This window comes from Capricornis sumatraensis, chromosome 14 (genome assembly GCF_032405125.1).
Source record: "Capricornis sumatraensis isolate serow.1 chromosome 14, serow.2, whole genome shotgun sequence".
Lineage (NCBI taxonomy): Eukaryota > Metazoa > Chordata > Mammalia > Artiodactyla > Bovidae > Capricornis > Capricornis sumatraensis.
In genome coordinates this window covers 69,395,060-69,466,500 of record NC_091082.1, presented here as the reverse complement: position 1 = coordinate 69,466,500, position 71,441 = coordinate 69,395,060, and the positions used below count along the sequence as shown (strand labels likewise).

General features: G+C 45.5%; 2 protein-coding genes across 6 annotated transcripts; both read right to left on the bottom strand.

The window, feature by feature from the left end:
- Nucleotides 1-20,568: 20,568 nt before the first annotated feature.
- Nucleotides 20,569-22,603, bottom strand: IER5 (immediate early response 5). The gene has a single exon (XM_068986370.1). The coding sequence runs from the start codon at nucleotides 22,408-22,410 to the stop codon at nucleotides 21,436-21,438; it is 975 nt and encodes a 324-aa protein (XP_068842471.1). The 5' UTR covers nucleotides 22,411-22,603; the 3' UTR covers nucleotides 20,569-21,435.
- Nucleotides 22,604-43,349: 20,746 nt separating this feature from the next.
- Nucleotides 43,350-69,474, bottom strand: LOC138090453 (major histocompatibility complex class I-related gene protein). 5 transcript variants are annotated; one of them, XR_011145872.1, is made up of 7 exons: nucleotides 69,353-69,474; nucleotides 58,193-58,453; nucleotides 57,251-57,526; nucleotides 55,948-56,223; nucleotides 55,246-55,347; nucleotides 51,177-51,351; nucleotides 43,350-43,701 (listed from the first exon to the last, which is right to left on the bottom strand). XR_011145872.1 is itself a non-coding variant. In XM_068986046.1 (6 exons), exons 1-6 carry the CDS (start codon nucleotides 69,405-69,407, stop codon nucleotides 43,694-43,696), a joined length of 978 nt encoding a protein of 325 aa, XP_068842147.1. In that variant the 5' UTR covers nucleotides 69,408-69,474; the 3' UTR covers nucleotides 43,350-43,693. The 5 variants fall into 5 exon arrangements, 3 of the variants coding, with proteins under 3 accessions (XP_068842147.1, XP_068842145.1, XP_068842148.1); XR_011145873.1 differs by lacking the exon at nucleotides 43,350-43,701 and adding an exon at nucleotides 49,723-49,733; XM_068986046.1 differs by lacking the exon at nucleotides 51,177-51,351.
- Nucleotides 69,475-71,441: the final 1,967 nt, after the last annotated feature.

The following is a 71,441-nucleotide window of genomic DNA, read 5'->3' as shown; positions in this document are numbered from 1 at the left end:
ATGGACTATAGCCTACCAGGCTCCTCCATCCATGGAATTTTCCAGGCAAGAGTACTGGAGTGGGTTGCCATTTCCTTCTCCAGAGCACTCAGGGGAAGAGCCAAAATGTGAATCACAGGCCCTGACTCCCGTCCAATCATTCAACAAATATTTAGTGCAGCCCTACTATGTGTTAGACCCTGGGGCATAGCAGTGAACCAAGAAAGCAAGAACCTTGCTCTTATGGAGGTTAAATTCTAGTCGGGGGAGGGAAGGGGCATGGGGGACACAGGCAGTTAGCAGCTGAACAAATACACAAGTGCTGATTGTTATCAGGCACTGTGCTAAGCACTAGGAAATCCCAGATGAAGCTGTTTTCTTCTCAGGGAGACCCAGGAGCAAAGCACTGCAATATAATATGGTAACTGCTGTAATTCAGGTAATGGTTAGGGTTTGGGTTAGGCACAACATCCTCTGGAGCACTTAGAAGGGGCAGCTTACTCTAGACTGGGGAGAGGTGGTGAGCATCGAAAAAGATAAGATGCAAGCTCTTTGGAAGGCCAGGCATCTCTGGAATTGGGAAAGGGAAGGGTGTTCTTAAGGGGAGGAAACAGCGTAGGCCAAGTTAGAGAGGATTGAGAAGATGCTATGCTCTGGAAAGCTGCAAATAATTCAGTGTGACTAGTTGGTGTCTATATGCAGGAAAGTGTCAAAAGATGAGGCAGAAATGGAAGGCAGGGGACGAACCACAAAGATTGGAGTCCCTAATACTATAGCATTTGGATTTAATTCTGAAAGTGAAGACAAACCTCTTTTAGTCCTCTAAGCCCAATTAGCTCTTGAACATCTCAGCTAAGAAGGGAGATAAAACCAATCAGTGAGCACAGAAATAGACCCCAGTGACCTTGGAGCCCCGGAGGATGACTGACCAGTGTTGCCTGGGTTACAAGTCAACAACTAAGCCCTTGACACTTGAAAAAGCATTGGGGGCAGAGGGCTCTCTCTTGGCCACTCTGTCCAGTGTACCAGCCTTAAGGTCAGTTCCTCTGGGGCTAAAGAGTCTGCCCTCTGGTCCCCAACCTTTTTGGCACCAGAGGCCAGATTCATGTAAGACAGTTTTTCCATAGATGGGGCAGTGGGGGGTGATTTCAGGATGATTCAAGGGCATTACATTTATTATGCACTTTATTTCTAATCTAATGTTGCCACTGATCTCACAGTGGGTACCAGTCCATGGCTCAGAGGCTGGGGATCCCTGCTCTACCCCATCTTTCAGGTGCCAACTCAGCCCCTCCCCTTCTCAGCCTTGTCCACTTCAGGCAGAAATCCAAGGGCTGCCACCCACAGGTCTGTGACATTGAGGACTCTGAGCGCAGACATGGTGCCTCTGGCCCTCTCTTGGTTTGCATGAAAAACTTTCCAGGGCTTTCCAGCTGAACCCCAGCACTAAAAGCTAAACCCTGAAAAGCAACCAGCATCTGGCTGCCTCCTTCGCAGAGGCCCATCACATCCATCATCTGGGCAGGAGAAGAGTTTCCTGCAGCCCACAACAGCATCCCGCAATTTCCCTGCAGAGTCCTTGTCAAACTGAGCTCCTGGCTTCCGTTCATTCTTCAAAGCAAAGAACATGGCGATGATCTGAATGCAGACAAGAGCAAAACTCCCAGCAGCAGCCTTCCTGTTCTCAGATTTAAAGCAGAATGAAATTCCATGACAGCATCCCCCTAACCCACAGAGATTCTGAGATGACTCAGGCCACACTCGAGGGTCCACAGGCCCTAGAATTCAGAGATGGTTGAACACCTTGCGCCTGCAGCCAGGACCTGGGTCAGTTTCAGAGTCCTTCTGCTCACAGGGATGGAGTGAAGGTAGCAAAAACAGCTCCTAACCCGAGCCCTGGTATTTGGGACTTTTTCCTTCCTTGTCTTATGCCCATCCCCAGAAAAATTCCCTGGTCCTAGACCCCATTCCTTCAGGTTTCTGGTCCATGCTGGGTGGCCCTCCTGTGCTTGCCAGTCCGCTCCTTCCAACGGATGGTGATCCAGGGCAGCACCATGCCCACAAAGGCAGCACTGGCATTTCAGTGAGAACTGAAGATTGTGCTGCAAAGTAGACCAATATACCAAAAGAAGTTGTAGGCTAGTAGGGGTTGTGGTTAGGGACATAAAACTGCTCCCTTCCCCCCAGAAAGGCCCTTAAAACCATACTCCCAAGTCCTTCTGGAGCCACAAGACATGACCCCCTAAAGGACATTCTCAGCAATGGTATTCTGAGACTATCCCAGGCAATGGAAAAGGGACAGTATTTGGGACATACACAGATATACACCGACAAAGCAGAGGTTTCCATCCCCTAGGTTGCCAAGGTCTCTAATTAAACTGCCCTGGTTGTTCCCTTGAATAGAGCAGCAAATCAGAATCTTTGTGAGGGACTCCTCCCTTTCCCCAGACACTCACCATCCTACAGTGATCCCCTCCACCCTCCCCCCAGTCCACCCTACCCCACCACTCTCTCTGGCCTACAGGTGCCTGGACTCTTCCTGGGGAGGCTGCCAATGGGGAGGGCGGCAGGGTGCTGAGCACTGGCCAGGGAAAGAGTTCTCAGGTCTTAGCAGGACTCCTCTTGCCAAAGATGGGAAAAGAAAAATGGGACCAGAGCTGATTCCAGGCTGCCCAAGAGCTGGGATATCATCGTCTTTCTCAGCAACCACAGTGAGCCCCCACCTGCTCACTCCCCAGGCTCCTGGTAGGAGCCAACAAAACAGATCTGTCTTCATAAATCCAGGCCCTCTCACTGACATGTCTCATCTTTTAAAAAGACCAAGAGAGACTAACCTCCCCGGTCTCTTCTTGGATCTCAGTGACAGATTTTTCTGATTCACCTCATTACCTCCTCCTACAGGGGCCCATTCATTTCCACCTCATTTTCCTCCCAGTTCTCATTCCTGTCCCCATCCCAGCATATCCTGATTTGGTGGGGGAGGGGTTGTTGTCTAATTTCACCCAGCTTTCAGCCTTCCAGACATGGCCTCACTCCCTCAGCACTTCTCTCTGGATTAATATAGGTTATTTTTCCTGCCCCTCTCCTCGAGGTCAAAAGCCCTGGAAATATTTCAATCTAGCATCTCAGGAAGAAACAAACCACGAGGCAACGGTGTAAGGGGAGGCTGACCTCTGGGCTTTGATTGAGAAGGGCAAGACTTCTCACTCTGGTCTGGAACGCTTTCTGCTTCAGTTTGCTCTGTCGGTGGCCTTTGCAAAGATCTTAGACCCCACCATTCACATCTCTGAGTCCCCCACAGCATCTAGCAGAGCAGCAGCACAGAGCTCACATTCAATAAATAACTGATGAATGGAGTCCCTGTAGAGTTTGAATCGTTCATTGAACACTGCCTAGGACGATCAATATATTTCAAAATATCAGACTCTCCGAGTTAGAAAGAACTTATAGGGGTTATCAGGTCATCAAATTCACCCCCCCACCCAGCACAGGAATATGCACTGCAACGTTTCTGACAGGTAGCTATCTAGTTTAGACGACCATCTCCATGACCACAAATACCTAAGGCGGCCCAGCCTCTGTCATAGTTGGGATCTCCAGGTATGAGAAAATCCTTTCTACTACTTACCATGAATCTCCTCTCCCCACTGCTTTATCCCACACCCCTTCACACAGGAACTGTTGCAGAGTTTGTGTTCTCTGCAAGAGTGTAAATTCCCTGAGGCAGTGCCCAGGGCAGACTGGCTTGCAGATTGGTTTGCTGATTGAAGGTGGTAGAAAATTCTCTCTAGAGCACTGTGTAAGTAAGACAGAAGGAAAGGAAGCCAAGCCCCATGGTTCTGCTCATTCTTTTCCCAACTCTACACAGCCAGGCCTCCATCAAGAGACAGCAACTTAAAACCAAAAGATACACAAAAGGATTCTAGGGTTGCTGGGCTCTGTTCCTGACCCTCAGCCCCATCCCAGGCCATAGAGAAATGTTATTGATGACACTTTCCCCTAGGAGGGTATGCCTAAGGAGAAAGCAGGGGTGAGCTTTCCCAGACTGAGAAAAACAAATCCCTACTCCTTCTGCCCTCTGCTCAGTGTTCAGGATACTGATAACGAATTCACAAGATGGGAAGACAAACCGCAGGATAAGTTATTAGATTTCAGGAAAGCTCTCCAAAAACACAAATCGATTGTTTTCACTCTGAGGCTTCCAAAGAACGAGATGCTGCCAGGCATTTGGATATTAAGTGAACAGAGATGCAAAGATACACTATGCAATAATAGTCACATGACAAACCTCTTTAAATGTATAACTTAATACCTCTGGTACTGGACCACAGGCCAAAAATGGACCAAAGCACTTTCTTGTCTGTGTTCCTAGGGGCTGCAATTTGGGTCTTGGCCAGAAAAAGAGTGGAGGGGATATTCGAGAGCAATATGGATGAATATTTATTCCCTGAAAGGCTGAGTTTTAAAGTTAGTGGGTGAAAGGGACCAGGTAGGGGTAATAATAAAGAGTGAGATTAGGTAGAACTAAGAGACAGAGCTTTATAAACTATAAACCCCATTAAATGTGAAGTATTCCAGACTATAAGAGTAGATTCACAAAGGTCCTCATACAAATGTGACATAAATTTTTTTTAGAGGACATATAGGTCTATCCTGGGGCTTTTTATAGGCGGGAAAAAAGCTGTTTTTTTAAAAAAGCTGACTTTGTTGAACAGAAAAGAAACAAAAGGAAATGGATACACAAAAAATGTAAGTTTTTAGAATCTGCAGCATACATTGAACTCTGCCCACCTCCCTTTAATATGTCCCTGAAAGCTTCTGACAATCCCCTTCAGGTTCAGGCAGGCAATCCCCCCTGGGGTTCTGGGATGACCTTGGGCTTGACTTTGGAGAGCTAAAAATGAAAGGAGTTAAAACAATGCAAAGCCCTCCCACCGGATTCCACCTTCTTCTGTTGGCCACTTCCTTCCTTCCCTCCTTTTTCCTTCCCTTCCTGCACAAGCTACTCTGCCCCACCTTCCTTCCTGGGGAGGAGGACCTGCCCTTTCCTCTTCTATCCCTGGTGCCAAAGGATGAACAATGTGATGTTGAGTGGGGGTGGGGAATGGACCTGGGTGAGGGAGTCTAGAGGTGGGAAGAGGCAGATGCTGTATGACCTGAAGCAAAGAGTGAGCAAGCAGAGACAGTTTACTCCTCCAGTTGCATTTCATGGGTCTTTGGCCAGTTCTCAGAAGTTTCCTTTACCTAAGCTTACGATCAAAGAGACAGGTAATGGTGACGGCAGCAGAATTCCCAAAAGCCCACCAGAGTGTCACCTACACTACCCAAACAATGAGATTTCAGGGTCACAGAAAAAGGGTGGTGTCAGCAAAAGTTAGACAATAAAAAAGGCAGAGTGCGGAAAAAATTGATGCCTTCGTAATTGTGGTGCTGAAGACTCGAGAGTCCCTTGGACAGCAAAGAGATCAAACCAGTCAATCTAAAGGAAATCAACCCTTGAATATTCATTGGAAAGAGTGATGCTGAAGCTCAAGCTCCAATACTCTGGCCACCTGATGCGAAGAGTCGAGACTCACTGGAAAAGACCTAGATACTGGGAAAAATTGAAGGCAGGAGGAAAAGGGGACGGAGGACAGAGGATCAGACAGTTGGATGGCATCACCGACTCAATGGACATGAGTTTGAGCAAGCTCCGGGAGATGGTGAAGGACAGGGAAGCCTGGCATGGTGCAGTCCATGGGGTCACAAAGACAGGACTGAGCAACTGAACAACAGCAGCGAGAAATAAAAGGGAGCTCAATCTAGGTAGCCATTTGCAGTCCCCCTTCTGCTGTCCACAATCCTCCGAGAAGAAGGTGGAAAGGAAACTGGGAAAGAGGCAGAGATGTCAAGAGGGTTTCGGGAAGTCTTCAAAAGGCTGAGAACAGAAAGTAGCTTGTGTTAGGTAGGGGAGCCAGCGGCTAATAGAAAAGGTAAGACAGAGCAGTCGGTCTCGAAACAAAAGCGTTAAACCAGCAAAGGATGACAGCGTGGGGGAGGGACAAGGTCAAATGGAGTCGTTTTTTAAGGCAAAGCTCTGGGGTGAGGGCCAAACTTGAGCTGGCGAGCACAAAAGAAAAGGCACTCCAGGAGGCGGCTGTGAGAGGTGGAACGAGTCAGAGATGACGATGAGAATGGAAAGAAATCAAAGGGTCCGTCGAGTGAAGGGGGGCACGAAGGAAACGCGCCCGGGAGGGCCCCGCTTTGTTAGGCGAGGGCAGCGGCGGGGGCTGCACGTGCAGCCGGGAGCGCCCGTGGCCGCGGGCTCCACGCCGGGGAGCGCCCGGGAGGAGGCGCGATGCGCGGGGGGCGGCCCTCCAGTTACCCGGGCCTCTTGCCCGCGGGCCCCGCGCTACAAAAGGGGCGCATTGTCAAGTCCCAGGCCGCAGCAGATTGCGGCTGTCCTGCCATACCCTCGCACCCTGGCACCGCGCCACTGGCACCACCCGGGGGCTGGAAATAGCTGCGCCGTTCCCATGGCGACCAGGCAGCGACTCCCGCCCCCGCCGCCCGCCCCAGGCGGGTCTCGCCCTGCCCGCTGAGCAGGTCCGCCGGCCCGAGCCAAAGCAGCCTCCCTCCCACCTGGGCGCGCCCCGCCCCTGTAACCTTGGCAACTGTGGCCGCGGCCGGCGGTTGCGGGGGGCGCGAATCCGAGAACACCTCCCGGCCGGGTCCCGCCCTCCCGCCAGCTGCGCAGCCGGCGGGGGCCAGACCAACTCTCGGGCGGGGCCCCGGAAAGGCCCGGCCGCAGGCGCCGCGGGAGCCGGCGCCGGAAGCCTTCCCTCCCGGCCGCCGGCCTGCCCGGAAAGGCGGGAGCAGGGGAGGAAGCTCCGCGGCGGCCGAGGCTGCGGGAGCACTAGGCGGCCCGCGTTGTCTCCTCGGAGCCTCTCCCGGCGCCGCCTGACCTCCAGCCCCTCGAAAGCCTCCCGAACCTCCCCGCCCTTCCTCTGGCGATGGGTGGAGGCTTTGGCCGAGGGTCCCCGGCCTGCGCGGCCAGGTGACGGGGCGGAAAAATAAAGCTCTCTCTCCTGCCCGACCGCCCGGAAAAACGGGGAAGTGTGGGCCGAGAGGTCTGGGCTGGAGGGGGAATCGCTGTCGGGCGCCGGGGTCGTCCGTTCCACGGAGCCCTCCCAAGTGCATTGCACCTTGTGAAAAGTCCCTCTAGCTCCTGGATGGGATCGACGCCCCCACCCCGCCCCTCCCAGGGGAAGATTTCCACCGTGCGTCACCCTCCAGCTTTTGTTTGTTGATGTGATGTGCTAAAGTTTTGGGGATCCTCAAGTGTCTCAACTTCCACGTGACTGGCTCAGAATTGAGACTGACCGACCAAATTGGGTAGGGTGGGGGGAGAAAGTGAAAGTGAAAGTCGCTCAGTAGTGTCGGACTCTGCGACCCCATGGACTGTACCCATGTAATTCTCCGGGCCAGAATACTGGAGTGGGTAGCCTTTCGCTTCTCCAGGGGATCTTCCCAACCCAAGGGGGAGAAAGGGGCAGACCAAAGAGTGTTCCTTCCGCCATCCCTCTTCAGGGGCGCAGCCCACCCCTTACTTCTTGGAAGGCGAACTCCTGCAGGGTAGAGACCATGGAACGTAAAAGATTCCTGTTTAGTGACGGGATATGATTAAAACCAGGTAGTGCTTATCTCACTCAGTTGTCCTGGATGGGCAGGGCATCCCACCGGAATATACTTAAAGCATTCAAGGTCCCTTGAAATTTGGTCTCATATCAAAGGAACCTAATACAATAATTAATACTCTGCATTTGTAAAATCCTTTCCTCTTAAGAATGTTACCTCATTCCATATATATTTGCTGCTTCAAATTCCATAAACTTCCAAAACAGAAGAAAGCATTCATATGGAGCAAATAAGTTTCCAGTTCTCCATGATCAGAGTGGAGGAGCGTGTAGAGTTGGCTTGGCTAGTTCTAAGAGTCCTGAATTTTCTTTGAAGTGGTCTGGTGGGGTTACTTTAGTATGGTGGAAAGAGTTTGGGGACGTAAGTCAAAGGACTTAGGCATGAGACTTGCTGGGCCATTTAGGTGTAAATTTCCTCACCTGAGAAATGATTGTTGTGAAGATGAGATAATGTATGAAGTATTCTTCATAAGCCATAGGATATGCCACACAAGTCCTTTGGTTACTGGGACACCTATAAACTGATATACAAGTCATAATTCATATACCGTAGCTGCAAAATGCTTTCCCGTTAACTTTAATGGTTATTTCCCCAGATATACTAGTAAGACACAGACAACCTCTTTTCTAGGCACCTCTGAATGGGGGAAGAAATTCAGTTGTTTTTCCAGGGCCACTCCTCCTGTATCCTTGGCTCAAATTGGCATCAAAACATCAGATGATTTCCTTTTTACTTCTTAGCCTATAAGATGGCTTCAACTACTACACAACCCCAGTGTAGACACCAAAAACCAAGCCCAGAAGAGCAGCCCCAATAAGAGATAGAAGTTATAAAAAGAATAAATGTTGACACAGGACCAGAAAGACAATCTGTTGTCCAGAGAACAAGACGAAAGGGTTTGTGGACTCAGAGAGACGCCAGATCTGCAAGTGGCAGTGCCTAGGGACAGGACTGAAGGGAGCTCTGTGTGCTCTTGAATCTCCTTTAATATTACTATGAACTGAATTGTGTTCCCAGCTCTTCCTTGTGTATGTTGATGCACTAACTCCCAAAGTGACTGCAGGAGATAGAGTCTTTAGGAGATTATTAAAATTAAGTGAGTGCACAAGGATTATGGCTTTGTAAGAAGAGGGAGAAGACATTGCCCCATTACTATCACAGGTGTGTATACAATGAGAAAGCAACCATCTGCAAGCCAGGAAGAGAGCCCTGACTAGAACCCAACCATGCTGGCACACTAATCTCAGACTTCCATCCTGCAAAACTATGAGAAAATAAATTTGTGTTGTGTAAGCCACCCAGTCTGCGACATTTTGTTAAGCAGCCTGAGCAGACTAAGACAAATATGTCTTGCTTGGAGCCGAGCACCCTTCCTACCACCTCTACCACCTGGCGTTTTGTTCAGCACTTCCACAGTTGTCTCATTTTTAATTCCTCACTGTGTGAGTTGGAATTGGCAGGATTTATTTTTAAATGAAAGAGCTAAAACTCAGAATGATTAAGTGACTATGCTGAAAGTCACACAGACTGTGAATGGGCCAAACCAACACTTAAGTCTCCCCAGTCGATAGCTAGTCAACTAATGCTAAGTACTTCCTATGTGCTTGATTCTGATTTGGATGTTGGGACTAGAAAGATGACTGTGATTTAGAGATGGGAAGGGCACAGTCTGGTCAGAAAGAGAAACACGTGAACAAATCATTACAGCAAGGAAGACTGTCTACAAGGATAATTGGCCCAGCAGGTTTGTGGGGAAAGCATTCCAGGCAGAGGAATCCTGGGAAAACATGGCTTCTCGGGGAGCTACAGTCTGCTGAGAGCTGAGCACAGTGGAGGGAAGAAAGAGGCAGAGCTGCTCCACATGCCATTGGAGATACTTTTCCTCTTCCTTCTGCCCAAGGACTCTGATTGCCTCCCCAGAGCCCTGGCCAAAGAGGAGAACCAAACATAACAGAAATCAAGGCAGTCCTTAAGGGACCTAATATCCTTAAGGAGATGCAACAGTTAACTGCAGTTAGGTTCACATTGACATTCTATAGTAAATTAGGTTTGTTTGATTGTCTGAGCTGGGGGTCTCCTAAGGGTTAGTTTATTACAGCCCTAGCCATTTTGTAAATAATCGAAAATGTGCTTTAATTAGGAGAAGACATGAATTGCATACCTCTGACTTTTACCAGCAAGTGTCAATGTTCACGTAGAATGGCTAGCTTCCAGAGAAACAGTCAAACTAATAGAGAATCATCCCTCACAATAGAAATGCAGAAAAGGCCCTGAGTTAATGAAGGGACTAACATCTATCTGTTCTATTTTGGGAGCATTAGCCCAAGTTCTTAACAATTAGATATGAGGATTCACTTTCTACTGTTTTCTCTATGAATACAAGTTGCATGCTTGTGTTTATCACATCTTGAATCCACTCTGCCTTTCAGGGATTTATTAAATTGCAGCACTCAAATGCCGTGTCTGGGGAACAAGACTGTAGGTTGGGGAAGAAATGATCCCAGAAGGGATACTTGCTCTCTCCCAGAACCCAAGTACCAGAGGTTTGCCCACCTCCCCAGGGCACTCAGTCCGCACACAGGCCAACAACCAATTTAGGGGCTGGTTCTGGGATTTCAACATCTCTCTGCCTGGGACCAAATGAAGACTATCACCTCTGCCTCACTGGAGACCTCATTAGAACTTGAACTCTGGTCTTTGTTCTTTCCCAGCAGGTTCAGTACAGTGGAGAAGTTGAGGGTAGAGGGGGATCAGTAAACCCACAACTCCCAGAGCAGCAAGAGTCCAACAGCCTCTGAGAACTGGATGGGAGTAAACAAGCAATTACCCACAAGACAGCCTGGCAACTGGAGAGGTGGCTGGAAGGACTGATTCTGTTTTCTCTCTGAAAGGATGACTGCCTTCCCTCCAGCCCCCTCACCTCTTCCTAGCTTCTCAAGGCTAATTTCACCACCTTCTGCCTGCTTTCCAAGTGATAGTCCATGGCCCCAGGGCTGAGAGGCAGAAGCTTCTGTTCTGGCTACTATCTTGTTGGCCTGGCCATTGCCAGCATCACTGCTCTTTGTCTATCCTGGGAAACGGGAAAAGAATCAGAAGGTGCTGCTACCCTCTCCTTACTCCAGTAACCCTACCTACAGCCTTCAGAGCCTTTTGGGGAAGAGAATTTAGCAAGAAAGAGGTGACTCAGAATTCTCTTTGCAGAAACCAGAGTGGGAACCCAGCTGGGCTGCTGAAAGAATGGGGTCTGAGCAAAAGAAACCTCACATTCCTTTTTCTGTTTGGCTATGAGCTCCCCCACTGACTACTGTTGCTAGGTCCCCATTCTTTTTTTCACTTTTTATAGTTCGTGTGTGTATGCTCAGTCACGTTGGAGCCTTTGAGACCCCATGGACTGTATCCCATCAGGCTCCTCTGTCCATGGGATTCTCCAGGCAAGAATACTGGAGTGAGTTGCCATGCCCTCCTTCAGGGGATCTTCCCGACCTAGGGACTGAACCTGCATCTCCTGTGTCTAATCTGTGTCTAATCTGCCATTGAAGGCAGATTCGCCCCCCCCCCCCCCCACCAAGCCACTGGGGAAGTCCCCATCAATTCAGATCCTGACACTGAAAGGCCTCTACACAGATAAGATTAAGGGCCCGCACTTACCTGCAAGGAATCTACAATCTGATGGGGAAGGGAGAAGGAAAGAATTTCAGGAAGTTAAAAAACAAAAAACATGTACCTAAATAACAGTCAAGACAATGTACCATAGGTGTCGAGAAGTGCGGCTGCAGCTACTAGTCCAGTCATTTCTCACCTGAGTTATGGAACCGCTCTAACCAGCCCTGCCTCACCCTACCTCCAGGCTTTCCTCTTCTTTCATTTCCAGTCTTTGGGAACTCAGTACAGAAATAACCTCCTCTTCCCAAGAACCCCCGCGCCCCCCCACCGATGCTCCAGTTAAGCACCCCTCATCAATGTCCCCCTGTCACCACAGTATGAAGCCTGATTTCCAGGGAGTTTTTCATCCCCCTCCCCCCTAAACATCAAGTTCCTTGCTCCTATTTGTACCTAGAGCCCAGCACAGAGTAGACAATAAACATAAAAGGCTGCATGCCTGCAGAGGAGTTCACAGACAGTATGGGAAGTCATTAAAGGCTTTTGACTCAGAGGCTGATAGTATCAGGAAAACTCTCTGGTAAACTGAGTAATCCATTAGTTATTCAGTGCTGGGGGCAGGGAGAACAAACGAAGTAGTAAGGTCTGGAAGAATGAGGAAGGCAACAGTGGGGACCGTAGAGGGGATGGAAAATGATCTTCATGGGGAGGAAGTGCTAGAAGCTCTGGCTTGAGCTAGATGTTTGGATGTGTTGGCAAAAGGGAGAGGTGAGGCAAGGCAAGGTCAAGGTCTGCACCCTTGGTGCCGGAGAAGGAACTAGAATAGAGGAAGCAGACTGCAGTCACAGGAAGGCACTGGAAGTGGCGGGAAAGGGGCTGCGCAGGAACACATGGGAGGAGATGCTGTTGTTTAATCCCTAAGTCGTGTCTGACTCTTTGCGACCCCATGGACTGTAGCCCGCTAGGCTTCTCTGTCTATGGGATTTTCCAGGCAACAATACTGGAGTGGGTTGCCATTTCCTTCTCTAGGGGCTCTTCTTGACCCAGGGATGGAACTTGCATCTCCGGCATTACAGACAGATTCTTTATCGCTCCGCCACCAGGGCTTCCCTGAGAGGAGATGATCTGTTTGTTTTTAGAAATAGCTTCATCTAATGAGGACAGAAAGCAGACCCACTGGAGGAATTCTGAGCTCTGCATTGATTTTGTCTCTCAATGATGTAAGCGTGGAAAGCCTAGCAAGCTAAGGTCTCACCTTGACCTGTCAAAACTTGTGATGAAGATCCAGAAATAAGGTTGCTCTAGTCCTCCAGCTTTGGTAGCAAATGCAACCCCCGCCCCCCTCCAGTACAGCTATTCATTCTTTTCCATTTCCGAGTGTTCCAGAGAACTTTGGGGGGCATAATGCAGCTCTCCATCTGGACAGGGCTGTGTTTGAATACACCGCAGCTCTCAGTTCATTGCCTTTTCCTCCTTCTCACATTCTTCCTGTGAAAATGACACATTGTCGTCTTGTGTCTCTTGAAATCATCACAGACATCTGTCACTCCTGCCTTCAACAGCCGTCTACCCCTCTCTCCTCTCCCATCTCCTTAAACCTCTCATCAGTTGCTTTAAGACACCTAAAACTGCTCAACTTCCCTCCCTCTTCTCAGCATCTGGAACCTCATTGTTGGACATGTCTCAACCTGTTCTTGGTCTCAGACTAATCCTCTATAACGCCGAGAATGACAGATGAGGTCAGACGTTCTTGGGAGGGAAGGAAAAGCAAAGCTCTTACGCAGGAACCCATGCTCACTCATAACTAGCTTTCCAAATGAGAGCATACTACGTGTGTGTGTGTTTTCCGCTAACAAAACATCCAATCCTGCTTTCCTCAGAGCACATGCATGTATTCTGATGTTTTAAATTTCTCATATATAAAGAGGACAAAACATCAGAAATATATATCTTTCGATTAGCAGCTGGCAGTGCTAGGGTTTCAGGGAGTGATCCTTTATCCTCCGGGATCCTCTCGCCCTTTGTTACCTTGCCAACTGGTATATTGGGGCTGGAGCTGCAAGAGTCTTCATGGGCCAAGAGTGAGGAAGAGAATGCAGGGCGGCTGATATTAACAAGGTCCCTGGAGTGATTTATGAGCTTCTCCAGTCTCCTTTTATTTGACAGGAGAAGGAAAAGAAAGTGTTTATTCCTTCTGATAAGAGACCCTTACTTAGTAGCTTATGTATTCAAAACCCATTCATCTCAATATAGCTGTTTCAGTGCCCACTGGCTCTGTCTTAAGATACACGCACACCCTTTCAATTGACCCAGCATCTTCTCTAGCAATTATCCTGGTTCTCTTTTGCCTTTTATGTCAAATTTCTTGAGGAGAAAGCTACAGCTGGAGCCTCCACAGCCTCTCCACTCTCTTATAATCAAATTTTCTGTCCCATCTTCTGCCTGAATCTCTCTCAAAATTCACCAAGGACCATGTTTAGTTCAGTGGTCCCGGTTTCCTTAACATTTATGTTGCCCATCTCTCTGAGCACAAGCCTGACTCCCACCTCTCCACCAACCGTGGTCCTGCCAACAGCACCCTCTTCCTACTCCAGCCATACCTTCATGCTTCCCCTTCACTAGGTCCCTTCTCTCCTGCCTGCAGTTTCTTCCTGCTCTCAGCTTTAAGGACCATCTCTAAACCTGGCCTTTCTCCCCCTGGGGAGCAGCATATGAAAGGCCCAGAAGTTTGCAGCTAGTCCCATGTGGAGGAAGGAGTATGTGAAGGAAGGAATGACTAGAGGGAACTAGACTTGGGTGACCTCAAGTTGAGAAGTTCACGCTAGACAGCACCCCCCGCCCCTAACGACCCTTCCCTCCAGATCACTGGAAATAACTTTTTTAAAAATTGGAGTACAGGTGATTAACAATGCTGTGATAGTTACAGGTGGATAGCAAAGGGACTCAGTTATACATGTATCCATTCGTCTCCAAACTCCCTTTCCATCCAGACTACTGGAAAGAACTTTGTATTTAACGTGCATGCGGGTCACCTAGGAATCTTGTTAAAAGCAGATGCAGTAGTCTGGGGTGGAACCTGAGATTCTGCATTTCTGGTAGACCCCCAGATGACCCAAGCTACTGGGTCAAAGACCATACTTTGAGGAGCAAAGGGCTAGATCACACTTATCTATGGTCAGATTTTCTGGGGAGGGGACGGTGGTTTCCGGGTTGTTTTTGCATCTCATCTGGAATGTAACCCACCCTACATGAGGGCCAGGATCCTGCTATTTGCACTTTTGTATTTCCTATTGATGAGTTTCTCCTGCATGTTCCTGTAAATACCTAACTGATGGGACCCAGGGCTGAGTTTATATCTTCGGACTTTGCTTTACAAACTGATTTATGCTTTACAAACTAATTTATCTTCAAATCACAACGATGAGGCAAGTAGATACTTTTTTTTTTTTTAGCTATAAATAGAAACTGAGAAAGATGAATGACTCTCCAAATAGTGAGTCACATTTTCATCAGATTCTGACCTACAAGTCCCTGGCTCAGAGGGATCCCAGTCCAGGGGTGAATTCCAGCACGGCCTCTGCTTGGGTTCTCACCTGGTCATTCAAGATGCTCTACTCACTCTCTGGACCTTGTTTCCTTTTTCCTGACGAGTAGGAGACCATTCCTCTCCTCCCTCCCCTCACAGAAGAGCTCAGGGGCTTTAAGGAGCGGCCAACTTCATGTTAGGCTGAGGCCAGATGCCTCATGCTGAGGTGACTAAAAGGTTGGGAAGCAGACAGCTGGGCCAGCCCACGCGCCGGAATCTCCCACACACCACATCTTTGCAGCTGCCTTCCTTAGTGCAGACTAGGAGCGCCTGTTCAAAGACATTGTGAAAACCGAGTGAGTGGAATGCAGGGAGAAAACCACAGAAATCAGAGAGTAATAACGACCTCAGCATAGCGTTCCATGCACCCTAAGTTCAGCTTCTAAAGGGAATCTCTTTCAGGGATTTCTCCCACGGCCATGAACATAAAAGCAACTCTAGCCTCTAAAGTAGGTCATACACAGAGAGAAGGCTCTGGTGATAAATGCACATGTCAAGGTGCTTCCACCCTTTTCCAAACCAAAAATAAAGCTTGGAAATTGTCTGCAGAAAATGGAAGGTTGTGGCACAGTTTGAGAGCAGCCAGGGAAGAGAATGCCAGTGGGGTGCTGAAGTCCCTCAGGCAAAAGCAGACCTTGACTGTGGGAGAACTTGACTCAGTGGTGAGTCCCCCCACCACCACGACTGTCCTGGGCCGCGCAGTCTCACCTCACAGTCTGAGCTCACTTGCTGCCCATCACTTTTGTTGTGTGATTTCAGGGATTATGACTACTCCCACCACTACTTCGAATAACTCACTGTAAAAAGTTTCTGTTAATCGATCAAAGTCTAAGAGAGGAGAGACAAAGCAAAGAAGCGCTTAAGAGATTGAGACTTCCCTGGCAGTACAGTGGTTAAGACTGTGCTCCTAATGCAAGGGGCGTGTGTTTGATCCCTGGTGGGGGAGAAAGATTCCTCTACATGCCATGTGATGTGGCTAAAAAATTAAGGGAAAAAAAAAAAGAGAGAGACTTCTCCATTAGAGGGGTCTGTAGACTCATTACCTGTTCAGAAAGTGGCAAAGGAAGAGGGAGCTATGTAGCCCATGTGCTTCCCAGGCTTTGCCTTTCCTTTCCCCCATCGGGTCACAAGCCAAGCTGCTTTTCAGTGGCTGTTCCTGTTTCTAGGATAAATACTCCCATATCCAGTCCCTACTTCTATGCTGGAATCTGGGATTGGATGACCAGTAATCACAGATGTGACTTGATCTCTGGTAGGCAGAGTCTCTGGAGACTGCAAGCCTCGAAGTCAAGAAATCCAGCTCTGCTCCGTAGCTGGTGGTAGCATTCCCAATCATAGCTCTTCCCTGCTCCTCAGACCTTTCCCCAGACAAACAATAAATGTGAGCACACTCAGAAAAGGATGGAATCTTAGACTCAGCATCGACGGAAAGGCAAAACAGCTACAACACTGAAGCAAGTATCTATGACTCAAAGGGCAGGATGATGCTAGAAAAAGTCATACACTTGTGGATCAACTTGGAGAAAAACTCTTAACTGGTGGTATCCTGGATTCAGGAAGTGCATCAAGTGTGGGGAGTAGCCTAAGGAAATCCTGCCCTCAGAGACAACTTCAGTTCTCTGAGAGGGAACAGAATGGTTTTCTTTGACCTTAGAGAAAGCAAGTTTACAGCAGCCTCCCTGCCCAAAGACTTGAGAGGTCAGATGAGTTGAAGAACAAGAACACATAGCTTTGGCATACCCCTGAGTTCTAGAAAAACTGAAAGGAGTCTTGCCTTGGCATCTCAGGGAATGACTGGGCTGGGGCAGCCTGACAGAAGCGCAGTCCTGAGAGCCCAGGGAGAAAGCAGAGGGCTGGGATTAGGGCTGACCTGGTGCCTAAAAGGGGCAAAAAAGAAAAGCTGTGTCTCACCATTATCCTATAAGTTAGGAATGTGGTTTATCACACAGAGACTTGTGATCGGGTCCTAGAAAACTCGATTATATAAAATATCAACAGCCCTACTTAATGCCAGTCCCCAGAGAGACCTGCTGGGGAGACTTGGTGGTGATGACAGGGGCCAGCCCTTCTTCCTGCAGAGACCTAAAGCTGACAGCCAGTAGTTTCTCACCTACCCGGAAGCAGGCAGCATCCAGAGGTGGAGGCTGCTGCTGGTCAGCAGAGCAGGCAGGGAGAGGCCCTTTCAGGAATCCAGTCCCAGGAGGCTTCTCCCTCCCTCCTTGTAGGATTCCAAAGGTCTGAGATAAACCCCAGGATACAACCCAGCGATATCCCAGCTGGGCTATATTCGCCCGAGACAGAGCAACTGCTAGAGAGATCTTATTTTTAAAAACCTCTTTCCCACTTGGGGTAGAAGGGTGGTGGCAGACATTGGGGAAAATTGTGTTTCAATCAGGAAGGGGGAATTCTACTAGATGTGTGTATCCTTTGAATTGCTACTGAAAAACTCCCAGGTCCACAAGTTAAGATCACAATGATTCCTAACATCAACTCTGCTTCTACTGTCTTTTTCCTCCCAAGGATTTCCACTGGGTGGAATTTTAAATGTGAACAATGGTTCAAAGGCTGAGAGACAAACTGCTCATTACTGGAAAGAGTGCCAGGAATCCTGGGAAGCAGACCTCACTCCCCACCCGAGTTCTGTACCTAATCGGAATGGCTTCTTTTATAGTCACTGGAGGGTTGGATCAGTGTTTCTTTTCATTCCTGTCTTCTTCAAGGAACTTGCTGGGATAAAAGCAAGCCTAGGAGAATAAAAAATTCACAAACAGGACAAGAATAAAATATTTAGGGCAAGAGATCAGAAGTTCTTTGGTTATTCAGTGAACTGAACAAACTTTACTTTAAAAAAAAAAAGTATAAGGAAATAAATGTCCATCATACGGCATGTCACAGTGGGTATTACCCTCTTGACCTCATCTTACAGGCTCTAAGCCAAGTAGTTATGCCTAGCAAGCTGAAGCAACTCAGATTAATCCAATGATAAGAAGTTTTGTCATTATGAATTCTGTTCCTGATATTTATTATATCTTTATTCTGAGAAGCATTCTACCAAAATTGTTAGATGGTCCATCTGCTTCCACTTCTTATCCCCAGATCCAATCAGTGGTGAATGGTAGGAATACAAGGGTTATTATTACTACATTAGGTGCCTTAGAGCAAAGGCAGTCACGTTGGAGGGGCAGTTCAAGCTTTCCAGCATTAGTTCCTTTCCCCAAATATAATCAGTGGTTTCTGAGAGGGAATACAAGTTTAAAGAGTCAGTTGAGACGTTACTGAAACTGACCACCTCTATTCACTACTCATGTGATCTTCCTGGAGTCCTTGTCAGAAAACACTTTAAATATCTGTAAAAAATTTTTCCAGGCCAGACCTGAGGTTAATTGATCAAAAAATTCCCTGAGTGGTCAAGTGGTTAGGTACTAAAACTATGATTCATTGCTGGTCACACTGAATCTGATAACCCCATCCTGGCATTGAGAAGGCTCTTTTCCAGGACCTATCAATTAACATGGCTTAAGAAACATTCTATGCCCAAGCAATTCAGTCTAAAAATAACTCTGTGGGCTATTTTTTTTTTTCCTCTCTGCTCATCCACAGAAAGCATTTGTATGTCAACAAGATCTCTGCTCCTTGTTTTCACTCTTGCTTACTCTTTGCTGAAAATAGAGCTGTTTGATACAATCAGCAAAGTCACAGGGTTGGTGAGAGACACACAGAACAGCAAAACTGTTCTGACTAAGCTTTGTGAACTGCCCAGTGTCCAGAGAAATACACGAATAAAAGAACCCGGAATTCACAGATTGGATTAATTTCAAAACAGACTCTCCTTTTCCCTCCTTTCTTACAAATATACACAATTCTTTTGACCATAGATCTGATTTATACCCAGAACTTACTTCTACATTAACAACTAACAATTGTATGCTTACTTATCCTATGTATGATGTGCTTTTCTAAAAACTTTAGAGGCATTTTCACAACCCTACAAGGTAGGCACAATTATCTCAGTTTCATAATGGAGAAAAAATTAAGGCACAGAGATGAGGTAACTTGTCCAGGATCCCTCAGATAGTAAGTGGCAAAGCCAAGATACAAACTCAGAAAGTCTGGCTCCAGAGCCCAGCTCTAACCATGACATACACTGCTTCTACAATAAAAAATCATCCTTACTGGTTTCTCCAAAGCTGTATTTCCCTATCAAATATATTCATTTACCTTTTCTAAACTAAGCAGACTCATGGTCCCATGGTTCATCTCAATGTGAAAACAAGGATCAATGGAGATTTTCATCTCAAGGAAAACCTATCAACTCAAACACACCAAATGTTCTCTTCTTTCAAATATAAAAATGCACTGAGATAGTTGTTCAAGCATAATAATTACTTTCTAGCAACAGGAAATGTTTGCAAAATTAAGGCCCTAGACACCTCCAGTTTAAGCAGTCACACTCAATGGATCTTTTGTGGCTGTAAGTGAAGTAGCTAATTTCTGAAAGCAAAACAAGTCAATGTTAACAAGACCCTGATTAGAGAATGTTTAATTTTATGAATATATTATTTATGGTGATGGAGCATAAAGTAGAAAATTCCTTTGACTTAACCAGTCACAGATAGATTTGCAAAAATACCAAAACATGGGGCCTACTGGCCTGACAGAAGTTCGCACTGTCAGGACTTTAGGAAGAGCAAAGCACTCCCTTATGCTTCTGCTCAAAGGCAAAATAATCCCTTCTTAGAGGTTTGTCTCCTCTTCCCTCAATTTTTCCCACCTCATAAACACCCAGTTTATTCATAAGCTATTTTAGACCAGTTCCATCTTTTAAAGAACTAACAACCATATTTTAAGACACTATTCTCTAACTGATTTGCTTCTGAGAGATTACTGACTACCCTTCAAATACTGAACATTCTGCCTTAGACCCCCCAAAAATGTATCAATAGGTGTCTCGGCTGTCAAAGTATTTATTTACCATGACCCACAGCCAAAACACTGATGTCACCATTTGGGTGACAAAAACAAATCAGGCTTTGCTAATTCGTCTAGCCCTCCTTGGCCTCCAACCTTATCTAGTTTGACACAAGCTATTTCCTTTCACTGATGCATTTACTTTCTACAGACATAAAAAAAAATTTTAAAGCACTGAAATTTCCATCCTGACATCCACTGGAATGCAGAGGCAGACCTGACCAGCTGGCCATGTCAGTCTTGGCAGTTTCCCTCAGGTTTTATTTATTAATAACAGGAAACTAAAAGTTTTAGTGAAAGACACTTTTGTGGATGGAAAGGGTCTCAGAAGTTGGCACTTAAACAGTTTATTTAATATTAGACATTATCAGATTGGGCTAAAAATCAAATTGCCTAAATTGACTTTAGACAAGGGAGTTTTAGTGGCAGGTTTCAATAAACTGGCAGACCACTGATATTAGTACCTAACAGCAGTCTTGTGATGTGAGGGAGAAAGCTTAAATGTGCCTCTCTCCATAATTAATGAAGCCAGCAAACAATGTCCCCAGTCTGCACAACTGATAGTAAGAACCACGTCTTCAATTTTCCAGGCGGACCATAGTTGCTCTCCTCCCACTTCCCTCGCAACCTGGACAGGCGATTTACACACAAGAAGGCAGTCAAGTTGCTTCAAAATATTTAATACGTGTTAGACACGTAAAGTTACATTTTTATACAAAAATCAATACAACGAAAGAGAAAATACTGTACAAAAACCTTGTCAGTTCCCCCAACCTTTATACAACAAAGACTGGAGTCACTATCTACAAAACCATAGGGCCTTTCCACTTAGGGCTTCTGTCTGTAAACTTTGTTTCCTTAAACACTTTTTAAAAGCACTGTGTAGTAGTTCTGATCTAGAGCTTTTAAAAAATAAATCTTTTCTCTATAAACTCCGTATTTCCAAGCTTGAACTCTTCTGTGAAGTTCATCAAGCTTTTTTTCCCCTCCGTGAGGAAGACAAGGGCCGCTAACACTCCCTGTCCCCGAGTAATCACAGGGTATAAACGTTTCTTCAGTGACAGAGAAAAGTGGGGAAGGAAAGAAATAATACAAGTCTCTACTCCAGACTAAATCCCTCTAGTCCGAGAAAATCCTGGGAGGAAACGCTGCTCCTGGCCTCGGTGCGGTTCTAGCTTTCATGTAAGAGGTGTGTGTAAAGTCCCTTCCTCCCCCGAGAGCGAACGGGGAACTCCCCGGCCCCGGCCTTTTTCGCCGCTTCCTTCTCGGCGCTGCCGGCAGAGGAAAGTCCCTGTCTGCCCCAATCTTCTAAACCGCGGGGAAGGGACGCTCTCCAGAGGGACAAAATAGCCTTAATTCAATGAGACAAACTGACAGACACAGACACAAAAGTCCACGATCGCCGTCCTCTTCCAATAAGTCTCCCACTCCGAAGTCTCCAGAGGAGAACCGAGAGGCTCGGCCCAGCCGGCCGCCAAGCCCAAGGGCAGTCTGTGCCGCCCGGCGGCACCCCCTCGCGCTCGGCGCCGACGGCCTCGGGGGCGTCCTCGCCGTCGGGAGAGGCCCAGCCCTCACGTCGAGACGCCCGCTGCTCAACTTCCTCTCCGCACAGGGACCGCGGGGGCTCAGAAGGCCACGATGGCAGTGCTCCAAGGGTTAATGTCTCTCAGCACCGGCTTATCGCAGCAGATCTGCCCGGGCTCGGCGGCTTCCGGACCGCTCTCCTCTCCCTCCGCTTCCTCCCGGCCGCCCCCGGGGCTTTTCCGTAAGAGTCCCGAGAAGCTGGAACCGAAGATGCTAATGAGGTTAGCCACGTTACCGGTCTCCATCTCCTCCTCCTCCTCCGCGGCCGCCGCCGCCCCGCCCGGCTGCTCTTCTGAGTTCCGGCGGGGTTTCTTGAGCGGGGTCGAGCCGGGCGCAGGGCAGTCCGCGGGGCCGCCGCCCACCCACCCCGCGCCGCGCTTTCTGGCGCAGACGGGGGGCGACGCGGGGGGCTCAGCCGCAGCGGGGCGAGGCGCGCGGCAGCCGTCCACGCGAGGGGCCGCGCTCAGCTTGTCCTCGTCCCCCGGGGGGCAGCCGCAGGGGCCGCGCGCTGCCTCGGGCCCTTCGGGGAAGACCCCCGAGACTTCGGCGGGACCCCCGGCTCCTCCGACCGCCGTCTCTCGCGGTCCCTCCACGCGGCGCCAGGCAGCTTCCGGCGCCTCCGCCTCTCCGCCCTGAAGAGTGTCCCCGGCGGCCGTCACCGTGGCCGCGGGCTCCGAGTCACCCGCCCTTGGCACTTCTGGGACGGCAGGGCGCTCTGGCTGAGGCTCGGGCTCCGGCCAGGCGGCACGGCCGGCCGGCGGAGGTGGCTCCCCCCAGCCCGCGGGTGGCCCGGCCGCCGACTCCTCGGGCTGCTGCGGCGGCGCTGGGGCCCCCGGGTGACCGGCCAGGTAGAGGCCAGGGCACGGGTCGCTTAGGTAGACCTGGCGGGCGCTGCGGAGCACCAGCGAGACCAGGAGGTTCTTGTGCAGCTTGATGCCGCCGCGCTGGACCCGCGAGTTGTAGATCTTGCCCAGGGAGATGCTGACGATGCGGTGAGCCTCCAGTTTGAACTCCATCCTACCTCCTCCTTCCCAGGGCTGGCGCGGAGGTGAGGGGGTGAGCCCCAGCCCACGTTCCGAAGCTGAGACGGGAACAAGAAGTGCCAACAAGTCCGCCACAGGGGGTGGACCCTCGGTCTGTGAAGACTCCCGAAGAGAAACGGCTCTGACGACGCGCTCACTATCCTCCACGCCCTCCCCACTACAGCAACACAGCCAGTTTCGCGTCCGGTCGCTAACTGAAGGCAAGCTGGCCGCCCGGCGCCTTATAAAGGCCTCTCGACAGCCAATCGCGAGAGGCCGCCAACCGTTCCGGGGCCTTCGGCGCGCCCTCGTGCGCCTCGAGCGGCCAATCAGAGACCGAGGAGGGGCGCCAGGGCTATTCGAACGTTAGTCCCGCGGAGAAGGTTCTTAAAGGGGGAGACGCGCGCGACCCCCTGCAGGCGGTTAGCCCGAGACAGTGCTGCGAGCCCCGGTAATGCGGAGAACGGGACAGCCACAGTGTTGTTTGTCCTTAAAGGTGCTGGCCTGTGCGCTGCTTCCCGGAACCAGAGCGAACTAAACCATTCGAACTTTCATCCGAGTATGGTGGTGGACTTCGTTCGGCAATAAAGCCTCGATCCTTCCTGGATCAGCTCTCCTCCCATTCCCACCCCGCACCACCGTTTCCAAGGCGACATACACCTGTAAGCTCCGCGCAACCTAACAGAAATGGAGACGAAGGCAAAATGCGGCACAGGATTCGCCTAGATGACATACTTTTGCTACAAGATATTTGGCAGATATTAATTTTGGATAAGTCCCTTGCCTCCTAAAGTCACATACACTCTAGTACCTGTCAATTTTAACACCGAAGAAAGAAAACGGGGGTTCTGAAAGTTCCAAAGTTTTTGTCTACTCAGGACGGTTTTGTGTCTACCTACAAAGTTTTTGTGTCTACCTACAAAGAGGGCAATGGCACCCCGCTCCAGCACTCTCGCCTGGAAAATCCCATGGACGCAGGAGCCTGGTGGGCCGCAGTCCATGGGGTCGCTAAGAGTCGGACACGACTGAGCGACTTCACTTTCACTTTCATGCACTGGAGAAGGAAATGGCAACCCACTCCAGTGTTCTTGCTTGGAGAATCCCAGGGACGGGGGAGCCTCATGGGCTGCCGTCTATGGGGTCGCACAGAGTCGGACACGACTGAAGCGACTTAGCAGCAGCAGCAGCAGCAGCAGCAGCACAAAGTTTTTGGTTCTCTATTTAAGCTAGTATTTATCACTTTGTTCTCTAGTTTCTAGAACCAATACAGTTGTAACATCAGCTACAGTGAAAGGTGGTTCATATTCTTGACAACGATTTTTCTTCAACACGAGGACTGACCAATCCACCCTTGGGGGAAAAAAAAACTAACATGTCATAAAAGTACAAATAGAGAAGTCCTGTAATCCCATCATGATGTCATAATTTTATTTTGTGTCAAGGTAAAAATTTAGCGGAAGAGTGTTCCAGAATTTTCTGGTCAGTCGATGACTTAGTCTATTTACTGATCCTTACACCAGAGGGTTGTCCAGGGTCCTAAACTGGGTTCCTGGAGAGTCATTTTGAGTTTGTCCCAGCTAAGCTCCACCACAGACCTGCCTGATGCTGGGTGAATAACCTCAGGATGCTTCAATTTCTCCAAGTCTAAAAAGAAGAAATCACATACACATCTGCTCTATTATGCAGTATCTTCCGATGAATGACAACTCTCATCCACAATCTGAGTCACCAAACTAAGCACAGTTTTCTTGGAGTCCATGTGGAACGCTAGCCTGATCTTGCATCAGGGTTTGGCCAAGTAATGTATTTACTTGGGAAAAGTACTAGTGAAAGACAGGTTTGATTAGGCTAATTCATAATCAGAATGTGATGGCTCAGTAATTATCTATCCTTACAACTTAATGATGGTAACAGACACTAGTCCATAAGACCCAGAGTTCCTCTGCTCTAGGAATTTTCAGCTCACCTAAAGAAGGAGATAAAATGACAACACAAATAATTACAAAAACAAGCCATGTGTTTAATGTAATAATGAGCAATTTTTTTCTTCTATTTTCTCTTTCTTTGAGAGCTAGTCATCACTATAAAACACCACTAAGAACTCAGACTCTGAAGATAAGCTTCCTGAGTTGCAATCCCAGCTCTACTTTTTGCCTGCTGTGTGACCTTTGGAAAATTAATTCACTTCTCTGTGCCTTGGTCTTTTTTATCTTAAAATAGAGGTGATAGTAATAGTGCCTACCTCTTAGAGCTGTTGTGAAGAGAAAACAAGGTATCACATGCTAGCAATGGATGTTTAGAACATCACACCTTACATGACTTGGGGTGGAAAAGACAAGAAAAGGAAGGAATCTAGATGGAACAAAGAATTTGTATTTGAGGAGGGTGTTGAAAATCCCAGAGGTAGGGTCCACAAGTTCCAAGCAGCAGGGGCCACTGAGTCAATTGTAAGGAACACTTCATTTGGCAGGGGTGCCAGGCACCTACAGTAAGTGGAAAGACAAAATAAAGGCCGGGGTTACATGATAGAGGGTTGTGGATACCTATGAGCAGATGAGGAAGCTACCAAAGACTGTTTACTAAGGGAACCACAGAATGGATTCTAGAGCAGTCAGCACCCTTAAATGCCACTTAATTATAAAGGGGACCACTTAATCATGAAGATCTAGGGGAACTTTAGGCAAAGAGTAGTAAAGGTCTGAACCAGGTGGAGGTAGTAAGAATGAAAAAGGCGAGAGACAAAAGGAACTTTAGTGATGATCTGGATGCTCTCCCAAACCCACACTGGTCCCTGATAGACCAAGCCTTCCTGACCCACCTGAGCGGGGAGTCCCCCCATCCTCCATACACCTTCATCACTGTCCCCGTTACTTCTTCCCATCATGCCTAGGGCTGCTCCCCAACTGCCCTCTGATCATAGGCAGGAGTCCATCTCATGTTTGTAGTAGCCAGGAGATAGTGAAAATATTTTACAACTGTAGGACACAGGCACTGACCATCAGGTCCCGGAGGCCGTTCCAGTGCAGGGGTTTGGGGCACACTCCTGCAGGAGGGGCTGCATGTCCTGAAAGAGGGGCTCTCAAGAGTTTCTGCCAACTGGTATGGCAGCATTTCAAGCTTATGACACCTGAGGTGGCCATACCAAGTGCATGGTGGTTTAGTCACTAAGTTGTGTCTGACTCTTGCGACCCCAGGGACTGTATATAGCCCACCAGGCTACTCTGTCCATGGGGTTCTCCAGGCGAGAATACTGGAGTGGGTTGCCATTTCCTTCTCCAGGGGATCTTCCTGACCCAGGGATTGAACCCAGGTCTCCTGCACTGCAGGGAGTTTCTTTACCAACTGAGCTACCAGGGAAGCCCGCCAAGTGCATATACACTTGGATTAATGAATTCCACTACGAACAAAGCTAGTGGAGGTAATGGAATTCAGCTTGAGCTATTTCAAATCCTGGAAGATGATGCTGTTAAAGTGCTGCACTCAATATGCCAACAAATTTGGAAAACTCAGCAGTGGCCACATGACTGGAAAAGGTCAGTTTCCATTCCAATCCCAAAGAAAGGAAGTGCCAAAGAATGCTCAAACTACCATACAATTGCACTCATCTCACATGCTAGTAAAGTAATGCTTACAATACTCCAAGCCAGGCTTCAGCAATACATGAGCCATGAACTTCCAGATGTTCAAGCTGGTTTTAGAAAGGGCAGAGGAACCAGAGATCAAATTGCCAACATCCACTGGATCATGGAAAAAGCAAGAGGGTTCCAGAAAAACATCTATTTCTGCTTTATTGACTATGTCAAAGCCTTTGACTGTGTGGATCACAATAAACTGTGGAAAATTCTGTAAGAGATGGGAATACCAGGCCACCTGACCTGCCTCTTGGGAAACCTAAATGCAGGTCAGGAAGCAACAGTTAGAACTGGACATGGAACAACAGACTGGTTCCAAATAGGAAAAGAAGTATGACAAGGCTGTATATTGTCACCCTGCTTATTTAACTTATATGCAGAGTACATCATGAGAAACGCTGGGCTGGAGGAAGCACAAGCTGGAATCAAGATTGCCCGGAGAAATATCAATAACCTCAGATATGCAGATGATACCACCCTTATGGCAGAAAGTGAAGAAGAACTAAAGAGCCTCTTGATGAAGGTGAAAGAGGAGAGTGAAAAAGTTGGCTTAAAGCTCAACATTCAGAAAACGAAGATCATGGCATCCGGTCCCATCACTTCATGGCAAATAGATGGGGAAACAGTGGAAACAGTGAGAGACTTTATTTGAAGGGGGGCTCCAAAATCACTGCAGATGGTGATTGCAGCTATGAAATGAAAAGATGCTTACTCCTTGGAAGGAAAGTTATGATCAACTAGACAGCATATTCAAAAGCAGAGACATTACTTTGTCAACAAAGGTCCGTCTAGTCAAGGCTATGATTTTTCCAGTGGTCATGTATGGATGTGAGAGTTGGACTATAAAGAAAGCTGAGTGCTGAAGAATTGATGCTTTTGAACTGTGGTGTTGTAGAAGACTCTTGAGAGTCCCTTGGACTGCAAGGAGATTCAACCAGTCCATCCTAAAGGAAATCAGTCCTGAATATTCGTTGGAAGGACTGATGCTGAAGCTGAAACTCCAATACTTTGGCCACCTGATGCAAAGAGCTGACTCATTTGAAAAGACCCTGATGCTGGGAAAGATTGAGGGCAGGAGGAGAAGGGGACGACAGAAGATGAGATGGTTGAATGGCATCATCTACTCAATGGACATGGGTTTGGATGAACTCCGGGAGTTGGTGATGGACAGGGAGGCCTGGTGTGCTGCAGTTCATGGGGTTGCAAAGAGTCGGACACGACTGTGCGACTGAACTGAACTGAATAATGATGTTGTTGACCAGGCACTGAGCTCGCCACTGTAGAGACATTATACATCATCCTTACAAAGTTCTGAAAGTAGATGTCTTTATCTCCATTTACAGGAGAGGAAACTAAGACTCTTAAAAAGTCAAGTGATTTTTCCCAAAGTCATACAGCTGTAGATGGAAGAGAGTGTACTTCAGCTTCAAATCTGTTTAATTCTAAAGTGTGGTGAGTTTGGGGCTCAGGGGCTATATTACCCTTGTTTCACTTCTTGCTGTTACCTTTAGGAACGTTATTTCACATCTAGGTGAAATAAGTAAAACATGTTTTGTAACAGGGGCAAGTTATTTCATCTTTCTGTACCTCAGCCACCTATTGTGTACAATGGGAATTATAAGCATATCTACAGTATAGTACAGTTCTGAGTATCACACAAGTATTTATTTCTCATAATTGTTATTATTATACTACTGCCTAGCTCAGTACTAAGCACATACTAGGTGTAACTGTTAGCATTTGTTGAATTTTGAATGCTTTTTTTTTATTATACCAACTAGTAGGTGCTCAATAAATATCTGCTGACTTCAAACCGAGCATGATTGCTGTTATTGTCAGGAGTTCCTCAGTCTTGAGACAGTAAAACAGAACCTTGAGAGCTCATATCTGGAGGACTTGAGCTCTCAGGATCAGCAAGCTTCACCTTCACCTGCCAAAAGAGTGGGAAAGTATAGAACGTATTCTTCTAAGCTTTAGAAAGCAGTTAGAATTTGCTGTCATCTTCAGGATTTTCTCAGTTAAAAAGAGTAATTGGTAGCATGATGAGACTGGGGGTATCAGAAGGACAGAGCAAGCAACTGCTTTAGAAGTGGCCAGAGGAAGTCCATGAAGTCTGTCTTGCCCTTTCACCCCATCTTCTCCACTGGGCACAAGCAACTTAGTACACTGTGGTCACAGCTATCCCCACTCAAGCACTGTCTAAGCTCTGATCTGAGGATTCCTTTTAACACAAGGCTTGTCCGCCTACTTCTGCTACTGCTAAGCTGCTTCAGTCGTGTCTGACTCTGTGCGACCCCATAGATGGCAGCCCACCAGGCTCCCCCATCCCCGGGATTCTCCAGGCAAGAACACTGGAGTGGGTTGCCATTTCCTTCTCCAATGCATGAAAGTGAAAAGGGAAAGTGAAGTCGCTCAGTCGTGTCTGACTCCTAGCGATCCCATGGACTGCTGCCTGCCTCTACTGACTTTATTTCTCATTTGCATGACTAGGCATTGTTATCAGATGATGACAGAGCTAATATTGCCTTAAATGGGGTCTAGTCACTATAAGAACAATGCAAACCGGCTACGAATCATGGATACAATGTTGTTATGTAGTCCCTAAGTCATCTGACTCTTTTGCAATCCCATAGACTGTAGCCTGCCAGGCCCCTCTGTCTATGGGATTTCCCAGGCAGAAATACTGGAGTGGGTTGCCGTTGCCTTTTCCAGGGGATCTTCCTGACCAAGGGATAGAACTCATGTCTTCTGCATTGGCAGGTGAATTCTTTAGCACTGAGCCACCAGGGAAGCCCCATGCATACAATAGCTCTGTGATAAGTAACCATGGTTAAGAAGTGGGCGAGTGAAATAGCAAATCACCTGCACTGTACCTACCTTTCAATGTTTGAAATTTGGAATTTGGGAGGAGTCAAAGTTGCTTTATGTAAATGAGTAATCATATGTGTGGCATCCCATTCTTTAGGAGGAAAACTCTACAAAAGCATACTATAAACACTTTTATGTAAATAATACTTCCCTTGCTCTTCTGAAACAGGCAATCCTCATTTCAACTTTCTCTCACTATCCTGGCATATTTAACGTCTTTTTTTTTCCTTCTTGGCACCTTGACAACTATAAAATTTCTTTATCTTCAAATAACATTCGACTAAGGGTAGACATCAAAACCTGACAGTCTTCTTCCTCCTCAAAATTTCCTTTCTGAAACTGTTACAGCCCCAGACCCCATCTTGTCCTAAATTTTGTATGTTAGTTCAGAGAAACTTAGGTTGTTTTTAGGATCACCTTTGTCATACCTTGTCTCCTTTAATACTCCAAAGAAAAACAAATTCCCTCAGTAAGTACAGCATTCAAACTCATTCAAATGACCATGGTACCCTCTCAAGTCACAGAATGTGAAAACACCACTGTGGAAAACCCTAGTCCTGCACTGTTCAATACTGGAGCCCCTAGGCCAATGTGGCTAGTGCCACTGAGGAACTGAATTTTGAATTTTATTTCATCTGCATCTAAAAAATGAAATAGGATAAAATCCTTTGCCTGAAACCCAACTTGATTTTGCCATTAAAAAAAATATTTCTTTAGGCTGCACTGGGTCTTACTTGCTGCAGCTCACAGGATTTTCACTGTGGCGTGCATGTGGGATCTAGTTCCCCGACCAGGGGTGGAACCCAGGCCCCCTGCATTGGGAGCAGAGTCTTAGCCACTGGACCACCAAGGAAGTCCCGATTGTGTCACACTTTCTTTTCTTTGTTAGATTTTTTTGATGTGAACCATTTTTAAAGTCTTAATTGACTTTGTTACAATATTTTTCTTTTAATTATTTATTATAGTTGGCTGTCCAGGGTCTTAGTTGTGGCATGTGGGATCTTTGTTGCAGCATTCAAGATTTTTAGTTGCACCAGGCAAACTCTTCGTTTTGGCACGTGGGCTCTAGTTCCCTGACCAGGGACTGAACCCAGGTCCCCTGCACTGGACGGCAAAGTCTTAACCACTGGACCACCAGGGATGTCCTTGTGTCATATTTTTGAAATATGAACATTTAGCATCCAAATCAGTGCTGTAATTGTAAAACACATAGCCGATTTCAAAGAGTTCATATCGAAAAGAGAATGGTAACATGTTGAAATGATAAGATTTTGAATATATCAGGTTAAATAAAATTATTAAAATTAACTTAACCTGTTTCTTTTTACATCTGTGGCTTAAACTATATTTCTATTGGACAACACTGCCCTATGGATAATAAAGGGATTGGGAGGTGTGGACATATAAATATGCATGAGCATATTGTGAGCAATTAACAAATGTCCTTGATTGGTGAAGGGGGAGAGCAGAGGAAAGATAAAATGAAAAGGAAATGAAACATGAAACACTTAGATGGTTATAGAGGTGAGGAGAAAAATGAAAGAAAAATGTAAAAAAACCAGAGCTAACTGGCCAGAAGAAAGTTCTTTATAGAACTGAGAAGTAGCCACAAAGTTAGCAAAGCCCAGTTGTCCTTATCTGAATATGATAATACATAAATTATCACAATATTATTTTAAAATTCAAAATACAACCATGCACACTTAAATTTCAGAGAGAAAACATACTCACTTGGACAGCCTCATTTTTGTGCATTTGTAGGGTGTATTGATTCTTTTCAATTCTGAAGTCCACCTGGAATTGCAGGACCATTTGTTTCTAATGTGCCACTTTCCTGCACAAAAACCTTCAGTGGTTCCCCATGACCTTTATGGCAAAAATCCAACCCTCTGGCCTGGTCCCCAGAGTACTACACAATACACTGTTAAAGACAAATAGCCTGGAGTGGAACAAGGGGACAGAGCCTGGCTTCTTACCAGCTGTGCATGGGCAGATTTGCAGGTGGCCCTTGTCTTGTAAAATTGGACAGTTGGACTAAAATCAGTGGTCCTCAAATGATGGCTGCATATTAGAATCACCTGGGGAGGCTTCCAGCCCTCACCCCAGATGACTCAAATCAGAATGTTTGGAGTGAGACCCAGGCAGTGGATTCTTTTAAAGCTCAGTGTGCAGCCATGTTTGAGAACCGGTGGCCTAGCTAACTCTTTTAGGATCATTTCAGGTTTAGAATTCTATGATTCTATGAATCTAGGCAAATTTTTCCAACCCTTCTCTTACCCTGAGCAATATAAATGTCCCACCTCTTCCTCAGCTGGATGGGTCTGATCTGTAGCCCACCAGACTCCTCCATGGAATTCTCCAGGCAAGACTACTGTAGTGGGTAACCACTCCCTTTTCCAGAGGATCTTCCCAACCCAGGAATGGAACCTGGGTCTCCTGCATTCCAGGCAGATTCTTTAGTGTCTGAGTCTGTTCTAATTAAACATTACTGGTTACCAAAAAGCCTACTGGGTATCAGCACCTCGTTTAGGGGTAACATATATCTCTTTCAGCCAGTAAGAAAGCCTTGCCTCATCTCCCTACTCCCCTTCTAATTGCTGTAGCCAATGGAACAAATTCTAAATCACCAATCAAGTCCATTTTAGATCAACACAGCTGATCTAAATTTCAACATGAATGTTCATTCAGTTAAAAAACCCCAGATCACTAGCCCATCTCATGCTCATTTTGACTAAGCAAATTCTGAGTAAATTTATACAGACACATCCTCCAGTGTGAAAGAAAGTTTCAGATCTGCTCTCTAACCAGGAGCTAGTGTGTGGATTAGCATATTTATATTTATAAGGCAGCCTGAGTGCTTTTGAGGAAAAATGAATATAAAATAGTCAGCATTCTCATACCCATCCCTGCACCATTATCACTTCTAAAGTTCTTGGAGTTCAACTCCTTTCATACTAAAAGATAATGCCTTTTGACATTCCTTGAAAATATCAAAAAGATCATTGTGTGTTGTGGGGGAGGAAAGTGGTCTTTGAAAGTGAGGTAGGTCTAGACATCCTTCCATGAGAACGGGTCAAGGAAGAAAAACTAGTTAGAAAATGTTTTGTGGCATTGCCCTTTTAAGAAGCGTAAGATTTTGGTTCCCAGTCTCTCCCTTGTAGGCTGACATAATGCTTATGAAGTTTCAGAGTCACGTGGGGGGCCCCTGAGGTCAGAGTCCTGAGGAGCCGGTCTCAACGTGGGTCATTTTCTGTTTGATTTTGAATTTGTCCACGCTGTGATGGACTGAGTGTGTGTCACCACGGCTATTCCGATTAGTGTGCCTGTGTAGAATTGTTTTCCGGTGTGTCAGTGGGAGTCGGCAGGGGCAGGGGCGGGGTGGGAGTGGGGAGGGTGGCGCGGGTGTGCCGGGGGATCTGCTTAGTTTGGCCACAGTGGTTTGAATAAATGCTTCGGTCCCCCTGGATAACAGAGACCCTGATATTTCTTCCATTGTGACGGGATTTTTGTTTGGGATTTTGTTGTTGTTGTTGTTTGTTTTGAGGCTTATAAACAATTTTAAAATTACTTTGATTGGTTCTTGGGCCAATATTGTTTCCAATTGGGCAGAAGAATTTTTTTTTTTTTAGACATTAGATTGTGTGCTTGTGCTTTTGAAGAGGAAAAGAAACCCCTTATTCCCAGCTTCTCCCTCCCCCACCCCCACCCCCCCACAGATGGGAGAGTAAAATAGAATGAAAAAAAGGGCATGGCTTTGCCCCCTCTTTTTTTTCTTCCAGGAGACCTAACTAGACTGGAAGGGTTTGACAAACAATTAACAATCCTCCCCACTCAGCTGCTGTTTCCCAAAATAGCATCTCCTTGGCTGCCAGGGTAGATGGGGGCCTTCCGGGGAGGAAGGCACAAAGGTGCCCTCTTTATGAAGCCTGCATCTCTGTGAGATCTTGAAGGCAGAGGGAGAAGCCCAGGGGATTAAATTAGCAGGCAGCCCAGGCTCCACCTGGAAGGGAAATAGATAATAGGCTTTAAAGACAGGAAACAGCTTGTGCTCCAAAATAATAATTTTCGAAAGCAACACATGATGGATGCTGGGAAGGTTTTCTCCCCACCTCACACCCCCAGTTCATAATTTCGAAGCAAAATCTCTGTTTAAGAGGCATTTCGCGGTGAGTGAGTCAAGTCCTCCGGTATTCCTGTAATTCTGCTCCACATCGCCCCCATGTTGGGCAAGACCGTTCCAGCCAGCTTTTTTCTAAACCTGACTCCCAGCGACAGAAATTGCTCAACACTAGGTCTGGAGAGATCTGATTAGAGCTGGGGTTGCTGTTTTTTTCTTTTTTCTTCCTCCTTCCTTCTCAGCCTTGTCCTCTTTCTCTCTCTGCTCTCTCAGCCTGCCATTTTTACCTCTTTCTCATGCTTTTCTGTGAAAGACGACCTCTCCCGCCTCCCACATGTCAACTTGCTCTGCCAACCCGAGCTCTCTGGGGTCCTGAAATGTCTGCTGTCGTGAGTGGGAATGTGGATGGGAAGGGAAAGCACAAGATGCCCTAAACAAAGGAAACAGACTAACAACCTGCCTTTGACAAGGTCGGGAGCCTGAAAGTAAAGGAGAGAAGCGGAGAAACAGAAGGACCAAATACGCCCCCAAAGGATTAAACGTTTATACATATCAAATTGAATTCTAGGTTTTGCTATTTCTAAATTTCCTTGAAAATATACCCAAAGGGAATTAAAACAGTTATCAAGAACTGTTCCATGAACTAACTCACAATCAGCCTCAGCTGCTAGAAACCATGGGCTTGGTTCCTTTTGTGTTGAGTACATGCTTCCACTCTAACAGTAGTGTTCTGGCTCATGGTCTGATCATACAACCATTTCCCTCTGGACTGGAACTTCCCCGAGGTTGTTAGCAGATGGGTGTGCATCCTCAGTGCATAGTACAGCATTTGGTCCAAAGAAGGCAACACAATGTTGCAAGTGTTGGGGTGAGTGGCTGGACAGATGGATGGAGAGATGGATGGATAGAATTCATAGTAGAGGAAGACACTCGGAACAGTCAGAAATTATCCCTTTTTCTCCTGATATTTTAGAAAAGGGATTATACAATTGGCAAACTTTCTTCTAACAGATGAACAAAAGAGAAAAGTGATGTGATTAACTTTGACCTTCCAGCAAGAGTTGTTCCTCATGTATATTCTTCAGCACCTAGCAGTGTACATGGCATGCACAGGGTTACACTCAGCACACATTTGTTGAATTAGTGATTTAGGAGAAAGACGGGTATCCTCCCGTGAGGAAAGTTTCCAGGGAAGAGGATGGAGGAGCGGTATATAGCTCCATAAATGTAAAGTGTTTTGTGACTTTATCTTTTTCAGCCTTGACTTGATCAAACATCTTAAAGAAGAAAAATGCCTCATGAAGTGAAGGGATATTCTGGAGACCTGAGAAGGCCTTTTAGAGTAAAGAGAGGAATATATGCTGTTATATTTCCAAAGGACCCTCCCACAAAGGCATCTGTGGCTGACTCAAATGTTAGATGTTAGGATCCAGAGATGCTTATGTTCTTTTTACCTTGGCAAGGACTCTGCCTGATACAGGGATGTTAATTAGAGAGCAAAGTTAGTGCCAGAATTAACAGTCAAAATAGAGTACTTGCAGCTCAGAGAGCACTTCTGTCCTGACCCAAATTGGGTGGAGGGGAAGACTGTGTGAATCCATAAAGGACTGGGATGATGCTAAACAAATATGTGATTTTCTGATATGTAACCAGGGCTTCCTTGGTGCCTCAGACGGTAAAGAATCTGCCTGCAATGCAGGAGACCCGAGTTTGATCCCTGGGTTCTGAAGATCCCCTCGAGAAGGAAATGGCAACCCACTCCAGTATTCTTCACTGGAGAATCCCACGGACAGAGGAGCCTGGTGGGCTATAGTCCATGGGGTCGCAGAGAGTCGGACACCACTGAAGCGACTTAGCACGCATGCAATCAGTATTTGATATAAAATCAAGATAGCTTAAATCGGGATTTGTCACTCAGCTAACTTTTCATTTTCTAACTCCTCTCCCATTCCCCAAGCCCTGCAAAAAAAAAAAAAAAAAAAACCAACAACAACGAAAACCATAGGAGAGCTGAGATTTACAAAGGCTAGGAGATTTACCAAGCTCTGAACACAGAATATGCCTGGGAGGTTTTAGAAAGAGCGGTTAATTGGTTGGCTCCCGAATGTGTTAATCCTGAGCAAAGCTGTGTTACTACCTCATTAGCACATTAATTCTACTGACTGTTCTCTGTAGTCCTGTATCACTTAATATCCTGGGCATTTCTGGAGGTGGTTTTACAAAATCAAGTTGAACCGACTATAACTGCAAACTAAGACTCTTGGCTTGAAAAAACTTCCTTTAGGAACATTGTAGATTAAGAAAAAATAAGGACGTAAGTATGTGCCTGAAATATTGAGCCTGGTTCTTTCTTCTCTGCTCAGAAAACCTGTGGTTGGCCTAGACATTGTCGTGGTTCCTGACCTCTCCTGTAAGAAGACAGTGAGAGGTGAGCAGCGTTCCAACCCCACCAGCTATGCTGGAAATGGTCTCTGGGACCAGTGAAGGATTTGACGCCCCCAGCTCTACACACCCTCAACCGCTCTCCCTATGGAGCAGAGTGGGCACACTTAAGGTGTCACATTTGCTCCAAAGTCTTCTCCCATTCAAGTTGAAATTCATTGCCACATGGATTTATCCACACAACTTATTTTTTGCATATATTTTCTAGAATTTTCCTCAAATGTGTCTTTCTTTCCATTCATTTATAAAATTGTTCAAGGTAGGGACCTTTTTTCAATCTGACTCTCCAATGGAAACCGCCAGCTTACTGTCTTATATCTAATTATCGTTCAGCTGCTAAGTTGTATCTGACTCTTTTGAGACCCCATGGACTGTAGCCTGCTAGGCCTCTCTGTCCATGGGATTTTTCCAGGCAAGAATACTAGAGTGGGTTGCCATTTCCTTCTGCAGGGGATCTTCCCGACCCAGGGAGCAAATCCGAGTCTCCTGCACTGGCAGGTGGAGCATTTACCACCCAACCACTGGGGAAGGCCTTGTATCTAATAGGTACCCCCCAGAAACATCTGTTGTTTTGAATTTTTGAGAGAGAAAAACAGCAGGGGACTGTGGAGAGATCACTGGGTGAGGAGTTAGATTCTCACAGGGTTCTGCCACTAGCTGGTCAGGTGACCCTGAACAAGCCATGGGACTTCACAGTCTCGGATCCTAATCTATGAAACGATGAAGTTCATTTAAGGTCCTTTCCAGCTCCAACAGACTAGAAAAAGAGGAACAAAAAAGATTTTGCGTAGCCCAATTTTATTTGCTGAGTTAGTGGCAGTGGAGAAATATTTTAAGGTAAAAGGAGTTGAGATGTTTCCTAAATATTTCCAGTGTTTATTAAAATCCCTGAAGTTTGGGTTCTAAACTAACAAAATATGAGAGAACAGAAAGAGCCAACACAATATTCTAGTTAACTCTTAAAAATAATTACTTGACATCATTCATCCAGTGAAGAGGCACTGTATACTCGTGCTGGGCCACATGTTGGGCCCTGGGAACACCTGGTATGGCACCATTCAGCCCCACGCAATATATGACATGAATTAACATCACTGAATACACTTTCTTCCTTGAAATCGCCTTTCTTGGCTCCTGTGATGCCACTGTGTAACATTCTGAACTGATGGAAAAGTAGTTAGGGATAAGGTGATATAGAGGACGAGTTTTAATGTATTCTTTTTATTCGTTCATTCAACAACTATTTTTTTGAGCACTTCTATGTGCCAGCTACTGTCCTCGGTGCTAGAGATACCTCAGTGAACAACGCAGATACCTGTAGGTCCCTGTTTCAGGGGCAGATGTTGCTTTGTTAAGGGTTGGATAGTGGCTGGAACTCCCCTACTCACTCCTATCTTACTGTACGTTATCTTCTTCTGCAACTACTAGAAGAAAAAGCAGCTCAAGCCTCTTTCTCTGACACTGTGAGCCTTGGTCCCCAGCACTCTCCTTTTCCCCTCCTCAAAGAATTTGCCGTCTTCGATCCTACCTTTGTTCTATTGTAGGACCAATCACGATGAATTTCTATTGTACTCTTACCTGTCTGTCTTCCCTACAAGGAGATGAACTGCATCACACCTAACCACATATGCAGATCAATTCCACAAGGATCTGCCCCTTAAGGAACTATGCACTTAACTGGTTTATTCATTAGGTTGATCAGTACAGTCATAATGGAAAGCATTAGTCATAACTCTTAGGTCACTAAGAGCACAGAAAATGGGTGATGTATTTGTAGACTCAAGGTACAGCTGTGAGCAACTAGAAAACAGCCACGGCAAGGGAACTAACTTCAGAACCCAACAGTCAGAATGGCTGAAGGATAATCACTCTTAAGACTGTGCAAAAAGAGGCTTAACATTCAAATCATCTTGAGCTCCTCACCACTAAGTGCTGAGTATTGTTGCTCATATAAATCAGTGATGCTTACCTTGCCTTGGGTGAGGGCGCCTTCAAATGGCAGCAAGATCCAGGCACCAAATACCTTACACTTCTTCTATTACGGGGTTTTAAAACAGTGGAAATGTTCCAAAGACTTCCCAAACAAATTATTTTAATGTTGTAACATGAAATTACCAAATTCTAATAAGACAGCTTTTTCAGATTACTCCATTGTTAATGGGTCTCCTTAAGTGTCTTAATTTTACAATCTTACTGATCGCACACGAAATGGAATTTTTCGAAAAAGGGGTCTGGGGGTAGCTATGATAACAGACACAGATCATTTTAACAAGCTAGGAGTATCAGTCTGTTATCTGGCCAATATCTATGTGGAACTTGTTTCAAAGAAGCCAAATAATTATGAGTATCATTAATTACAAGTGGCTTTGATTTTAGAAATATTTTATTTTGAAATAATTATAGATTTCCTGGAAAGCACAAAGATAGTATAGAGAGGCCCCCTGTACCCTTCACCAAGTTTCCTCCACAGTTACAGCTTACATAATTATGGTTAATGTGGAAGCCGAGAAACCAGTACTTATACCATATGTGAGTATCAGTTCAGTTCAGTTCAGTCGCTCAGTCGTGTCCAACTCTTTGTGACCCCATGAATTGCAGCACACCAGGCCTCCCTGTCCATCACCAACTCTCAGAGTTCACTCAGACTCACGTCCATCGAGTCGGTGATGCCATTCAGCCATCTCATCCTCTGTCATCCCCTTCTCCTCCTGCTCCCAATCCCTCCCAGCATCAGAGTCTTTTCCAATGAGTTAACTCTTCGTATGAGATGGCCATAGTACTGGAGTTTCAGCTTTAGCATCATTCCTTCCAAAGAACAACCAGGATTGATCTCCTTTAGAATGGACTGGTTGGATCTCCTTGCACGTCCAAAGGACTCTCAAGGGTCTTCTCCAACACCACAGTTCAAACGCATCAATTCTTCGGTGCTCAGCTTTCTTCACAGTCCAACTCTCGTATCCACACGACTACTGGAAAAACCATAGCCTTGACTAGACTGACCTTTGTTGGCAAAGTAATGTCTCTGTTTTTGAATATACTATCTAGGTTGGTCATAACTTTCCTTCCAAGGAGTAGGCGTCTTTTAATTTCATGGCTGCAATCACCACCTGCAGTGATTTTGGACCCCCCCAAAATAAAAGTCTGACACTGTTTCTACTGTTTCCCCATCTATTTCCCATGAAGTGATGGGAGCAGATGCCATCATCTTAGTTTTCTGAATGTTGAGCTTTAAGCCAACTTTTTCACTCTCCTCTTTCGCTTTCATCAAGAGGCTTTTTAGCTCCTCTTCACTTTCTGCCATAAGGGTGGTGTCATCTGCATATCTGAGGTTATTGATATTTCTCCCGGCAATCTTGCTTCCGGCTTGTGCTTCTTCCAGCCCAGCGTTTCTCATGATGTGCTCTGCATAAAAGTTAAATAAGCAGGGTGACAATATACAGCCTTGATGTACTCCTTTTTCTATTTGGAACCAGTCTGTTGTTCCATGTCTAGTTCTAACTGTTGCTTCCTGACCTGCATATAGGTTTCTCAAGAGGCCGGTCAGGTGGTCTGGTATTCCCATCTCTTTCAGAATTTTCCACAGTTTATTATGTTATTTTATCACATGTGTAGATTTGTGTGACCACCACTGCAGTCAAGACACAGGTCTACTATCTCTCACATGCCACCCCTTTATAGCCACATCCAGCCTCTTCTCTCCAACTACTCCTGACCTTGGTAACTACTAATCTGTTTTCCATCTCTCAAAATTTTGTCATTTTGAGAGTGTTGTAGAATGGAATTATGTAGTATCTGACCTTTTGAGATTGGCTTTCTTCATTTAGCATAATGCTCTTGAGGTTCATCCAAATTGTTGCATGTATAAATAGTTGATTCTCTTTTACTGATGAGTAATATTGCATAGCATGGATGGACTATTGTTTTATGGAGGGACCTTTTGGTTGTTTCCAGTTTCTGGCTATTACAAATAAAGCTGCAATGAGCAATGTGTACAGATTTCTATGTGGACATAGGTTTTCATTTCTCTGGAGTAAATTACTAGCAGTTTCACTTCTGGATAAGTGTATTTTTAGTTTTTAAAGAAATGGCCAAACGATGTTGCTTTTACCATTCGGTGTTCTGTAAACAATGGGTGAGTGATCTAGTTTCTCTTTCTCTGCATCCTTACCAGCATTTGGTGTCGTCACTGCTTTTTCTTTTAGTTCTTCTCATAGGTGTCTACTGATAATCTGTGGTCTTAATCTATTTTTCCGTAATGATTAGTGATGTTATGTTATAAAGATATAAAGTTTGTAATTAGTTTTAGCATTTCTTTTGTCAAATCATTTTATTCTCACTAAGCCTCAACTTTCTCATCTGTAAAATGAGAGAATGTAACTGTATAACCCCTAACCTGACATCCCAGTTTGAAAATCCTTTGTATCGCTGGATCTACCTTGGGTGAGTTTGTTTGCAAGTTGAAGAGCTTTCCATTTTCCCCTTGTGCCTCAGCTCTTCCCATCTGCCAACAATTGCAAAGGAATGAATCTTATCCATGGCCTTCACTGACAGTTCCATGCAACACATGACAATTCTCTATGTGCTTCATTTGGCCCTATTCAGCATTTAAGTCACATCACCAAAGGCTGAGCAAAAAGATCCAGACTTTCACAAATTTATAAGGGACTTTATTAATTTTCTGAATCATTGTAAAGCTGTTTTGATTCCTTTGTTCCCAAGGTTCACCATGGAACATAGCTTTTCGGTTATTAATTTTTATTTATTTATTTTTGGCTGCACTAGGTCTTGGTTGCAGCTTTCTCTAATTGCGGCGAGCAGAGGCTGCTATCCAGTTGCGGTGCTCAGGCTTCTCACTGCAGTGGCACCTCTTGTTGTGGAGCACGGGCTCAGTAGCTGCAGCTCACGAGCTCTGTAGTTGTGGCACATGGGCTTAGTTGCCCGATGGCATGTGGAATCTTCCCAGACCAGGGATCAAACCTATGTCCTGCATTGGTGGCCAGATTCTTTTTTAAAAAAACTTTTTATTTTATATTTGTGTATAGTTGATTAACATGTGTGTGTGAGTATGTATTTACATACATATACAGGTATCCATGCTGGTATAGAATCTGCTTGCAATGCAGAAGACCTGGCTTCGATCGCTGAGATGGAAAGATACCCTGGAGAAGGGAAAGACTACCCACTCCTGTATTCTGGCCTAGAGAATTCCATGGACTGTATTAGTCCACGGAGTCACAAAGAGTCAGACATGAATACCTACTTTCACAGGTATTCATTCTCTCATATAGATAGACATGTATCCATTCTACCCCAAACTCCCCTCCCATCCAGGTTGCCACCTAACATTGAGCAGAGATCCCTGTGCTATTTCATAGGACCTGTTGGTTATTCATTTTAAATATAGCAAAGTGTACATGTCAATCCCAAACTTCCTAACTATCTCTTCCTCGTATTCTTCCCCTAACCCCGGCAACTTTGTTTGTTTTCTAAAGCTGCGAATCTGTTTCATAAATAAGTTCATTTGTATCGTTTCTTTTTATATTTCACATATAAGAGATGTCATATATTTGTCCTTCTCTGTCTGACTTACTTCACTCAGCATGACAATCTCTAGGTCCATCCATGTTGCTGCAAGTGGCATTATATAATTCTTTTTAATGGCCGAGTAATATTCCATTATGTAGATGTTTACCACATCTTCTCTGTCGATGAACATCTAGATTGCTTCCATATCTTGGCTACTGTAAACAGTTCTGCAGTGAACATTGGTGTGCATCTATCTTTTTGGACTGTGTTTTTCTCTGGATATCTGCCCAGGAGTGGGATTGCAGGGCCATATGGGAGCTATATTTTTAGTTTTTTTAAGAAAACTCCATACTGTTCTCCATAGTGGCTGTACTAACTTACATTCCCACCAGCGCTGTAGGAGGGTTCCCTTCTAAGCACATCCTCTCCAGCATTTATTGTTCGTGGATTTTTTAATGATAGCCATTTTGACTGGTATGAGCTGTTACCTCATTGTAGTTTTGATTTGAATTTCTCTAGTAATTAGTGATGCTGAGCATCTTTTCATGTGCCCTTGTTTTGGCAGGTAGATTCTTAACCACTGGACCACCAGGGAAGTCCTAGAATATAGTTTAGAGTAAAGTGAAAGTGAACTCTCTCAGTCGTGTCTGATTCTTTGTGACCCCACGGACTGCAGCCCACCAGGCTCCTCTGTCCATGGGATTTTCCAGGCAAGAGTGCTGGAGTAGGGTGCCATCGCCTTCTCCAGGGAATCTTCCCGACCCAGGGATCGAACCCAGGTCTCCCGCATTGGAGGCAGACGCTTTACCGTCTGAGCCACCAGAGGAGCCGTTAGAGTAAATGATACCTTGTCATTTTCATCAAGTGTCAGTCGAGTGCCTACTATGTGCAGATAGGGTGAGGTACTGGAAAGAGCACAGCTCTATGTGGAGAAGGACCTGGGTCTGACTCGTGTGTCTGTCATTTATGAACTCTGACCTCATCAAGAAATGTAACATCTGAATTTCAGTGACATGGAGATAAGACCTGCTGCTGAAATTATGACGAAAAGAGACCCATACATGTAAAGTGCCTAGTTCACAGTAAGTATTCCGTGAATGGTAGCTATGATTTTGTGGGGCACAAGGTGTCGTCCCTGGAGAAAACCTAGAGGAAGAGACACACGCTGTGCCAAGTGCTTTCACACACACACACACACACACACACACATACACACACACACATCTCCTATGACTCCCACACTAACACTAGGAAAGAGGTACTTAACTGTTTTTTTAAAACTGAGGCAAAGGAGGTTGAATTCAGACTGTGTCCTTAAGCAGCATCCAGTCTAGCCAGAGAGATCAGCTGTGCAGAAACATAAATTTCAGCACAGAGTAGCCAGTGTCCTTTGAGGGCCAGAGCCAAAGGCACTGAGGGGTTGAGAAAGGGAGTGGATTCTGAGGACTGGCCAGCTGGGGAAGACAGAAGGAAATTAGAGGATTAGGACTTCCTCTGTCTCGCTGGACATCTCTGAGTTCCTCGATGTCACCACCACAATTGCCTGTTGACCTTGGAAGCCCAGCACAGCTGCTGCGGCAGGGGGAGGGGGGTTGAAGAGCGGGAGGGCAGCCCTGGGCTCTTCCAGCCCTCCCCTCTCTTTCTCCTCCCCTTCACTAAAGCAGTACTTATAAACAAGCCTTCCTGCCTCCATTAGGCTCCAGAGTTCTATCCAACCTGTGTTTTTCGGCATTATCCCCAAAGGTCATTGTCAGAATTGTATTTCTTCTATTAACATGAAGCCCAGGGTCTATTTTACAGAAATACATTCCAGATTATCTTCCCTAGAATCATTCTCTATCACGTGAGCTTGACTTGCTTATAAGCACATGTCTGGGCCATTTCTGCACTTGACTTTCAAAACGTCATTGGGTACCATTTTCTATATAGTCTGGCTCATAGTAGATATTACAGAAAGTCATTTAGTCAATATACACAGTTATTGAATGTCTACTCTGTGCCAGGTACTGGTGTCTTGGGCCTCATGGAACATACAGTCTATGAATGGCTGATTAACTAATGAAGGACATATGAATTTAACTTGAGTATCAATATCCGTGGCAGATTATTAATGAGAAATTGGAATAAATAAACTCTATGGCTTTAATGAAGGTATGGTGTATGCAGTGCCACACAAAGAAACGACTACTTCATTGTGGCAGAGGCCAATCCTTGAAAATGGCATCACTGGGCCTATAAACATGTCATCTTGTAGACAAATCACAGGTCTGTGAAGCTGGGCAAGTTTACAGATTTTTGAAATTTGATCTCAATTTCAGTTGCAAGACGAAATTGGGTTAGAGCAGCTTGTCTTTCATCCTCAGCCCTCCTTGTTCCTCAGGGATCAATGACTAATTCAGTTTTTTAAAAGTCAGATGGCAGACAGCCCAAGTTCTCAGCCTCTGGGGGTTACATCTGGTTTGGTGACTTCCGTGGTGCGTCATGCAGGGGCCACATATCTGCAGCCGTTATGTGAGTGATATGCAGAGTATAAGCGTTGGAATCTTTTCAAGTACGTCAAAGGGCTGTATTTCGGCAGCTGATGGACTCCAAATGTTTTATTTTTTATTATTCCAGATTTTCCTGGAATTGTCTCACCTTTTGAGTTTGTGTTGTCTCTGTGTGTTCCCAGAATTCTTTATTTAGGCTTCTGTCATGTTGCTGTTTAAAAAAAAAAAATAGAGAGCTTTTACTCAGTTCAGTTAACAATGTCACCTTAGAATCTACACTGATTCTTCAAACAGGGAGAAAAGCAGACTGCTTTAGCTTGGGGGTGAATGTCTCATTTCTCCCTTGGTTTCACTTCCTTTTCCATTCTGGTGGCTTCCCATTTCATTCTGGAGTCTCCTGTTCCCTGAATTTAGTTTCCATTTAAGAAGCTATTTTCTCAGAATCCGTTTTTCTCCTTAGTTGTTGCCACCTTCTGGCCCTGGTTTTGCATCTTCAGAGGTCTGGCTGCTGCCACAGCACTTGCCTTAGCCCCAGCCTCGGCTTGCCAGGGCTCCAGGCCAACTCAGCTTTACTGCTGCCACTCAGCCGCTCACTCCAACTGTCCAGCTCCAATGGACTCAGAACCTTCTGGTCCCAAACATTCTCTCATACCCAACCCCCACCGCGGAGCAAAGGCAGACGCGTCTACTGGGTGCTGCTGCAGGTGCTGCTGCTGCTGCTAAGTCGCTTCAGTCGTGTCCGACTCTGGGTGACCCCATAGATGGCAGCCCACCAGGCTCCCCCGTCCCTGGGATTCTCCAGGCAAGAACACTGGAGTGGGTTGCCATTTCCTTCTCCAGTGCATGAAAGTGAAAAGTGAAAGTGAAGTCGCTCAGTGCAGCTAACCCTAAATGCGAGGAAGCAGGAGAGGAAAATATACACATGATCAATTCTCTTTAGCACTGTTTCCTATACTTCATAGGTGATGAGTAGGAAATGATGGAATTTGTATTTCAAGAATCTTCATTGAGTTTCCCTGGTGGCTCAGTGGTAAAGAATCTGCCTGCCAATTCAGGAGACACGGGTTCAATCCCTGGTCTGGGAAGATCCCACTTGCCACAGATCCCACTTGTGTAAAGCTGCGTGCCACAACTGCTGGGCTCGTGCTCTAGAACATGGGAGCCACAGCTACTGAGCTCGAGGTCCACAGCTACTGAAGCCCTTGTGCCCTAAAGCCTGTGCTCCACAGCGAGAGGAGCCGCCTCAGTGAGAAGCCTGCACATAGCAACTGAAGAGTAGCCCCTGCTCACCACAACTGAAGAAAAGCCCGCACAGCGAGAAAGACCCAGCACAGCCAAAAGTGAATATAAGATAAATAAGTAAATAAAATGTAAGCTTGCATTATTAACTAAATACTTCCAAGTGATGGTAGAAAGGGAATTTCGGAATCCTTAAGAATAAAAAGAAACATATTAAGTATCAGATATCTGGGTCCCCAAGATGGCTAAGTGATAGCCACAGATTTTTTCCTTTAGTCACTGTCTGACTCTGCGACTCTGTGGACTGTAGCCCGCCAGTCTCCTCTGTCCGTGGGATTTCCTAGGCAAAACTACTGCCGTGGGTCGCCATTTCCTTCTTCAGGGGATTTTTCTGACCCAGGGATCGAACCCATGGCTCCTGCACTGGCAGGCAGGTTCCTTACACTGAGCTACCAGGGAAGCCCCCGAGATGGCTGAGAACTCTTTTATCAGCACCTCTTCTTGGAACCTTCCAGAAAAAGGTGGCTGAAGGTAAGAACCTCTGAAATCTGTCCTTGTCCCTAATATGTGTGTGTGGGAAGAGGAGTGTGGTTAGAATGTTTGGGATACCTAATCTCACAGACAAGGCAATAACAGGATAAAGTATTAAACAAAGAATGTTGATGCTGATGAAACCTTTGAAGAATTCGGATGACTCCTTGGAGTGTTCATCCTGGGCCCCTCGAATGTCACGCAATCCTGAGTGGGATATTTCCCGTCTATGACTTCATTCGTAAGATGACACTGTTCTTTTGCACCAGTACATGTGGACCAGCTAATTAAAATACTGTACTGGTTCATTCAAGAAGTATTTACTGAGTTCCTGCTACATACAAGGCATCGTGCAAATGGACTGTCTAATATGACATAGAAATTTAAAAATAGATCGCCATAAATAAACTCCATGATAGGGTTATGTAAAGCCTTTCAGATAATTTTAGCCATTTGTATACACAAATAGGACTTCTAATTCTACCATTTGAATGACTTAACTTGTATTTTTCCACCATCACCCTTCCCTTCCAAACCAATTCATTCGTCTTAGTCTGCAGCCAATTTCTATCCATTTTCTAATGGTAGGATTAGAGCTGTCATGTAAGATTGTGCCCTCTACAAGGACATCTCACCAAAGGGGCAAACAGGGTAGAAATACTCTAAGTTCTGCTGGCTAAGCCATATGACCTGGCCTTGGTCAGCATTCACCCAGAGGAAGGAAATAGTTTTCTAATTTGCACAAATGTCCCTTGTATTTTAATTGTGGCCCTCCTCAGTTGGTTCATGGGCCAGAGATGGAGTAAATGGACAGAGTTTAGTATTGTAATTAAATAAGATTTACAATAAAGATACATATAATGGCATAGATGGTGTCTATCTAGCCACATGGTAAATCATTCATGTAGGTGGCTATAATTGGTGTTCTTTTTACTCAGCCAAGCCAACTATGGGGAAGCAAGAGAGAAGGAGAAGGAAGCCACAGTGAAAGCTTGGTGAGTTCCTCTGGAGCCCCAGTTTGGGCTTCTTCCTCAGCAGAGGGTCCCCATCAGCTAAATGTTTCCAGAGATCTTGTGTCCAAGGGTCTGAAGGCATATTTAACCTACTGAAAAACACCAGCATCTTCCCTCTGAACCAAAGAGAGCAGGCATCAGAAGTCTCAGTCTCTAAAGGAGAAGCTGTTGGGCAAGTAGATCAATGAGCAGCTGCTTTCACCATCAGGGATGAAAGCTGGAAGCCAAAAATACCTTTCCTTGTCAGGCAAAGGTTGGGGGGATGAGCCTTATAAATGAAAGAAAACCAAGTGGTATGATTTAAAGAAAGGATTGTGGTCCCCCAAACTCCCCCAAAACCATATGCAAAATTCTGCCAGATTCATTTGACTAAACTCCTCTCGTGGAGAGTTAAGGTCAGGTGGACTGCTTACGAGTCAGTCTCACTCTGGGGAGATTTTGTTTAATTATTTTGATTTCCTAAGTGCCAGCTGATTCACTGGAGCAAAATGAACTTTTGCCGGATTGAGAGGAGCCTGCAGAGGTTTGGCAGAAGTGTGCTATGGGTTAAACTGTGTATACCCCCAGTTCAAGTCCTATGCCCAGTACCTAAGAATGTGACCTTATTTGGAAATGGAGTAGTTGCTAATGTAGTTAGTTAAGATGAGGTCCTATCGGAGTAGCATGGACCCCTAATCCAGCATGACTGCTGTCCTCATAAAAAGGGAACGTTGGACGCAGAGACCCACACACAATTAGAACACCAGTGAGGACTGGAGTTTATAGCCACAAGCCAAGGCACTACCAGCATCTGGGAGAGAAGCCTGGCACAGACTTTTCCCTGGTGGCTTCAGAGGGAGCACAGCTCTGCCAGCACCTTAATTTTGGGCTTCTGGTCTCCAGAACAGTGAGATGGGAAATCTGTTGCTCCAGAGCCGCCCAGTCTGCAGTGGGTTGCTGTGGCAGTCATAAGACACTAGTGCACTGTGGAATGGGGAGAGAGTGGTGAGACAGTGCGTGATGGGCTCTGGCTTTCCAAACACGACCACAACCATACCTCCCACCCACATGTTCTTCCCAGAACGTGACTTTGCCAGTTTTCCCATTGAGTGCTGAGGTCTCTATACCCTCTCCTTGAACCTGAACAGGATTTTGTGACTTCTTTGACTAACTAGAGTATGGCGAAGGTGACATGGTATGGCTTCCAAGGCTAGGCCACTTCTGCCCTCATCTCTTCAGACACTTCCTCTGAGGGAAGCTAGCTGCCGTGTTAGTGGTCTTGCTGCCCTGAGGCCATCATGCTGTGAGGAAGCCCAATCTAACCCATACAGAGAGACCACATGGAGAGCCCCGGAGTCTACACAGAGAAAAAGATGCCTGACCCTCCACCCTGAGTTGCTCCAGTCCTGCACCGTTTTAGTTCCAGTCACTATTTGACTGCAACCCCAAGCCAAAACTGCCTACCCAAATCCCCAACCCACAGAAACTCTGAAAGATATTAATGATGAAAACAATTGCTGTTGTTTTAAGCCACTAGGGCTTGGGATTTGTTACACAGCCTGCAGGGGTAACTGGAAGATGAAAGGACTTTGGAGAAAGGGAGCCCAAAGGGAAAGAGAGATGCAGAGATGTTACAGTGAGATCAAAGGCTAAAAGATGGCAAAAGTCCAAAAAAAGAGAGGTGGTGAAGGCATTTCAGGAAGGACAGTGGCAGCTTTTCCTCCAACAAGGGCAGTGCAGTCAAGTGGAAAACATCTGGGCTGGAAGACAAATGACCCCACACCCCTCCAGTGCTGCTGCCCACTGGCACATTGAGCAAATGCCTTTCTCTCCCTGGAGAACGTTTTGTGAACTCATGGTGCGTGGAAGAACAGCTCACCCTGGAAATGCGGAGCTAAAGAGCAAGAATTGCCCCCCAACACACACACACCCATGCATCACTTCTGGGGCCTCCAGGCACTGTCTGACTGTGAGGGGCTGTTCTCATGTAGACTCTGCTGCTGGGAGATGCACCGACCAGCCGAGACAAGTATCTGACCACTTGGCAATCACAGTAAATGAACCCAATGACACTCCAGTTTATGCACCTACAGGGATGCTTGACCTACACGTTAGGACGAAGACCTCAGACACAGGTGATGAAAACAAGGTGGGACCACTCGGAGGGACCCTGCCCGAAAATGATCAACTGGCCTCCCTAGAGGATGACTATTCCTCAGGGCCACAACTGCGAAACCAATCTCTCCTTAGGTTAAAAACAGAGAGAAGGGGAAAAACCAAGTGTGTAGCTCCTTGGAAGTAAGGAATGAGCCAGAAGAACTTGAAATAGTGGGAGAGGCAGAGGAGGCCAGCTCTCTGATGGGCCAGCTCCTGCGTACGACAGAGGAGCCTGGGCCAGAACAGCCTTGCCTGACTTTCACTCTGCTCTTCAAACCGCTTTCCTCCCTTCCCTCATACACTGTCATTTAAGTATGCTACATCTTGGTCTGTATGTGCTTAACAAGAAAATATATAATAAATAGAATCTAAAAAACAAGATGAATAAGAACAGAGCTGAACATATTTCTCATCCAGTATTCTCAACCCAAATAGTAGCCTGCCAGGCTCCTCTGTCCATGGGGATTCTGCAGGCAAGAATACTGAAGTGGGTTGCCACGCCCTCCTCCAGGGGATCTTGTCAACCCAGGGTTCAAACCCAGGTCTCCCACATTGCAGGCAGATTCTTTACTGTCTATGCTCCCAGGGAAGCCCAAGAATACTGGAGTAGATCGTCTATTCCTTTTCCAGGGGAATTTCCTGACCCAAGAATTGAACTGGGGTCTCCTGCATTGCAGGTGGATTCTTTACCAGCTGAGTTACAAAGGACGCCCAAGTAAACACAATCCAAAGTCAAAAGGTGATTGTGGTGATAGCACAGTTGTTTTTAATGTTTAATTAGATTATCAAATATTTCATAGATTCCAATAGCTGAGCATCTGTAATCAACAAACATGAGCTAATGAAGCAAGAAGTCCAACATTATCAAAAAATAATGTAATCTTGAGCCACTTGTAAAACAAAGGTACAAAATCATCCCTTTATATTACATTTATATAACTCTCTTTATGTTATAAAATCCCCAAGGGAGAAACAGAGATGCTGCTAGTGCGTTACTGGATGTCTCCTCACTACATCCTTGCTCTTGCCTCTGCCTTCTCCTCTTCATCCATACAGACATTTTTATTACAAGTTAAGTGTAGGGCAAGGCTCTGGCAACACAAAAAGGCTTTGACTATTAACATCTTTGATGAGAATACTGTACAGTTGGAGAGACAAGACATTTACATAGATATAGCACCTGAATCACTGTAAGTGTCCATTCAAAAATATATTAAGTCCCTAACTATTCTAATTGTAAGAAGAAACCATTCCAGAAATAAAGCTGCTCTCTTCACAGTGCAACACTGCTTAAAAGATGGTATGGAAATCGCCCATGGCAACCCTAAAAGCAAAATAAACAAACACAAATGTGCTCTTATGCAACTCAGCTGGCGCCAGGAAAGAGACGCAGGGTGGGAGCTTCACCCATGGATGGAGGTGGGGCAAGGAATAGCCCTGGCACGCTGAGAATATCTGTACCTGTGACTGTGATGATTAAAGCCAGAGGGTAAATGTCACAGTCAAGAAAGAGCAAAGGTCAAGTCTGATGTACACATTTAAAGTCAGCTGTCAAAGCTGGCTCTGTCGAAGTATCAGAGCTGAGGTGTGCGGTCAGACAGGGTTGGTGAAGTGGGACAGATAATATAGAATTGGCGGTCAACCAGAGGACCAGTGGTTACACAGGGGCAGGATGAGGGGTAAGTGATGGTGAGGATTTTAAGAGGCTGGAAAGAGTAAGGAGCATCAAGGGAATCTTAATTCTCACAGTGGGACTTCTGTTTATTCCCAGTGTAGATGTAAAGAGAAAAAGCACGTATATAAAGGTGAGTTGAGCCCATCTACAATAAACCTGTAGAGCAAGGGTAGAAATTAGAACTGAACCCTCTTCTGAGACATACTATCATTTTTACATTAAAAGGTGGCAGTTGGGTTCATGTTTCTGTATTTCCACTGACGGTGATAATGTCTGATTATTATTTTTCTTACTTTCCCATATAAGACAGAAGGACAGATCTGACAAGGTATATTTCCAAGATGCCCAGCTGCCAGGCAGAGCTGCCATAAGAACAGGGCACTTCTGCTTCCTCTTAGGCCAGGAAAGGCGTAAAATGATCCTGCCATTCACAGGCTGTTGTAGAAACTTGCTGACTGTTCTCATGGAATGGGCCCACCTGTCTGTAGGGTCACAGTCATGGCACCCACAGCTTTTGAATAGTAAACACTTTCCTGAAAGAAGAGAAAAGCCTTTTATGATATAGCAAGGTGCCCATCATTGGCGGAATTCAAGTGGAGGCTAGATGCTCAAGGCAAAGGCACTGGAGAAAACATTTCTGGCCTTGGATTAAAGCTTTCTCCCAGCCTTGAGGTTCTCTAATCTACCTGTAAACCACTGTTGACAAATGGGATGTAAGGAAACGTTGTGTCAGAGGAGCAGCCGTATTTAGAGGAAATGTGATAAAGGACACTAGTGGTAAAGAACCCGCCTGCCAATGCAGGAGATGTAAGAGAGGTGGGTTCAATCCCTGGGTGGGGAAAATCCCCTGGAGGAGGGCAGGGCAACCCACTCCAGTGTTCTTGTCTGGAGAATCCCATGCACAGAGGACCCTGGCAGGCTATAGTCCATAGGATGGCAAAGAGTCAGACACGACTGAAGCAACTTAGTATGCACATTCTAAAAGATTCCATCGAAAGAGCCTGATACCTGACAGTCTTTTTAGAGCCAAAGGACAAATAACATTTTGTAGCTCCTATTTTTCTGCCATGTGTACAAACATACATAGATTACCAATGCATAGTTCTGCAACATCTGTGTCTCTTGCGGCTGTGATCAAGAGCTTTGAGTGCTAGACTTGAGTCCATATGGGAAAGAGGAGGCCATGGTTCCTAGAGAAGAGACAGTTGGAAAACAGCCATCTCCCATCAGTGATCTGGTGTAGAAAGGTAGATGACTTTGTTTTTCCCTGAAAGAAAACAGAGTTTGTAGTCAGATATGTGTGTGTTTTTCTTATAGCTCAAAAATAAATTATACAGTGCTCAGTAAACTCTGAGATTCAAGGGATTAGATCTGATAGACAGAGCACCTGAAGAACTATGGACGGAGGTTCGTGACATTGTACAGGAGACAGGGATCAAGACCATCCCCAAGAAAAAGAAATGCAAAAAGGCAAAATGGTTGTCTGAGGAGGCCTTACAAGTAGCTGTGAAAAGAAGAGAAGCAAAAGGCAAAGGAGAAAAGGAAAGATATTCCCATTGGAATGCAGACTTTCAAAGAATAACAAGCAAAGATAAGAAAGCCTTCCTCAGTGATCAATGCAAATAGAGGAACACAATAGAATGGGAAAGACTAGAGATTTCTTTAAGAAAATCAGAGATACCAAGGGAACATTTCATGCAAAGGTGGGCACAATAAAGGACAGAAATGGTACAGAACTGACAGAAGCAAAAGATATTAAGAAGACGTGGCAGGAATACACAGAAGAACTATACAAAAAAGATCTTCACGACCCAGATAATCATGATGGTGTGATCACTCACATAGAGCCAGACATCCTGGAATGTGAAGTCAAGTGGGCCTTAGGAAGCATCACTACAAACAAAGCTAGTGGAGGTGATGGAGTTCCAGTTGAGTTATTTCAAATCCTAAAAGATGATGCTGTGAAAGTGCTGCACTCAATATGCCAGCAAGTTTGGAAAACTCAGCAGTGGCCATAGGACTGGAAAAGGTCAGTTTTCATTCCAGTCCCAAAGAAAGGCAATGCCAAAGAATGCTCAAACTACCACACAATTACACTCATTTCACATGCTAGCAAAGTGATGCTCAAAATTCTCCAAGCCAGGCTTCAATAGTACGTGAATTGTAAACTTCCAGATGTTCAAGCTGGATTTAGAAAGGCAGGATTTAGAAAAGATTTAGAAAAGGCAGAGATCAAATTGCCAACATCAGTTGGATCACAGAAAAAGCAAGAGAGTTCCAGAAAAAACGTTTCAGTTCAGTTCAGTTCAGTTCAGTTCAGTCCCTCAGTCGAGTCCAACTCTTTGCGACCCCATGAATCGCAGCACGCCAGGCCTCCCTGTCCATCACCAACTCCCGGAGTTCACTCAGACTCACGTCCATTGAGTCAGTGATGCCATCCAGCCATCTCATCCTCTGTCATCCCTTTCTCCTCCTGCCCCCAAACCCTCCCAGCATCAGAGTCTTTTCCAATGAGTCAACTCGAAAAAACATTTACTTCTGCTTTATTGACTATGCCAATGGCTTTGACTGTGTGGATCACAACAAACTGTAGAAAATTCTTAAAGAGATGGGAATACCAGACCACCTGACTTGCCTCCTGAGAAATCTGTATGCAGGTCAAGAAGCAACAGTTAGAACTGGACATGGAACAACACTGGTTCCAAATTGGGAAAGGAGTTCATCAAGGCTGTATATTGTTACCCTGCTTATTTAACTTATATGCAGAGTACATCATGAGAAATGGATGAAGCACAAGTTGGAATCAAGATTGCTGGGAGAAATATCAATAACCTCAGATATGCAGATGACACCACCCTTATGGCAGAAAGTGAAGAGGAACTAAAGAGCCACTTGATGAAAGTGAAAGAGGAGAGTGAAAAGTTGGCTTAAAACTCAGCATTCAGAAAACTAAGATCATGGCATCTGGTCCTATCACTTCATGGCAAATAGATGGGGAAACAGTGGAAACAGTGAGAGACTTTATTTGAAGGGGGGCTCCAAAATCACTGCAGATGGTGATTGCAGCCATGAAATTAAACAACGCTTACTCCTTGGAAGAAAAGCTATGATCAACCTAGACAGCATATTAAGAAGCAGAGACATTATTTTGCCAACAAAGGTCCATTTAGTCAAAGCTATGGTTTTTCCAGTAGTCATGTATGGATGTTGTTGGACTATAAAGAAAGCTGAGCGCCGAAGAATTGATGCTTTTGAACTGTGGTGTTCGAGAAGACTCTTGAGAGTCCCTTGGACTGCAAGGACATCCAACCAGTCCATCCTAAAAAAAATCAGTCCTGAATATTCATTGGAAGGACTGATGCTGAAGCTGAATCTCCAGTACTTTGGCTACATGATGGAAAGAACTGGCTTGTTGGAAAAGACCTGATGCTGGAAAGATTGAAGGCAGGAGGAGAAGGGGACAACAGAGGATGAGATGGCTGGATGGCATCACAGACTTAATGGACATGGGATTGAGTAAGCTCTGCGAGTTGGTGACGGATGGGGCGGCTTGGCATGCTTCAGTCCATGGGGTCGCAACGAGTCAGGCACGACTGAGCAACTGAACTGAACTGAACTGAACTGAAACTCTGAGAAACATTTTTAGCTCACTTGGTCAAGATTCTCTTACTACTTGAGAAACTTCAACTCAAATTCACAAACTCCACAAGATAAAAAAGCAGGAGTTCACAGTGCATATCATCCTTGAGAGAGGTTTATCATTATAAGAAAAGAAGAAAAAGTTTCTTTTTGCTTCAGCAGTTATCACTTATTAGATTCAGGTTAACTATACTTTTTATAAAGAAAACAATGATCCATTAACTCTGAGTTAATTTGCTTGTACAGGGTTGGTGTTTCTTTTAACTAATAGCACACTTTAAACAGTATCACCTGAATTGGGTGATACTATGGCTATGAAGTAGAGCCAAATTCCTGGCCCACAACTAGGTTCAAACCCATAATTCAGGTCTCATCAATATTATGCTCTTATCAACTTGAGCACCTAGTGAAGCCAGAGGTGGGAAATGACCTTTGCAAGACTAGACTGTAAGCTTTCTAACAGGGATTGCATCTGTCTTTTGAATTGTGATAGCCCAGGGGGCATTTAATACATGTTTATGGAATGGATGAAGTTTTTCCCCAGGTACCAAGAACCCATATGTCTCATTTCTCCTTTCCTTTTTCTTACCCTGAGTTCCATTTTCCAAAGGGATCTACTCTTCCACATTTCATGGGTTGAAAGATGAATTTAGAAGAAAAAGCAGGGATTTCCTTCATTGTCCAGTGATTAAGAATCCACCTCTCATGCAGGGAATGCAGATTCAATCCCTGGTCGGGAAACGAGATCCCATATGCTATGCGGCAACTAAGCCCAAGCGCTGCAACCAGAGAAAGTCTGGGTGCTGCAGCAAAGCCCCAGTGCAGACCAAAAAAAGAAAAAAAAGGAGAAGAAGAAGGACTTCCACATGATTGTGACAGAATGTTTGTCAAAATGGGAAAAGCTACTGAAGTCTTGAAACAAAGGACAAAATCCTCTCAAGTCAGTAGTGTGGGATGATTTGAGAGATTAGCATTGAAACATGTATATTATCATATGCAAAATAGATGACTAGTATAAGTTAGATGCATGAAGCAGGTCACTCAAAGTCGGTGCTCTGGGACAACCCAGAGGGATGGGGTGGGAAGGGAGGTGGGAGGGGGGTTCAGGATTGGGGGGGACATATGTGCACCCATGGCTGATTCATGTTGATGTATGGCAAAACCACCACAATATTGTGAAGTAATTAGCCTTCAATTCAAATAAATTATTTTTAAAAGGTGAGTAGTAATTAATAATAATGAGATCATTTGGAAAAAGACAAATCAATGTCACCATATCGTCTCTGAACCAACTGCACGAAGGACAGTCCATCTGGACAGGAACTGTACCACTTTGTTGACATCAGGCACCACTTAGGAAACAGGCAAGCATCATCCATGGGGTGTGTTCCCTATATGCTGAGAGAGGTGTTTTGGGTCCCCAGTTCTAAATGGGGCTTGGAGTGGCAGGTGCAGAAAATAAAACTCTGGAGCTGTGGGGAGACAGTCTGTCATCCCCAGGATCCTTCCACGTGCCTCTTACCTTGGGGCCTCCTTCGCCAGGCTAAGATGCCAACTCCAGCCAGGGCAATGGCGAGGACAATGAACCCAACAGCTTTCATCACCAGAAGCGTAGTTTCCGAATCTGAAAGTAAACAAATAAGGGAGGAAAAACTCCACGTGTCTTCCTGCTCTTCTCTGTTATCTTTTGGGGACTTTTTTCTGTGATCAAGAAGCCCAATACTACTTTTCTTACTATGACTTCTTCACAGCTGTGTGGAGAATAATCTGAAACAGGAACAGCTGTTCCCACAGTATGGTCTGAATGCCCGAGGTGTCCTCAGGACCCAATCAGAGAGTCAATGAGATCTACGTCATGATTCCCCACCTCCCCCGTTTTTTAATCTCCATCTCTCACATGGGCACACTGTAATTTTCTAGAGGCCACACAATATGAGATGACATCATCACTCTGACAGCAAATAGAATGCTATGTTTTCAGTGTTTACTTTTTTTTAAAAAATGTTTAATTTGCAATAGAGCAAATAGAAATAGATATAACTTACATAAACAAAAGCTCTTTGGGGTCCTCAATAATTTTTTGAGTATAAAGGAGCCCTGGGACCAAAAAGTTGAGAGAACCTCTGATTTAACAGACCTATTCCAAAGCACGCAGTGATCCATGGTTCCTGCTCACCACCTTTCCTCAGTCTTACTACCCAGGCAGCCACAACCCCAGCCTTACCCTGGAAACCCTGAAGAACCATGTGGACGCCGCCATGCTCCACGTGACAGGAGTAAATGTCACCGTTCTGAGAATCCAGCTCAACAGACACCCAAGTCTGATAGGTCCCATCCCCACTGGGAAGAATGCCTCCATAATTGGTGTCTTGGACAATTTCTTCCCCGTTTTTCATCCAGTTCATGGAAATTTCTGGGGGGTAAAAGCCATGAGCTCTGCAGTAAAGAGTTGTAATCCCTGGGAAAGTTTCTTTGTAATTGACTCGGACTTTGGGGGGCTCTAGAAAAAAGAAGTTCAAGTTATAATTAAAGTATCTTATGTACTGAGTGCACAATATTAGAAAAGAGCAACTGCATTTCCCAATTTTCTTCATTGCAGGAAACATCTAAAAATAAGAATGACCCAGAACCCAGGTTCACCAATAATAAATTCTTTGATCTAAAGCCAGTTTGAGCAGATTTCTGTTACCTGAAACCATTAAAAGGAAAATGAGTATTCAGCTAGTGAGTGGGAGAATTGAAACAAACTCCAGTCATCTGCCTCCAAAACCGATGTGCTTGAACAGAGAGTTCATATTCATACCTGTAGTGCAGGTGCCTCCCCAAGGGGCTGCCATAGCTCTGGAAAGCACCCCCATTAAACATCACTCCTGTGGGAAAAGGCACATTGTGTCTGGGAGTTTCCCACAGCATGATACAGACATAATTCATTTTGAATAATGAGATCATACATGAAAAGTTCTGTGTTAACTAAAAGTTGACCAATTGAATCACATCTTTGATGTATATGAGGAGTTTTTTACTGAAAGGAATCTTATCCTAACCTCTTAAGGAAAGCAAAGACCCTCTGTTTGTCTTTTTTTCTAATTTCAGATTTTTACTCATCCGGGTGTTGTATGATCTCTTGGTTACTACAAAGCTTGAAGAATTGCATTACCTCCCAAAGTATTGGGGAGGTGGGGGAGGCCAAAAAGTTCATTCAGGAAAACCCAGATGAACTTTTTGGCCAACCCAACATTACCCAACTTATCATTAACAGGAGATGGGAGGATTCATCTCACTGAATCCCCCAAAAGGAAGTGTCCCTGGACATACTGCACTCAAAACAAGTAGAATTGCTGAATGTTGTTAAAATACTGATAAAAAGGTAACTAGGGAAAGTTTTCATGGGGGAGTTACAGGTCACTGTAGCCCAACTAACAAAACAGATTTCAGAAAAGGATGGTTAAAAGCTAAATTAGAGGACTGTTACATATGAAACCACTAGTTCTGAGGATGTGGGGACAAGGAGTCCCCCTCCTCTTTACCTGTCCTTTGTAAGGTATCTTTCCCATACTCCAGGAATCTCTTTAACCAAGCAATACATTCTTCTTCCAGCCAATTCTTCTGATATTGTAACTCATGCCGATTGGCCTCCCATGCCCGCCTGATGATGTTAGCCACATTATCCATGGCTATCCAGGAGAGGGTATCTTTATTGAAGATAATGAAATCCTGTCCATCGTATGCATATTGGAGAAATCCCGTGGTGCTTCCATCATCCAGTAACTCACAGCCAATCATTCTCTGGTAAGTGTTAAACCCTGGAAGACACATAAATGGCAGGAAGGGAGGGGTTGATAAGCAGATGTAAAGGTGGGTACCCGGATGATCTGACTGGGGGCATGGCTGGAAGCATCTTCTACCCCAGAATACATCACTGCACAGGCCTGGCATGGCATCACTGAGTCTCCAGAAAGTTCCTGTGATATAAGCCCACCTATACATAGGTATCTACAGAGTACCTATTGCATGTCAAAGGAGTATGATAATTCCTGCTTTGTGGAGTTATCCTCTATTGGGAACAACTAACTGATTAATTTTTACTGCAGTGGAAGAGGGAGAGATATCCAGGAGCCAGAAATATCCCCGGGGAAAGTTAATGTAGTAAGTCATTGCCCATAAGCAAGCACCTCATTAAGCCTGGAAATAAGATATGCAACAGCTAGATTCAGGAGGAGAAAGGAGAAGCTGCAGGTCAGCAGCCTGAATGGGGATGGGACAGGGACATGGGGGCACATGGGGTCCTGGGGAAGAAACAGACAATGTGGAAAAGGCACAGGACAGATGGCAGGCACTGAACCCCATCAACAAGATTGCCGAGCTTTGCCAAAAGAATGCAGCTCAGCTCACAGTCACTGTCAGCCCAGGGGCCTCTACCGGGTTGGGGGCTAGAGATGGAATGTGCTCATTCCCGCTGCCTTCACCACCTGAGTGATTGTAGTGATGCTGCAGCTGCTTCAGTTCCACCTTGAACGCCTGCTCCCAGCCCCGCAGCAGCTGTGTGTACCTCTCCCAGTGATCAGGTTCCAGGTTCTCCGCCATCCACGGGGCACATGGCTCCTTCAGCTGGGAGACACTGTTGTACATGGTGATGGGGTGAGAATCCACATACCCAGCTGAAATAAATTCAGGGATCCCATAGCCAGGCTCTGAGATGCCCAGGCGAAAATATCTCAGAGAGTGAGTCCCTGTGAGAGAGGCAGAGAAAGCAGATATTTAGGGTCATGGCTGATCCAGATCCATAAGCTGCTAGATTCCATCTAAACCTCATGATAGTCCTCCATGTTCATTTGCACCCATTCTTTCAGGGACCCGGCTGCTACTTCCTCTTATGGAATCACAGAACCCCAGGAACTTCAACCTGGAAAGGACTTCAGAGCTTTAGCCAAGACTTGGAGCCTGTTTTGTTCAGGTTGGAAACCTCAGGTTGAACATTTTCACACGTAACTCAACTTGTAGGTGAAGTAAAGCGCTCTGGTCTTTTGGGGAGGGGCCCAGGACCACTCACTGGCCCCTCCAGGGAGATCTATCCCTGAGGGATTCTGAGGGTTTGAAAACCCTGATAACCAACCCCCAGGTTTCACCAGCAGAGGCTCTAGGGTGATAAATGAGGGCCCCTATCTTACTGCTGTGCATGCACATACATGTGTACACACACACACACACACACAAACCCCAGGTTGGTTAGTCTGCTCGACAGACCCACAGTGAGAACCCACATAAAGACTCAGGCCTCCCAAGGAAAATTTTTAATTTTTCCTTAAAAAATTTAATTTTCAAATTTTAAAAAGCAGAATGCTTTGTCTATTATATCAAACCAACTCTGAAAACCAGTTTCCTATTCTTTCTCTACTTTTTTCTTCTAGCCAAACCTCACTGTAAGAATTGTCATAGTCCCTGATGGTCAAAAGCCGGCTAAGATGAAACAAAACTGCATGACTTTCTCTGCTGCTTTTGCACTGAACTTCTCTCGTGTCAACCAGGAAGCTCTGCACCTGGTGGAGACAGACAGCACAGTCTAGAAGGAATGGGATGGTGTCACAATGGGGTCAGTGCAAGGTGTGGGCCCTCAGGGAAGACTTTCTAGAGAAGATACGTCTTAGGGGAGATGCTGGGATGGGGAGGAGGTGAGCAGGCAATGAGCCTGAGCAGGGACACAGGAGAAAGGACAGACAGTAGGAGCAGAACAGAAAACAATTTGTACAGACAGAGGCTAGGAGAGCGGGGCTCACTGCGGGAACCAGAGGCCTAGGATGCTGGAGCTCAGCAAGCATCACAGAGGAGAGGAGAAATGACACCTAAGAGGTAAGCAGAGCCGAGGCCGAGGAAACCAAGGGCCTCCATGTCCTGCCAAAGAGCTGGCGGGGAGAAGACACGCAGCACGGTGGCTTTCTTTCCCTGCTCTGCTCACTGTTGTCTGGAAATGCCCATCTCTAGGCCTTTTATCTTGTTACCTCCTGCCCCCTGACCCATCAGCATCCTCCCCAATCAGCAAAATGCATCTCTAAAGACAGCCGCTGAGACCAGCCCTGACATTTGCAAGGCTGTGTCAAGAGATCAGAGGAGGCCCACATGCCAGAGGCCCAAATATCTTTCAGGGATAAATCAAGCTAACGAACTGTTTAGTATGTTCTACCCTCCCTACCTTGACAAATATCCCTTTGTATGACCTCAAAGCCCAAGTTCAAATTCAAAAATCTGACTTGGTGGTGGCACAGAGAAAGCTAGCCTCCGTCCTCCAGCCCCTGGGCCTTAGCCTGAGACCCACCTTCTTCTCTACCTACCCCAACTCCCCCAGCTCTGCTAAGGGCCTGGTGCCCACATGTAGACACACTGCTCTCTCTTTCAGGCTCCATCTATAAACACTGCCTCTTTGCCACCTCTTGGACTTAGCAGAGGCCTTACCAGCAGCATAGTCCATCCTTAGGCGGATGGACCAAAGGAAGAGGCCCATGTAAATTCAAGCAGCCCTGAGTCATCTGGGCAGAGAGCTGCAGGTTCCAGATACCTGTGGCGAGGTGCAGACCCAGGGCAAGCACCTCCGCTTGGCCTCATGGACGCCTTGCTCTGTGGGGAAGGATGTGGATAAAGGAGTTGTTGGAGCAGGGCCCTCTAAAAGGTGGAGCCACATCCACGGCTTCTCTTGTATGTGTCTAACCGCTGCCCTAGATACCATTTCCTCCAGTTTTTTCCAGGTAGCTCATTCCACTGTTGTCCCTTTTGTGAATGCTCAGATCTTCAGGCATGGCCTTGGTCACTGTGGAGAACCTCAGATGAGGGTCAGGGTGACCCCCCAGGTTGAATGCCACTTAATGAAGTTTACTCTTTCCTCTTCATTTTAAATATGTGTTTAAGAAAAAAGTCAAATTAAAAAAAAAAAACAATTCACAAAATGGTTGGGTTCATTTTTGTGCATGCATATCTGGCTATAACTTTTTCTAAAGCTGTTTATGAAAGATACTGTGCAGACTGTCTTTTAGAACAGGCCTCCCCAAGGCCAGGGAATCCTCACCTCAATAATGCTGGGGAGTAGGATTCCCTGAGGCCGAACCAGGCCTACTCAGCCTCGGCCCCTTCCGACCAATTGCACTAGTTCTGTAACCTGCAGGCTCCTCCAGTTTTCTTTCTTTCTTTCTAGTTTTCTTTCTCTCTGCTCCTCCAGCTGGGGTGGGAGCAGTTTTTGGCAGCACCCATGTCCCATGGGCCCCCTCCCGGGAGGTAGTATCCTGCATGTCAGCTGTGGTGCTGAGCAAGATGGAGGCTGGTCTCCCCCAGGCCTGGGCAGAGCATAAAGGCCCCACGGTCCCTCTGTACTGCTTTGACCATTATTCCCCACCCCTCTCCCTTCCTGTGGCGGTGGGGGCTGGAATGGGGAGGCAACCTAGTGAAAACCTCTGAGACTGGACATAAGACCATCATAGAAGTGCTGGTTCTTATGAAAACAAGAGTTAGGGTAAAGCAGAGGCATAAACTCTATCCCCAAAACAATAGTGCTGTATTCTGCCTTCTATTTCTTATCTTTGTTCACCTTCTACCCACTTCTCAGTCCTAAGATACTTAAGAACTGGGATTTAGCTTCTTCCTTCTGTATTTCCTACAAGTCCTAGCCGCAGGGAGCCTAGCCCATGGTTGGAACTTAAATATTTGTAGGTATTTATAAACTGTGTGCAAAACTCTATTTTTCTGCTTCAAAATAATTAATTATGCTGGAGTGAATGTGAATCAATTTAACTTCAAACTTATGCTTTATTTAAAAAACATTTTTGGCCTCACCACATGGGTATCTTAGTTCCCTGACCAGGGATCCAACCCAGGACCCCAGCAGTGAGAGCTCCAAGTCCTAACCACTTGACTTAAACTTTAAAATAGAAGTTTTAATAAAATAAAATTTTAGTTTTATAAAATTAAATTATAATTCCCAGGGAATTCCCAGGAACTTATACTTTAAAAAATACTTTTCATAAGGGGCAAGCTGGTGAATGGGAAGCAGAGCTGAAATCTAATTTACATGCAGCCTAGAGTCTACAAAAGGTGTAATATGGTGGAATCTGCAACCGATTTTGCAAACGGTTCTATTTCTCCACATCTGGAAAGGTTTTGTGGTTCCTCCACAGATTATGCAAATGCTCAAAGATGGAGGCAAAAGGAAGAGCAAGTCATGAACATTTTCCCACACTTTCTTAGTCTCCATCTGAGTACTCAACAAACATGTGAGTACCTTCTCTGTGCTAGGCACTGTTCTGGACTCTGAACACATCACAGACAGAACAGGTGAAAATGTCTGCCCTCCTGGAGCCTACATCCCAATGGGAGGACACAAGGAAGGCAGACAATATAAAATAAATACATATAACCCGTCATTTAAAAAGTGCAGTGGATAAAAATAAAGGTGCAAAGAGGACTAAGCAATGTAATTCTAAACAGTGTAAGTTAGGGAAAGCTGCTCTGAGAAGACTTTGAACAAGTGCCTGCAGGGAACAAGAAAGCCAGGCAGATGTCTGGGGACTGCGGTCCAGGAAGAGGGATTTTGTACAAAGGCCCCAAGGAAAGGTCAACCTGGCACATTCCGGGAAAAGCAGTGAGGCGTGGGGCTGGAGCTGAGGGGGTGAAGGGAAAAGAAATAGGTAGGAATTGCTTCCATGCTTCTGATAGCAAAAAGCCTCACAGAAATCAAATCCCAGACAAAGAATGAGAGAGAGGGAGGAAGAAGTATTTTTAAAAGAGTCCTATGACATATAGACAAAAAGAGTCATTGACACACAGAACTTCCCTCGGAAACTGGGTTTCCTTCTATGACATCTGGGGTCTGCATGCCTAGCAGGTGCCAACAAACAAACAAACAAAAAAACAGTATTACCAACTTGGGGGTATTACTGCTCAATGGGGTTTTTTATTCTAAATGAGTATCACTGACATCATCTCTATACATAATATCTACAATCCATGTAATTTTACTTTCTTACAAAAATGTAACTTCATAAAGATTTGCATAATCCAGAGTTTAGAGGCCGATAGAGAGACACATGGTCTGTTGTCAGCTGTCCAAGGACAGTGGAATGCCCTTTTCTCCAACCTCCAAGTCTTGTTCCTGGTTTCGGAGCAGTTTTTCTCCACTAGCCAGCCCTGCCTTCAAAGGGTTCTCTGCCCCTAAAGGCTGGCCTCCATCTGCCAGTCGCCTGCCCATCCAGCCTCGTGCAGTCAAGGTGTGGCTCTGCTCCAAGACATCACAGCCTTGTCCCCTTCCTCTGCCATGCACCCAATTACCCATGTGGTGTATCCATAGGTATGAGCCACACTTGCTCCTTACTTGGGCTTCCAAAATGTTACCTCAGCTGTGATGGGAAGTTGGTTGACAGATGTTAAGTCAGTAACTCAGAACAAAAAAAACAGGAGAAAATTCATGGTATCCTTTCTCTCATGATACATTAGACCTTGTGATAAGTTATATTCCTATGGATATGCTGCCCGGATGATTAGATTTCCATATAACTATGAAGGTTGAATCATTTAAAAAGACCTCTATTGGACTAGTTTTGATCTACCAAAATGGCAATTTCATATGATTCATTCTGACCTTCTGATTCTTTTTTCTTGTTGCAATAATTACAAAATTGGGTTTTTCTCTCCCTTTCCATGAACAGATTATCGACATCAATCCACTTAGTGGACTGAAATCTACAATTTTGAATTTGGTCTTCTGTCTAGGCCAGTCAAGCTGCTTCTCAAAGTGGCTGCTCTGTCCCAACAGGCTCTGATAGACGTTGCTTAAAAGCCTGAACAACACAACTGAACAGCAATCAGATCAAATATAGTGGTGACTTTACATCCGAAATTATGTTCCTTTTAGCCTGTAGATGAACTAGCTGGACCATTTTGACAAAAGGCTGTGGAAATGACAATAACTACTAACGTATTTTCAGATAGTCATCCATGAGGGCAATTGATATTTGAGTTTCTACATGTAAGAGGAATTGTGAGGCAATGTCAGGAAGGGAAAGACAGATCAGACACCAGTTCTTTTCCTCCAGGAATTTACAGTATTATTGCAGAGCCAAAGTGAAAACGAAAGTGAAAGGTGTTCAGTTGTGTCCAACTCTTTGCAACCCCACAGACTATACAGTCCATGGAATTCTCCAAGCCAGAATACTGGAGTGGGTAGCCCTTCCCTTCTCCAAGGGATCTTCCCAACCCAGGGATTGAACCCAGATCTCCCACATTGCAGGCGGATTCTTTACCAGCTGAACCATCAGGGAAGCCCATTGGAGAGCCAAAGAACAGGACAAAAATAAATACAACACAGGAATATATGGCAGCAAGCAGTAAGTGCCACAAAAGAGGCACCAATGGAATGTTCCAGCAACTAGGAGAGACATCCTGCTCTCCCATGAAGGGATCCAGAAATGCCACAAGGAGGAGGTGGAAAACCTGCTAGGAAGTTAGGCCTTCCATGCGCCATGGAGCGCAGCAAAATCTGAATCATAACCCTCAGAACCACACTTATTTCTTGAGTGCAAACCATGTGATAGCTACCATGCTAAGTCTTTGATAAAGATGAATTATATTTACTTATCATTGCAACCTTTTGTGTGTGTGTGTGTGCTCAGCCACTAAGTCATGGCCGACTCTTCGTGACCCCCATGGACTGTAGCCACCAGGCTCCAGTGTCCATGGAATTCTCCAGGCAAGAATACTGGAGTGGGTAGCCAGTCCATTCTCCAGGGGATCTTCTCAACCCAGGGATCGAAACAGGGCCTCCTGCATTGCAGGCGGACTCTTTACCATCTGAGCCACCTGAGAAGCCCTGCAACCTTTTCAGGTAGATCTTAAAATTCCCAGGGCTTCCCTGGTGGCTCAGACAGTGAAGAATCCGTGTGCAACATGGGAACCCGGATTTGATTCCTGGGTTGGAAGATCCCCTGGAAAAGGGAATGGCTACCCACTCCAGTATTCTTGCTTGGAGAATCCCATGGACAGAGGAGCCTGGTGGGCTACAGTCCATGGGGTTGCAAAGAGTTGGACATGACTGACTGACTAACACTTTTCACTTTCTGAAAATTCCCATTTCACAGATAGGAAATGGGTTCAGAGAGACAAAGGAAATTCTCCAAGATCATCCTTAGAATCCATAAGTAGAGGGCCCAAGAATTTCCTTCTGACCTCTCAAGCAGGAAGCCTCTCTGCCTTAGACTGCCCAGCTCTTCAGAAGCAGAGGCCCTTCCCCATCCCAGGCTCTGTTTCAGGCTCCTCACAAACCTTATCATTGCTCTCTCCCGCCCTCTTGTGTCAAGGATGACTCACTAATCCCAGATTTTCCTGTCCCAGGGGAACTGGACTCCAGACCTTCCTACAACTGACCATGGGTCCTGATTGGATGACCAGTTCAACAAAGCCCCAATTATTTGTTGGCCCTCCCAAGTGGCCCTATGCCTTAACACAGTCAAAATTATTATGATTCCTGGGAACTACTGTCTGGAATTTCAGGCATCGTGGGAATGAGAGGGAGAAGTGGAGGGTGATATTTTTAGTTAAGAGGGCCTTTGGACACTTGTCCAACTATGCAGTGATGTGGGTGGCTCTATACACTTCAAGAACTGCCAGTCTCTCCTAACAACTCCTCTCACTACGGAAACTTGTTGAGGGCCAGGAAGTGCTGAATGTGGCAGTTTGACTTTTTAGTTACTCTTTTAAGGCTACCCTTTGGAGGTTACCAGTGTCCCTTTTAAATTTTATTCTTTTCTGAACTTCCAGTAGGCACAGTCCTAACTGCTAGGAATACGGCAATGAATACATCAATGTCCCAGCTATCTGAACTCCTTTCTAGAAGGAAGACTGGCAGTAGGTAAGTACATAACACAAGATCAGCTGCTGATAAGGGTTTTGAAGAGAAATACAGCAGGGAAGGGAAATATACACAAAAATAAACAAATCTTTTTTTTAATGGAGAAAAAATAATGAAAAAAAAGAGAAAATTTTAAAAAGAGAAAAACTAATTTTAAAAAAGACAAAAACAAGGAAAATAGAACGTGAAGAGGGATGATCTTACAGGTAGAGGGACCAGGAAAGGCCATCTCAGCAGGTGGCACTTGAGCAGAGATGTGAATGGAGAAAGGAAGTCAGCCATAGGAGAACCTTCCAGAGAGAACAACAAGCCCAATTCCTCCAGAAAGTTGCCCATTCCATGTGTTTAAGGAATAGCAAGGAGACTACTATGGGCCATGTAGACCTTCAGAGAATGAATGAATGACCCCTGATGGTTTTTCCCCCAGTACTCTCTGTATATGATGATGACCACAGGTCTCCTATTTCCCAGAAGAATTACAGTTTTATGAATTCTATTCTTATAAAATGATTCATTGAAGTTGTAACAAAATGTGATTTGGTACTCATACTCTTGAAAGGTTTTCCATAATAAATATAAACTTGGCCATCAGAAAGAATGTCCTATATCATCTGTCTCAATTTGGGTTTCATAAAGCAAACATTTAAAAAGTCATGTGTTTTATCTTTAAACTAGGCCCCTTCCTTTGAGACCTTGGCAATCCTCTAGGGTGAGAGGATGACCGAGGTCAATGGGTTTTAGTAAGAATAGACAAATATTCCCACTAGTCAGAAGAAAATCTACAAATTAGTTGAATTTCTCAGATTTAGATAGATTCAATGTCAAGTAAGAAGAAGAGGGCCTTAGGGAAGTAAAACAGTATCTTGGAGAAATTTCTACTGCATGTACCTTGGCAACAGCTCCATGGAAACAGACTGAAGTCTAATAAGGTCTATAGCAAGTGCTCATATTTTCTCCTGTTAACTCTTGGAACTCAAGGTCATTTCTTAGCAGATAATTTGCAAGCCTGTCTCTTAACACTAGCCCAGGTGACAATTCTGGGGACTTGTCTATCATCAGTCCTTGTCTGTGGAGGACTTCATGAACCAGATTGATATAGCATCCATATTGCAATATCCATAGAGTTATGAATAACATTAAGAGACTGACCTTGGTGTTTTTCAGGATCAGCCATACAAACCACATATGACTCTGCAAGCGAGATCCCATGCATGCCCCACCTGATTATACCCACCACGCCCAGCTCCCAGTTTCCCACAGGCTGGAAACCTCTTTCTTTTTCATACACATTCTGCAACCAGAATAAACCACAGTCATGAATTTAGTCATTATTGCTGCCCCAGTTCTCTATGGCAGCAGTCCCCAACCTTTTTAGCACCACAGATTGGTTTCCTGGAAGACAACTTTTCCACAGACTCAGTAATGACCGAGGGGTGGGGGACGGTTTCAGGATGATTCTCATAAAAAAGCATGCAACCTAGATCCCCCCCATGCATAGTTCGCGGCAGGTTCTTGAGAGTTCCTATGAGAATCTAATGCTGTGGCTGATCTGACAGGAGGTGAGCTCAGGCGGTAATTCGAGCTATGGGGAGCAGCTATAAATATGGATGAAGCTTTGCTTGTTTGCTCACCTGCCTGCCATTTACCTTGGCCCCAGGAGTTGGGGACCCCTGCTCTATGGCATACAGTCAGATCACTTCAATTTCTTAGAAACATCACCTTGGAACATAAGTCCGAGGAGGTATTTATTAAGTGCCTATTGGTCACTAGAACATACAAGGGAAACGAGAAAAATGAGCTCTCCCTCCCCCGCTTTAAGGAGAGCGGTGACTGAAAGATTTTAGTAGATAGAAAATTATAAAACTGGGAGCAGGACCTATGGGAGTACAAAGGCAAGAGCAGGTTACTGAAGGCTATGGAGTCAATGAGAACACCACACTGGAAGTGATGCTGGAGTGATCGTATTGCTCTGTGATCTCAAACACTCTGGTATCTCCTCCCTGCATTTCCACCTCTAGAAGCTCCCACTCAGGGCCAGCATTAGGTCCAAATATCAGGAAGACCAGGTCCTTTTTCATAGCCCCATCTCCCTTCCCTGTTAGCACTCCTCAATGCTCAGCATGCTCAGTCAGGGTCCTGGCGGGTAATAGCCTTCACTCTAGATGAGTCACATGAAGAAACTTCAGTGGAGGGACTCTTCACAGAGCTGTGAGCAAGATTACAGGAACAAATGAGGGATGTTAGGGAACCCAGAAGCTAGCAGTTATAGGAAGCCGTTACCAGCCCTAGGGTTGTAGCGATTAGAGGAACAAATAGTGTTCCTGAAGCCCAATGGTAGCTAGAACCATGAAGAAGGGGCCATTCACGGAAAACTATATTGCGGAGGGACACAGCTATTATACTGCCAGAGGCACTAGAGAGAGAGGGCAAAGAGGAAGGTTATACCTCAACCTCGCTTCGCTCTCTGATTGCTTTCCCTCGGTGTCTTCTACTGGGTGAACCCAAACAGAAATCAGACTGTGAGAGAGACCAGGTGACGTCGTCTGTAGCAGTCAATCCCACAGGACACAACACAGGGCAGAGAAGGATGCAGCGGAAGGAGCCGAGAGAAGGAGAGCCAGTGCAAGGTGACCTTCCCTGCCCTTCAGAGGTGACTGGTTCTATTTCTCATCCCGCCAGTTATCAAAGTGCCAAGCATCCACATCCAGAGACGCTATGACTTTGTGGGAAAGCCCGGGACTGTGGGTGGAAGACCTGCGTGTACTTCAGACTCTGTTCATTATTGGAGAGTTCTTTGAGAATCAAATACAGGTAATATATAGGCTTTTACCTTCTAGAAATATCACTCCTGCCTTCTTTTTATCCTCTGTCTCTTACCTTCACCCTCAATCTTTCCCATTTCTGACTTGAATGGTAGGACTTTTCTGGATAAAGTTCTATAGAATTAGGATCTATGTCTATCTTGTCCATGGTCATGTCCCCAAAAGTGCCATCACATAGTAGGTCATCAAAAAACACACAGATGTTTTGAAAGAGCTCCTTCCCATCATGCTCATGCATCGTTGCCTATGATGGTAGCCTAGATGTTGTCCAGCAACCCCCTGTGGGTGCTGAACTCTAGCTGAGAAAGCAGTTGCTTACAGCAGAGAAGCCTGTTGCTTCCAGCTCACCAGCATTCTTGTGTATTGGGGGAAACAGAAAGCAACTGCTTCCCTCGTAACACAGGTTCCCCATACAATGAAAACATTTTTCTACTCAGTGGATAACTCTTACACTCAGTACACAAGTTCAGAACCATGGTTTTATGTTTCCGGGATCTTGTGTTACAGGTAGGGCTTGTGGGGAGGAGGATAAACAAATAAATGTGAACGAAGGATCTGCTCTACTCTTCAGTGCCCCTGAAACCCTGACCACATCCTCATGAGACTCACCAAGCTAGCAGGGAGGAAAAACAAAAGTAAAAGAAAAGGCATGAGCAGAAAAGAAAGGGAGCGACGTTCAGAAAGGAAGCAGGAAGTGAGGAAGTTACCCAGAGCGTCTTTCCAGAATGGCTACCTACCCCTCAGAAAAGGTGGGTAACATCAAGATCCTACACACATGAAGTTCATCACTCCAAGTCCTGGGTTAAATAAACACACTTTTCTGCCCCTGGCTTCTTCATTTCACCATGAGTTTTAGGAAAACAAACTGTTTCCCAGAGGCTCCCTCAGCTGGGGCGTTTAGAGTAAAGAGAACTTGGGGTACTCACGAGCATCGCTGAGCTTCATCATTAATACAATGATGAGAGGCAATAGGAGCATCATCAGCCCCTCTAGAATCCTTCTCTTCTGATTCGTTTAACAAAAACACGCATAGGTCCCTGTTGATCTTTCAAGAACCTGTACTGTATCGGCTCTCTCCGTTTTTTGGTGATTCAGCAACTGTGACATTAAAGGTCTCTCTCCCAGTCAAAACAGTAGAAATGTTGGTGTCATCAGTTGCTAGGTAGCATAGAGAGCAACAGAAAACTAAAGCACTGCCTTCCCCAGTGACCTTTAACCCTTTGTTGGTCTGAGACACTGATTGCTCCTTTTGCTGTTCCTATCTTGGTCCTATTACCAACTTCTAAATATTTATGGAGCACAGCTATAAGAAAGACACAGGGAACACAAAGATAAATCAGTTCTGGTCCCCCTGGAGCTTAGATTTCACGCAAGGTCCATGAGAAAGATTCACACAAAGTTCCCAGGACTTGCTCTGGCTTCCTATAATGCTGCAGTCCACATGTCTGATATAATATGTATCCCCTAGACTATCCTGTCATTTTTAGCTTACATCTATCTTCTATGCTGTTGAAGCACCCCCAGCCCAATAGCTCAAAAATGCTTGTTGAATCAAGGAGACCTGGGCCTTAAAGAAGATTCTGAGGGGCAGCTGGCTTGGCTTCCTCGATTAGCAAACCTCAGCACAAAGCCACAGCTACATGGTCATCAGGAGAGCACAATGACCTGGGAAACAGAAGCATAAGCTTGTTCAGGGAGTTGGAGAACAAGCCCAGATAGGAGAGAGGATGTAGAGGAGAGTGGGAGAGATGAGTGGAGGCAAGGCCACCAAGCAGGCTGGCTTGAGCTCCTGCTCAGGGACCTGGGATGTTTGCATCCTAGCTCCTTGACCTTGTACAGAATCCCAAATTGTGTTGAGGCTCAGTTTCCTCAATTTATCTATTTTGCTTTGAAAACTTTTTCTTTTGTATTGGGGTATAGCTGATTAAGAAGCTATGTTGTGATAGTTTCAGGTAAACAGTGAAGGGACTCAGCCATACGTATTCATGTATCCGTTCTCCCCCAAACTCCCCTCCTACCACAGACTGCCACATAACATTTAGCAGAGTGCCCTGTGCTATACGGAACACCCTTGTTGGTCATCCATTTTAAATACAGCAGTGTATACATGTCCATCCCAAGCTCCCTAACTATCCCTTCCCCCCATCCTTCCCTACCGGCATCAGTCTCCTCAGCTTTAAAAGCAAATTCTGACATATATTTCACAAGGCTTGCTGAAGATTTAGATGAGGTTATGTTTACAGCATACAAGGTAGATAGCAGAACATACCAGTTTCCTTCTGCGCTAGGTGGAATAACACCCCCTTCCTCACCCCAAAGATACCCATATTCTAATTTCTAGAACCTGTGAATATGTTACCTGGCGTGGCAAAAGGGATTTAGCAGATAAAATTAACTTTAAAATCTTGAGATGGGGAGATTATCCAGGATTATCTGGTGGGTCCAATCTCAAGGGTTTTTATAAAATTGAGACAGTCTCTAGAACTGGAAAGAAAAAGAAGAGAGTCTCTCCTAGAGCCTACAAAAGGAACACAGCCCTGCCATCAGTTTCATTTTAGCCCCTGAGACCCACTTTTGGATACCTGACCTCCAGAACTGTAAGAGAATAAATCTGTGTTGTTTTAGGGCACTTAGTTTTGTAGTAATTTGTTCTAGGAGCAACAGAAAACTACATGTCCTCCATATCCCAAAAGAAAAAAAAGGAGCCAAATAATGAAATAATAATGACATTTAACAACTCTCAGCATCTTCTAGCACCTTGTCTTCTCAGACCTTTGTATTTCTTCCTTTTCTTCCTCCTTCCCTTCTCTTTCTTTCTCTTAATTCTTCACTTAACAAATGCACCCCTGTGCCTCTCATTCTCAGAGCCCCCAACAGTCCCTGGGATCTCTCACTAGCACTGATGTCCCACAGCAGGGAATTCATGTCTTCCTTTGAATTTCTGTTCCTATCTTGTTACAAAACTGCATACTGTACTGTAGCATTTACATTAGAAAGTAGGTATGGTGACTGTGC

Coding starts and splice junctions, on each gene's coding strand:
- IER5 (XM_068986370.1), bottom strand. CDS start 22,410: ATGGAGTTCAAACTGGAGGCTCACCGCATCGTCAGCATCTCCCTGGGC.
- LOC138090453 (XM_068986044.1), bottom strand. CDS start 69,407: ATGATGCTCCTATTGCCTCTCATCATTGTATTAATGATGAAGCTCAGC. Junction 58,454..69,352: donor GATGAAGCTCAGCGATGCTC/GTGAGTACCCCA, acceptor CCTCTCTCACAG/GGACTCACTCTCTGAGATAT. Junction 55,348..55,947: donor GGTTCTTCAGGGTTTCCAGG/GTAAGGCTGGGG, acceptor GTTTACTTTCAG/ATTCGGAAACTACGCTTCTG.